The sequence below is a fragment of the Pempheris klunzingeri genome, chromosome 14 (assembly GCF_042242105.1).
Source record: "Pempheris klunzingeri isolate RE-2024b chromosome 14, fPemKlu1.hap1, whole genome shotgun sequence".
NCBI classification, from domain to species: domain Eukaryota; kingdom Metazoa; phylum Chordata; class Actinopteri; order Acropomatiformes; family Pempheridae; genus Pempheris; species Pempheris klunzingeri.
In genome coordinates, this window is record NC_092025.1 from 16,871,534 (window position 1) to 16,932,481 (window position 60,948).

General features: G+C 41.1%; 4 protein-coding genes across 7 annotated transcripts in view; 2 read left to right on the top strand and 2 right to left on the bottom strand.

The window, feature by feature from the left end:
* The window catches only part of rnf14 (ring finger protein 14), a 6,887-nt gene extending 2,329 nt beyond the window's left edge, over positions 1–4,558 (bottom strand). The window contains exons 1-7 of the mRNA XM_070843956.1: positions 4,489–4,558; positions 2,877–3,035; positions 2,615–2,745; positions 2,306–2,495; positions 947–1,344; positions 575–803; position 1 (exon numbers count right to left, since the gene is read on the bottom strand). The exon at position 1 is cut by the window's left edge and continues 172 nt beyond it. Of these exons, the coding sequence (XP_070700057.1) occupies position 1; positions 575–803; positions 947–1,344; positions 2,306–2,495; positions 2,615–2,745; positions 2,877–3,027 (1,100 nt within the window). The 5' untranslated portion in view covers positions 3,028–3,035; positions 4,489–4,558. The remainder of the gene's footprint in view (positions 2–574; positions 804–946; positions 1,345–2,305; positions 2,496–2,614; positions 2,746–2,876; positions 3,036–4,488) is intronic.
* Positions 4,559–6,555: 1,997 nt separating this feature from the next.
* On the bottom strand, positions 6,556–22,036 carry hspa4a (heat shock protein 4a). Its single transcript, XM_070843229.1, has 19 exons — positions 21,760–22,036; positions 19,381–19,438; positions 19,117–19,257; positions 18,042–18,164; positions 16,949–17,048; positions 16,256–16,389; positions 15,464–15,708; positions 15,042–15,118; positions 14,410–14,561; positions 13,962–14,068; positions 13,369–13,502; positions 12,785–12,966; positions 11,403–11,486; positions 10,060–10,215; positions 9,477–9,602; positions 9,243–9,350; positions 8,403–8,522; positions 8,120–8,281; positions 6,556–7,557 (listed from the first exon to the last, which is right to left on the bottom strand). The coding sequence occupies exons 1-19, from the start codon at positions 21,864–21,866 to the stop codon at positions 7,357–7,359; spliced, it is 2,517 nt and encodes an 838-aa protein (XP_070699330.1). The 5' UTR covers positions 21,867–22,036; the 3' UTR covers positions 6,556–7,356.
* Positions 21,349–30,646, top strand: zcchc10 (zinc finger, CCHC domain containing 10). 2 transcript variants are annotated; one of them, XM_070843231.1, is made up of 4 exons: positions 21,349–21,380; positions 25,166–25,327; positions 26,781–26,822; positions 29,883–30,645. In XM_070843231.1, the coding sequence occupies exons 2-4, from the start codon at positions 25,209–25,211 to the stop codon at positions 30,118–30,120; spliced, it is 399 nt and encodes a 132-aa protein (XP_070699332.1). In that variant the 5' UTR covers positions 21,349–21,380; positions 25,166–25,208; the 3' UTR covers positions 30,121–30,645. The 2 variants fall into 2 exon arrangements, with proteins under 2 accessions (XP_070699332.1, XP_070699331.1); XM_070843230.1 differs by lacking the exon at positions 21,349–21,380 and adding an exon at positions 23,501–23,563 and having other exon boundaries at positions 29,883–30,646.
* A 1,012-nt stretch (positions 30,647–31,658) lies between these two features.
* aff4 (AF4/FMR2 family, member 4) lies at positions 31,659–60,194 on the top strand. 3 transcript variants are annotated; one of them, XM_070843632.1, is made up of 21 exons: positions 31,659–31,937; positions 45,437–45,566; positions 48,786–49,580; positions 49,921–49,959; positions 50,138–50,224; positions 50,523–50,550; positions 50,687–50,750; positions 50,890–50,982; positions 51,629–51,773; positions 51,995–52,748; positions 52,924–53,072; positions 53,718–53,803; positions 54,125–54,359; positions 54,792–54,889; positions 55,342–55,405; positions 56,241–56,377; positions 57,102–57,173; positions 57,375–57,468; positions 57,630–57,673; positions 58,039–58,256; positions 59,105–60,194. In XM_070843632.1, exons 2-21 carry the CDS (start codon positions 45,441–45,443, stop codon positions 59,230–59,232), a joined length of 3,456 nt encoding a protein of 1,151 aa, XP_070699733.1. In that variant the 5' UTR covers positions 31,659–31,937; positions 45,437–45,440; the 3' UTR covers positions 59,233–60,194. The 3 variants fall into 3 exon arrangements, with proteins under 3 accessions (XP_070699733.1, XP_070699732.1, XP_070699734.1); XM_070843631.1 differs by lacking the exon at positions 31,659–31,937 and adding an exon at positions 40,492–40,718; XM_070843633.1 differs by lacking the exon at positions 31,659–31,937 and having other exon boundaries at positions 45,503–45,566; positions 48,791–49,580.
* The last annotated feature ends 754 nt before the right edge of the window (positions 60,195–60,948 follow it).

A 60,948-nucleotide genomic window follows, 5' to 3' on the forward strand; every position in this document is an offset into this window, starting at 1 on the left:
TCTGTGACACAAGACAGGAAAAAAGAGACAGTGCTGTTTGAACCTGAAGACTCTAGGTTGGGACTGAAAAAAATGGATTCCTCTATAAAAATGTTACTTCTAACCATGTTTTGTAATATTAATCAATTACAGCATCTGAAATTTACTGCTTTTCACAATGTCTCAATTCCAAAAGAAACTTTATGGGTTGTGTTTAGCTTTCAAAACCTAACATCTCAACTGTGCTGTCAGTTTTGCTTTATTTAGTAAGCCGTCTAATATGCCAACTGGTATCAAATGTTGAAAATAAGTTGATTACATCAGATTATTAACTTATTTTACCCCAAAAGAGATTATCTAAACACAAGACAGGAGGACTAACGGTGAGGTAACTTGATACTGAATTTAGAAGTTCACATTTTCCTCCATTAAAACACAAACATCTGGCAAAAATTAAGAAACAATTAGGTAAACTTTTAATGGAAAAGAAACTTCCAGGTCTTACGAGGCAGATGTAAGAAATAACACTAACAAAATAACTTCTCTTTTGGCCCTTAAAAACAAAATGAACAAAATTTTTTTTCAGAGACAATACCTGCAGGAATTTTGCAGTTTGAGAGACCATGATAGCCCAGCTTGCACAGTGTGCAAAAAGCATACTGACATGCAGAGCAAATGCCCATGGTTGTGTCTGGCTCCACCATAACAGCGGTGCCGCAGGACTGGCGGGGACAGTAGACCACGTCGGCCATGAGGTCCAGACTGGATTGGAGCAGCAAACGGTCATAGCGGGCGAACAGCTCATCGTCCACCAGCTGCTTCACCTGAGAGATGAAGAGAAAGAACGGGATCTGGTTCGTTACCAACGATAGGGTAGGGAAACTTTTTAAAAAACCAATTAAAGTTCAACCCATATTAAATAGTAAATAACTATAAGCAAACACAGGCACATGCACTGCTCTCTTACCTGCAGCGGTGTGGCTAAGGAGGTACATTTGGGCTCAGGGCAATTAAGGCACTGAACGTTGCCGTCGCGTATTTGGATCTGGAAGTATTCGGTCATGCAGGCCTTGCAGTAGACATGCTGGCACTCCTTAAAGCAGAGGCAGTTGGAGCCCAGCTTCTCTACAAAGCAGATCCCACAGCAGAACACCTTGCTGTTGAACACCCTCTGGCGCTGCGCCTCGTCAAAGTCCAGGAGCTGAGGTAGGAGGTCGGCACGCGGGTCCATCAGCGCGATGGCCCGCGGGTCCACTTGAGAAGACGATGGCGACTGCGGCTCAGAAAACTGCTCAGACTTCTCCTTCTTCGTCACTGTTTTCTTCTCCTCTGCGTTTTCAGAGTGACTCTCGCACAGCGTCGGAGCTGAACATCATTGATAAATGTGTTGCTCACTCTCAAAAAACAACTTCTAAATATTTACTACTAACATATACTTTAGCAAAATAATATGATTTTCTCATGGAGGAACTAGAATTAACACCTAACAGTCGAATGCATCTGCCAGCCAGTTCAGTTGCAGTTTACATACAAACCAAATGTGAAATATTGTTGTCTTTCTTAGAGATTAGGGTTTTTGCAGAACATAATGAATTGAAGTTGACGTCTGATCTATTAGACAACAACATTAGAATAACATTTGTGTGGAACCATCATAATCATCATAATTATCAATCAATCTTTATTTATATAGCGCCAATTCATAGTACATACTCAGGACCCTTTCCATAAAGAACCCTCATTAAGAGAGAGACCCAACGATTCAGGAACTCAAAATTAAGGATTCAAGAATCCCCACATGAGCAAGCATCAGATATTATTAGAAATGATCAGAAATTAGTGAATGACTTCTCGAGGTTTTGGCCAAAAACATGTTTTGTGAGGTCACAGAGACCTTGACCTTTGAGCACCAACACTTAATCAGTTCATCTTTGAGTTCAAGAGGACTTTTGTGCCAAATTTGGAGAAATTCCCTTGAGATATAATGCTCAAGAGTGAAAAATGTAATACCTTAGGCCACAGTTATTGCGGGCTCGGAGGCGTAAAAATGCTTGTCATTTGGTGATTTTACTTAACATGTAAACTGAGGACTTTTACATAATGTGTACTTGGGTCAAATAAAGCACTTGTGTAGCACACTAGCAATGGTGCAATAGTTAAATTAAGCAGAGTGAGTGGATATTAAGCGCTGCTACTCTGCCCAGTTAATGTACAGTATCAGGCAATCTTCTTCACAGCAGAAGAGTAATAACAGAGGACAGATATTTTAGCGAATGCAGATGCATCCACACAAGCAGAAAGAAAATCCTTTCACAAAATACCGTACCTGTGGCTGCATGGTCAGTTTTCCTGCGCTCACCACTTGCCTTACTTCCTCCCCTGGTGATCTCAAGAGGAGACTGAATGCCCAGAAAGTCCAAAGCCTCCTCTTTGAGGAGCTGGATCCATGTGAAAAGAATCACACAGCCCTGATTCTCCTCCCACAGTTCATCGAGGCGTCTGCACAATGAGCTCATCTGAGGAGGTAAGTTAACTCTTTTTTATTTGAATAGTTTGCCACACTGTGTCGACATGTACAGGTCAGCTTTTGAACAGTGATATGGTGAGGAATTATATGAGCTAACTTGAGTCTTACCTGTGCTCTGGTCATCCACTTAGAGCTGAGGGTGAAGACTGGTGAGGATGTGGATGGATAGTCTGCAGGAAGCTCAAAGTTGAGCACCAAAGGAGGTAAGAAGCAGACATGATATTCAGCCTGCTTCTCTCCTGCAACACGAGGAGGAAAGTCAATTACAGTCTTGAGAGGAGTGACATGTATTAATATGTCCTAATAAGAATGTTGTGCTTATGTTGTACACCTTGCTTTTATTTGTTTACATAGCTTCTGACAGCCGTACCTTTGACGACAACTTTGAAATCAGGCGGGAGCTCCAGACAACACTGGATCTCTCCCCCCTGAGCCGACTCCGCACGGTGGAACTCCTCCTCATCATAGATACTTGCTAAAGCAAGCAGCTCATCCTCCTGGGCTTCCTTGTCCTCAGACATTTACATTCCTATAAGGACAATAACATTAATTCATCATTATGAAGATCTCCATAAAAAGACTGAACGGCAAAATCAGCAAATGAGTGTAGCAAAGCCAAACAAACAAGTACCAGACCGTACACCCTTAGAGAGAGCTGCAGCTAATCAAGTTTACCAGGGTTACTTTCATATAATATTCATTATTTAAGTAGGTTCTGGATATTATAATTACATTTGTAATTTTTGCAATCTAGAATAAGAGAGTATTTTTCTATTTCTCTGATCTATTAGTTCTCTCTGTATAATGATGTTCTGGATTGAAGTAACTAACTTTCTACAACAGAAACTTCAGATGAATGTGGAAACAGACATATAATATCATTATTCCTCCAGTATATAACCTCCAGTTATAATCCTTTTATATACTGTGTATATTGTTATATTCCTTTTATTGTTATTCTATTCTTATTTTATTTTTGTAAAAAAACGTTCTTGCACCAAAGTGGAGCAGCACCCCTAATTTCATTATACCATAAATGACAATAAAGGCTATTCTGTAATGCTGTAAGTTAGTCAAGATAAGACTGGACATAACTTGTTATATCATACAACTATTTATCATTTTAGGGAAATGCTATTTTCATACGAAAAAACCTGTCACAAACCAAGTCAACTTTTCTATAATCTAAACAATGTAGCACAATTCACTCTAAAGTTAAAAACAAAAAAGCTTTTAGGACCTTAACTTTAAGTTATTATATATGCTGCATATTACACAAATCGCTGGATCTTGTTTTTTCTCGTCTCTTTTAAAATCTTTGTTTTCTTTTGCCTGCATATGTTTTGTACTCCTGCATATGAAGTACAAGCAGTTTTATTCAATCAGACTATGGGACGTTTTGACTCTTCGACCACTCCCTAGCATTGGACATTTATACCTTCACAGGGTCGCACTCTTTTGAGTATTGATTATTTGCTCTCCTGCCAGTGAATTGCTATCCTGGATGCACCCTTATACACAGAGAACATCAATAGTGATCATAGTCTATATTTACACACATCTAACGCAAACTTTGTTGTGACATATCGTTGCCTAGCTCCGGCTAACGTTAAAGCTAAACTGTAGCTCAGAAGTTAACACGCTACCAGCTCGCAAAAGTAACTTAAACAGTATCCATATTAGCCTTGGTCGTAATTTAATGATAATGTAACATTCGCCTGAATAACAGTGTGTTGTCGTGGACGGTCATGCTGACAAACTTAACGCCAGGAGAGAGTTAAGTTAGCGGGCTGAGAAACCAGCAGCGGAGAGAAACATTCAAGCTAGCTAGCGTTAGCATGGTTGGCTGATGTAAACAGTGGGCCCAGCTGTAACTTTTCCTCTGTGTCAGCGTCAAACCAGACAGCTTCTTCTGCCCGTCTGAGGACAGCTGTTAAAAGCACCGTCGCGCTTTAATATTGTGAAAATAACGCGTTTCTTACCGTATCCGACCTTAAGGACTAGTGACACCTGCACAGTGACTGGTTCATGACTGGGGGCAGTGTGGGTGCCACAGCGCCGCCTGCAGGCCGGTCCGCATCAGTCCACCACAGGTTTGAGAGAAACTTTTTTATTTTTTATTTTATTGATCCCACAGTGAGGAAAGTTCGCTGTTACTGCAGCTCAAAGGACAGACATAAAGCACACAGGTAAAAAAAAGAGAAAATTAAATAAACATTATATATACACAAAAAATATGTTTTTGTGCTCTTTTTGCTTACATTTGCCTCGTTTCCACTAGCACTACTCGGCTCGACTCGACTCGGCACGGTTTGGGTGCGCTAGGTACTATTTTAGTCCCTCCTCGGCCGGGATTCCAAGCGAGCTGAGTCGAGCTGACAGTGCGACGTCACCAGACTGCAGGCCACTGATTGGCCAGGGAGCGGCGTCACTTGATGAGTCATGAGAGCGGCTCGTTCACAAGAATCAAACCCGCCGTTTTTAAAACCCCGGAAACAGACCGAGCGTTTTTATTACTTCTGTGAACGAGGTAAGCGGATACACACACAAAGCACACACTCCATGTCCTTAGTTGTGTTTGTTTGTGCCGTATACAAATTACGCTACTGGAGTTTCGGCCCACCTTGCTATGACGACCCGCCCACTTTGAAGTGGTACACTTCTGTAATGGAGACACAACCAAACCGTGCCGAGTCGAGTAGAGTCGAGCCGAGTAGAGCCGAGTAGTGCTAGTGGAAGTAGCAGTTCCTTAACTGTCAACTTTGACTGAGCCAACCACTTTAATACTGTAATCATTTTTATAGTATTACATATATTACAGTATTACATATTACAAAGTACATCAGTCCAAAATGCTTCCCCAGCAGTATTAATAGTGATAATTATAATAATAGGAATTAATAATGGGAATAACCCTCAAATACTAGGAATGCATGACCTCCAAATATCTTTTTGTCTCATTTTGTTATCGGTAAGGGGCATCAGCTTGCGATTATTTTTGGTTATTTGTTGTGTAATTTGCCAAATATCTTCTTGATTAATCCCCCAAAGTCGAGGCCGACATATTCAACCTGCTCGTTTTGCCGGTCTGCGATTCAGTCAAGTTTACTTTCACAGAAGAGCAACGAAATCAGCAAATTGTCACATCTGAGAAATCGGAAACAGTGAAACATTTTACTTTTCTGTCCTCAACCAGTTGTGCAGATGTATCATAGTGTGTCAAAGTTGCAATGAAATGTCTTCCCATGTCCTTGCTTCACACACACACATAAAAAGTACTATTTTATAGTTACTATTTCTATGCTGTCACCAGCAGGTGTCATGGTGATGGACTTCAACAGAGGAGGAGATCCTTTCCTGACTACTAAGGAAAGACACTTGAACTAAAGAATAGGACTAGAGGGTTACAGGGTGTTGTAGGGTGCTCAGAAGTGACAGCTAGAGGGATCACATCAGCCCCGACACCAAATCAGAGTGTAAGGTGCCAAAGGACACTTGACATGAGAGTGGCGACTTTGGAAAAACAGGTGAAATGTGCCAGATTTCCTCAATGTGCAAAAATTGAACTTCCAAAAGTCAGGATGCCTAATTTTGGCCCTTAACAAGTAATTTAGCAGGTTTTAGCCAAGTTTTTTAGCAGGTTAGGGAATAGTATTGCAGTAGGTAATGATTCTGTGCAGATGAGGCTGTAGTCTATTTGGTTAGAAAGATCCAATGAAAGACTGAATACATCTTCTCCTTGAATAATTACTTTTTTTTTTAATTTATTAAGGATATAATGGCCCCCAACAGCCCTCCCCTACTTCCTGCCCCTCTACTACCAACGCCCTTGCTTGGAAAACACCCATCTCTGAGCTTTGCCTTCAGTGTGACCTTGGCTACACACCCGTAAAGTTTTATGACTGCATCTTACGTGGCCCACAGACATAAAACACACAGACTCACACGACTCAAACGATACCTGCCAACACTTTGAGATCACCACTGTGTCTATTAATCACAATGATTGACTGATTTCTCGTCAATAAGCCATTTCTCACATCACATGCTATTTTGTCAAGATTTATTTTTGCTTTTTTTGGTGACGTGGCAACAACGGCAGCACCCGGAGGGCGATTTGTTGGACCAGCATTCACACTGTTAAGTAGAAAAAAAAGAACAATACAAGGCTACCAGAGAACAACCAACGGACCATTGCTTTAGAATGAGAAAAGCCAAATAATGAAATACTGCATGACAGTAACTTGGAGTATCTAGTTTCAACATACAAGTAAACTTAACAAATAAACTTTTAAAATTAAATCATAAACCAGCAGTTACAATTATTCGTAGTGAAAAAATGCACTCATTTTCATGTACATTTTGGAACAATCCATGTTCGTTTACATGTGCCACTGTGCCGATATCTTATTTAGACAAACTGCGAGATTTTATGTTTTCATGAGTCCTGGGTGTTTTCTTCTGCACAACCACTTTGGGTACAATTCTTCAAATCTGACATTCTTAGCTTAAATGTGCTCAGGAGACACTGAACAAAACAATCTTTAACATAAGAGCCATCAAAGTAACATGGAGAAAGAAGATTCCATCCCACGCTCACAACTGTGATATCATAAAGTAGTCCATTCAATATTAATATTATGCAATATTTTTGTATTCATCTGAGGAAATGAGAAATGACATGCCGAGGTGGCTGACTGATGAATTGCACTGATTAGGGATGCTGCTGTCTGTGTCTTCAGTAGAAGTAGGCTACTGTGCCATCAATAACAATCTCAGAAAAACGACAGAATCGGGGGCGAGTAGCAGGACGAACAGAGGTGAAACTCAGGGAGGGGCTGCTGCAATAGTTAGTCAATGTCCATTTCAGGGAGCTTGTTGTCCCCCGTTCCCTGTTCCGTGCCTGCGGGTGTGGCTTTGTCTGGGTTGCATGGCTGGCTGTCTGTTCCCTCCTGCCCGTTGACTGGCCCGTTCTCCGTCTTCTCCTCCTTGGGAGGCTCCACCTTGGGCTTGGGTTTGGACACCACTGGGTTGCAGGCTGAATAAAGCTCCTGAATGGAGGAAAAAGAATGAATTTGTAAGAGAAAAATGACACTGTGTCAATTTCTGCATTCAATTCGCACAATTACAATTTGTCTTTAATCTGACACGCCAGATGGTTTGTTACACAGAACCATCTGGGGAGCCGTCCGTAGAAACTGTTTGTAGAGAGGCAGGCATGTTCACAAAATATTTGGCATGTGATCAGATGAACCATCTGTCTATCACAGGCTTATTTCAACCAATCACACCAATGGAACGTATAACGTAGTTAAAACTGTAGCTTGAGCCAGTTGGAAGTGAGGAAATACTCCAGTTCAGATATAAATGATGCTGCCATTGTTGTTTTTGAGTGAACAGTTGCCTCTTGCTGTCGACACACCCAAACCCCACCGGCAGCTGGTTCAAACCACTGTGGTTCGGCAAAAAACACATAACCTGGATCCTGGCAAGACAGATTCTTGTGAATCCAGTTCTCCAGGGATTTGGAGAAGTGAGGCCAGCAAGCTACCTGATCATCCACCATTGTTTCTAAGGTAATGTGTGTATGAGCCTTGAATGCTCCCTCAGTACCTTGATCTTGGCCTGGATCTCTCCAACTTTGACCACTGGGTCCAGGGTGAGGTCCTGACTATTCTGCTGGTTCATCTTGCTGTTCATCCAGACCATGGCATCGTTCACGTGCTTGTCCACCCGAGTCACCTCCAGCTCATCCAGGTGACAGTACTGCTCATCCTGTTGGCAGAGGCGCAGGTAAACAATGACACCTGTTTGGTGACTCATTGATACAATCAATGAAATCAAAGTGAGCCGCTGCTCTAATGTATCACTAAGCTTGTTCTCTGTGGCTTCTTACTTTTGCCTTGAAAGCTTCAATGATCTTCATGTACATCTGGATCTGTCTGCCCAGCTCCTCAAATGCTTTTGGCCGCTCCTCAGCTTCCATGTATCTCTCATGAATCGGCTGGCCAAGTTTCTGTGGAAAGCAACGTCGGGTTTAAAATCAACCGGTCACCCGGCGAGACAAAAACGCTGAAGATACAAGCTTTTCCACCGCTTAATGACAAAATCCCTCTTTAACTTATGGAAATCAGTGATTTTTCATGGGCTAAAAGTCATTCTCCTAATTGAAATATTAAACTGTGACTCTAATATGCCTAATATTAAAATCACAGAACATAGCAGATAACATATAACACAATACAAGCAGGATGCCTGCTCAGATTTGACAAAACCATCAACTATATTTAAAACCGTTATAAATGAGCACTTACATTTTTGCCCTAGATGGCCGAAATTTGTCATGGGGGTAAAATGTCTGTGTGTGTGTGTGAGATATGGTTTGTCTTTGTGTGCATGCCAATTGGCTAAAAAGGGGTGTGGCAATGAGTCAGACAAAAGAAGTGATATTATACCTGTGGTCTATGACAAAAAGGCATCTAACTTTATAACATTTCTGACCAAACTTAACAGAAACACACACACACAGACGCCACGTCCCTTTAATAACTAATGAACCATTTGTCATAGACTCTTCTGTATGTATGTGTGTGTGTGTGTGTGTGTGTGTGTGTTTGAATGCATACACATGCAGATGTGTTAATGTACGTGCACGGTGAATCCTGTCGTGTCTTTTTTAAAAATCTTTTTTGAATGGCATTATTACTAATTCACTGAGAAACAACTGTGTGGTTACCTTCAGTTCCGCCAGTTTGTCAATGTAAACTTGTTTCTGTTGGTCCTCTCCGTCTTCATACAGCCAATTCTCTGTGTCCTCCAGTTTTAATGAGAATGTGTCACGATCCTACACGTTGAAGAAGAGTCGAGATCAAATCTCCAGTTTACAAAATCATCAACAGAACGACTGAAAGTTAAAAATAACATTGAACAATTCATGTGCTATATTGCCATCCATAGGATCTAAACTCACAGCTTCATTAACAAACTTCTCCAGGGCGCCGTGCAGCTTATCCCTCATGTCGTACACGTACTCTTCGACATTGTTCTTCGCGTCGTTTCTCTCCTTCTCTAGCTTGTCCTGCATGATCATCTTACCCTGGAAGAGTCACGGTGATGGTGTTAGTCAGCAGAAGTGTAGCAGTGCACCCCAAAGACAATATAAATGACAGTTGGTGGACGCTCACGTCCAGAAAGATTTAGAGCTAGAATGTAACTTGTGACTAAAAGCAAACTTGGGAGGATTGTAAATGGCAAAGCTGAGAAGCGCTGTGAAGGGAAGAATTCAACCGGCCTCTGTAGTAAATCTTAAAATAAAAATGAGGAAAAAAACCCAAAAGAGAAAAACCTTCATGAACATGAACATGTAATCCTGAGTAGGTTTAATAGAATTATGTCACCAAATGAAGCACAGCTATTATAGAATAATTAAAAAGTGACCAACAGTCATTCCTTTTTGTTTTAGATACAAAGCTATTTGAACCAGTGAGTCTCACCAGCTTAGACAAACACTGTGAGTGCATGCTAGACATTCCTAGTGATTTGTAGAGCATTACCTCATTCTCCACAAACATATTTAGGACGTCATTGGACAGCTGCCAGTGCAAATTCATCTCTATGGGCAGCTCCACTGTCTTCGTTTTCACTTTGGGCTTCTTCGCCTGAGGGGGCTGATCGTTCTTTTTCTCCTGCTTGGCGTCCTCTGCCGTGGCCTTTAAAAGGAAAAATGAAAATTATTTTAGTTTGTGCAAATACTGTTGTTTTTGAGGAAAAAAAAAAAACATAGAACATTGAACTTTTTTGAACTCTTGCGTCTTGACTGCAATGAAAGTCACTGTCACATAGGATTTATTGTGCTTTACAGACACACATGGGATTAACTTACATTTAGTTGTATTCTAATGAGTATATATGAGCATTTTATACATTTATTATTCTCTTTAAATGTATTTCATAGTGTTTTTGTTACAAATGCCCCTTTAACTTCAGCCTTAACATATAATAAATGACTGAGCACATCAAGAAGTAATGCTGACCTGCCAAATTGTGTTTAAATACAATAAATTCTTTCTGCCACATATGTTTGAGTTTGACTATATCCTTCGGCGAATGCAAAACATTATGTTAGTATAAAAATTAGCATACTTAATGCAACGGTTACCTTGGTGCTGGGCGATGTGGCTGAAAATGTAAAACATGACTATTTCCATGCCAGATCATGCCAGAGCAGCAACTATTTCCTGAAACATGTATGCTGTTTCTATTTTTATATACGTCTCTAGATAAAACAAAATTAGACCAATCACGTCACGTGATATTCAAATGGTTAAAAAAAAACCTGTTTGCTAAAATCACATTTGTTGATTATCCTGCGTCATGGTATAATATTCAAGTGTAATGTCTTCAGTTCTTAACCTGAAAACGTTCATACTGCTTACATGTAGTAGCTATACTACACTATTTCAATCTTAAAGTTCTAACTTAGATTTTATTGGCCCCGTCATTGGCAGAGCTCTGTTTTGGAACACATTATCATGGCTGATTTCTCAAAAACACTCGTCAGAACGACACTCTGGTTCTGGCACATTTGATGAAAAGATGTGTCATATTTTGAGATGGATGTTTTGGATGAAACAACAAAACTACTGACATACAGGAACATTTTTTTGTTAAGCTTTGTTGAACTTATATTTTTATTCTATCTCTCCATCCTCACTGAATTGGCATACCATATCACACCACACTTTCACTTTGCCTGCCTTACACTGGAAACAAGTGGAGCTTTTAAAATATGACAAGCTTTGTGGGTTGCCCCTCACACAGGGCTTGTAGTGCAATTCTGCTGTATACAGTACTGAAACTTTGACATCGTTTTGATTATCGCCCAGCACAAGGTTACCTCCATCTCCTCTGCCTCTGATTTCTTGTCTCCGTTGTCTCCAGCCTGGAGTTTCTGATCTTCCTGGTCCACCTGCATTTTGTTCTGACACACGATAACAAAAGAAAATACATAACGCATAAATGATATTCAGGTAACATGTGCCATTTTGTGGCTAGATTAATCCAATGGCCGGGTTCGGACAATCCTAACATCAGCGTCTCCGGTCGAAACCAAAAGTAAGCGGGAAACACCGGCCATACGTGTATTGTGTTGAGTCAACATTGATATTGACTCACTTTGGTTTGTGAAAATCATTTTGGTTGTCGAATTTCTGTTTGAGCCTCGTTCAAGAGATGTGACGCTGTTTTCCTTTCGTTCAGAAGAAGCCCTTTACTGCTATTCCTCACACCACATATTAATTAGAACGTCCATATTATGTTTTTAAGGCTTTTCATAGGTAATATTTGTTGCACCAGTATTGTGTGCTAATTGTCCAGGTGTTCACGTTATCGTGTCCACCTTCTGTTTGCATTTCTGTGACCATCAGGCTACAGTTTTTTGAGTCAGACTCAATCAGCAGAACAGTCGTGACGCATAACTTTGGGTCAAAGAGGACGCAAATTCAGTCAGTGAGATTTGAGCGAGACATGAACAGAGTGTAAGCGTTCTGTCATCCAATCCCCAGCGACTCTGTCCTCTGTAAGCAGCAGCTCCTGGGCAGCTGAGTGGACAGCATCGTCAGTGGGCTGACTGACAGCAGATATTTACTGAACCAAAACGGTTTTCATGCCAGCTCCATGAGAAGAAATCACCAGCATTTGTACAAAGCCCATTGAATCACCGATTTTGCTTCCCAGTCCACCTGGCGAGTGTGTGGAATCTGCTTGTTAAGTAAGAATCATACAAACTCACGGGCAGACTGGGAGCCTTGATCAATGTAGATACAGTTCATTCCGCCACACACACGTAGAGGGATATTTGTGTGATTTAAATAGCTGTCCGTCTCACTAAATGCAACAAAACTAGACTCAAAGTGTAAGAAAACGCAGGGAGTCTCTGGGGGGGAATCAATGGAAGCGAATCTGTTCAATGAGATGTGCGAGAAACATCAAAAATGCCTCACTTTGTGATTGCCTGTAACGATTGGCTCAGAGCGAAAATGGTGACGACAAACCCAAAACAAAAAGCCAAACAAATTACATAAGAAAGAAAAAAAATGTAACTCCTTGAGGCCATCTTAGTCTTGTTAAGGCAAGACATCTAAAAATTCCATGCTTATGACATGACCGACTGTTTAATATCAAGGTGTGGCCAGACTGAGGTAAAAACACAAGGCAAAAAAACAGAAGTACCTCTCTGTGTTGCTTCTGTCTCTCTTTCACCCCAGTGCAAATACACACCTCTTCGTCTTTCCCCGTCTGGTCTGTCTCCATTGGTTCCTCGCCCTCAGCTGTTTTCACGACCTCCTCTAGCGAGGCGCTCGATACACTGAACACACCGTGAATGTTGACCCGAACTTTCACCTTGACCTTTGCACTCTCCCCAGACGCTTGAGGGACCACATTCTGGATCAGGAACTGTCCTGTAGGCCAAAGGAAGACGTCCAGGGTTAGAATAAGTGGGAATATCTTCTTGTATCAAGGACAAATCTGACACATTAGAACTGGTAGGTTAAGGAATCTTGATTAATGTGTACAGGCCTGAAAGGTTCAATGCCACATGGAGTGGGGGGCATGTGTTAAAGTTAAAAATTAACTGTCTCTAAGTTACTTTTAACTGGCACATTTGGACTTAAGCGTACAAAGAAAACTGCAGATTAAACTAACAAATACAAAAGATTTCCATAAACTATTTTTCAGTAATATCTCTACAGTTTTTTCGTGAAATTATTTCATCAAGACTTATTCCATTCTTTAAGTCCATGCTCTTTATTGCCCACTTATGCCTTCGAAGTAGTGTCTTTCTACAGTTGAACTTGCAGTACCTATAGCGCTACTGGGGTAGGGCAGCTCCTTGGGGTTGTTGTAGTAAGCTTCAAGGGTGAAGGGCTCTTTCCTGAAGAAGGACAACACTCTGGAGAAGGGAGCTGCGTGGTTCTTTGGGAAAACCTCACAATCACTGTAAAAACACAGCAGGGCGATATCAATGAGACAACAGAAGTTACAGAGACAGAATCTTAAAGAGGGTTTTTGTAGAGGCGTGGAAATTGTCAGGTGTTGCAAATATTTTACAGAGCTGGATGCTAGTCAGGGTTAAGAAATCTTTTAATTTATCTAACAGAGTTTCAGATTTTTTTAACTATGTACCTTCAATGGCCCTTAATTCCACTAATATTTTAGAACTGAGAGTAATATACATACATACATCACAGAGGAAACAATTAAACTGGTTATGTAATGGCAGTGAAGACATTTGCAAGGCTTTGCACAATAACTAGGGGCATTGGCTTTCTTATATTGCAGGATGTTCAGCTTGACAGGTGTAACGACTATTCTGCCCGTGAGATTTAAACAGTGAGTAAAACGTGGTCCTAACTCCTTATTTGATATTCTCGGGCGACACAGAGCGAGATCTTACCTTAGTCCCTCCTCGGCAGCTGAATTCCACTTAAGTGAGATAGGGTACGGGACAACATCTGTGATGGAGAACTCTCTGACTTTGAATGCTGGTGACAAGATAGCACACTGTGGAGAAAAACACAAAACACAAGTTACCAAAGCTCAAAGTTTTGTCTTACAGGGGCTTTTTTTTTTTTTTTTTTTTTCTCTCAACAGCAAGAAATTCAGTTGCAAATATTTGATTACCAATCAAAAAACCTAAACAAAACTAGAATTGCATTTGTGAAGCCATTACCTGCAAATGTTTTTTTATTTTTTACCAGGTAATATGAATATAAGTTAAATAATTTGGGAAAAAACACAACTTAAGCTTGCATCACGTAAACATTATGTGCGTCTTTACTATCACAGCTGCTGTGCGAGTCACCAACAGGACCAAAGTGTGGGTCATGTGAGGTGAGCCGTACCTGCAGAGCACAGCCTCTGGCCACAGCCTCGTCTGCATTCAGGGTGGTGCTCAGCTCTTTGCCGAAGAATTTGCTGATTCGCTCTTTAATGGAGGGGATTCTGGAGGCGCCGCCCACAATCTCCACTGCGTAGATATCCTCCTTTTTCAGCTCTGGGTGCAGGAAGCAGGAGACGAGGACGATGAGTTTACAGAGTCACAGCTTCAAAAGCCTCTGATTAAAAACACTGTGCTGAAAACTGAAACTGCAGTGCGAACGGCACAGCGGTCTTAAGGTGAAGCCACATGAGTGTTTGCATACAAATCAGGATCTCTTTCCTTCAAAATTCACTTTTTTGGTCAAAGCGCAACACTCAACAACTGTTAACACTACTTCTTCGCTATACCCAATTATATCCTTTAATTAATTGCCCTATGACTGCTCCTAACGGACAAGGGAAAGTAAGCAGACATACAGAAGAAGGCATGGCGTGATTGAAGGGAGACAGGAAAGTGGCGTGTTGCCAGGGCCTGGAGGGAAGGGCTGAACCTTGTCTACAAGAATGTGTATGTGTGTGTGTGTGTGTGTGTGTGTGTGCGCGCGCACGTGCTAACGGGGATAGTCCAGCTGCTATTGAAGTCAGATGCACTCACTTGCTTGTTCCATGACGCTGCGCAGGGGACCCTCTACTTTGGCCAGCAGCCCCGTGCACATCTCCTCAAAATGACCTCTGGGGACACATGGTCATAGATTATTAATACACTCACACACACACACACTCCAGAAAAACCCACATGTGCAGATAAACTAACGGTGTGAGACAGGCAGATTGATCTTACTTCTAAAAGTCAGTTATATTAACTAATTTTTGATTTGTGCTTAGCTAGAACAGCCCTCACATTCTGACACTAGACAATAGGAAAGAAAACTAAAAAAAACAACTGTAAAGGTGCCACATAATCAATAAATAGAACAGATTATATATATATATTTTTTTTTTTTTATTGATTTTTGTGATACCTTCTGTACCAGAAATATCTTTGTCCTCTTGATTACTGAACTAACTTTATCTCACCTGTTCAGTTTGCCTGAAACATCGATGTCATTCATGAAGCACTCAATGTTGAGAGGCAGGTCGGAGGAGTTGGCACTCATCAGCTTCTTGAGCTTCTCGCACTCTTGGTAGAGTCGGACCAGCGCCCGGGGCTTGGACTTGACATCCAGCTTGTACTTTTTCCCAAACTCCTCACAGAAGTGGCTGACCAGGATCTCGTCAAAGGCCTTCCCGCCAAGCTCCGAATCAAACGCTGAAGCCAGGATCTGACGGTGGAGCGGGACAAGAGGGAAGTGATGGAAAACGTACAAAATATTTCATATCCCTGCATATATGTATGCACCCATATATGCAGGATGGGTGCATGTGAGGATAAATGAAAAAGGTAGATGTTTTTTTAACTCATCTATAATACATGTTTCCTTGAAACGACTTTCATTAGCTTTATTTGGTATTAACGTATAAAATTGGGTCGGATGAAGGTATTTAAAATGTTTTACCAGTTAAATACATTGACAATATGGGGCCAAGTGTGTTTTCCTTGTTAAATTCTCACATTACGAAAACGGCTGGGTGCAAGGCAGCTCACATATACAGAATGAGGAAAATGGATTCCTGATAAGCAATAAAGATGTTTGTTAAATGTTCTTTTCTGCTGAGTGCAGAAGTCCTGATCTGCTGAGTGATCATCATGAAAAAAGTGTCAAGAACATACAGCTGTATCATCACACCCTGGCCTAAAACACCCCCCCCCCCCCCCCCCCCCCCTTCAGTGTTGCTTTTCAAAACGGACACAAATAATTCATCACTCACCTTGAGCTTTCCCTTGTTGAAGGCGCAGACTGACACCTGGTAACCCGAGTGGCCCACGTCCACAAACACCACTATCCTGGGCTTCTCCTCTGGACCGGGCAGGTCCTGCTTGTAGATGCCATACGCCAGAGCCACTGCGACAAACAGGCGTAATCTGGAGTTAGTTTGGATCGACCACTGGATCAGCAAGCAATATTACAGGCTGTATTTCAACTGAACTACAGCTGACCTACAGAGAAGTATTACTACCAGACTGCAAATACACACAAATACACAATGTAAGCCAAGGTTCATGGCACATTTGTTTCGCTGTATCTGATGGGAAAGTTACAAACTAATATAAATCACAGTATCAGCATGATTATGAAAATAATACTGTGAGTCCAATGTGACATATTTACATAGATTTATAGCTGTGTGATGGCTCAACCCAGGGTATGTTTACTCAGCAATGACTCATAGGCTGCATTTTGTGATATACTTAGAGAGAAGTTGACAATTTAATACTTTCGTGGAGCTTTCTTAACTGCTCCAGAGGATTAAAAATAACATCATATCTAACATAAAATAGCATCTAGATGTCATTTCACAGCACAGTGTTGTAACTGTCCAAAAGCCAGATGAAAGAATAACTAGCCATAATGATTTGGATGCTGCCTGTCCTGCATAGAGTAAACTTGTGTTGGTATGCACCTGCAGTGGTCTCATTCATTAACCGTAGGCAGTTGAGGCCGGCGATCTGAGCGGCATCCATGACAGACCTTCTCTCTACATCAGTGAAATAGCTCGGGACCTGGGAGGTGAAAAACGAAGCAGTGTAATCACAAAACATTTATGAGTCTCAGTGAGTGTGACACTAGCGTAGACTAAGTCTAAGAATGAGGGAGAATGATGAATAATAATGATAAAAAGTCTCAACATATGCTTTATTCCCTCTGCGTGAATGACAACTTTGAACATTAGCGATCCATGAATCGCCTGCATTAGAAGATGTCTGGATAACGTTACAGTGTCAGTTACTCCGGGTGCCAAAACAAAACATCTCCTTGTGGAAAAGCTCTGGGGCTAAATTTAGCTATTGGCCTCAGTAATAATAACATGTTACCCATCGCTAGGGCTGAGGTAAACTGTAGATTTAGGCCCAGTGAAAGTAACAGCCTCTTTGTGCAAGATCTGTAACATTACATAACAGACGCTGCTAGTGAATCCATATAGTGAGCGCAGCAAGAAACACACACATCCCACTCTTCACCGACAAGGTGCAAGAGATGAAATAAAGCTTTCAGACAAGACATCTGGTGAAGTGCTTGGAGCACAAAATGTCACACGAACAGGTGGCAATACATTTATACACCTTGGAGGCAGCTTTCACTGGCCATTTCATAACCCAACGTACTTGAAAATGCAAGAAGATGAGACTAATAGCTGTCACTCAGAATAGCAGGATGTGAGAGCAATTTAAGTACAAAGAATGACATAAAGTACAGTTAAGTGAGTCACATGTCACTTGAAGCCTTGGCGGTGCAATGCCACATCTTTAAATAAGCTCTGTGCTGGCATCCAACAAGTAAATTAACACCTCCTTAGGCATTTAGTGCCAATTAGATAAGATGTGCTGCCACAAAAAGAAGCCTAAAAGATGTCTAGTTGGGCCTGGATGAGTAGACAGATTTTCTCAACAAAATGAATGCGCCGTACTGACAAACCTATTTAGAATGTTTTATAGATTTTTCGGACACCCTGCTGAGGCCGTGAAACCGTGGCGGACATCTGCAGAGATGCTTACCGAGATGACGCAGTCTGCAACTGGTTTCTTCAGTGCGTTTTCAGCAGTCTCCTTCAGTTTGGCCAGCAGCATGCCGGTGACCTGCTCGATGCTGAACACTCTCTCCTCCTCCATGTACATCACCTCGAGTTGAGGAGAATTGGGGAGATGTTAACTCTTCAGAAAAATTGATTAAATAGCTTATAAATAGCTATACATAAGACTCTCCCCCACATTTATCATGAAAAATGCCACTACAGATTCATAAAATTTCATTTTAACAAATTAAAAGCTCATAACACGGGCCCCACAAGACCCTTAGAACTTGGATAAAAGAAAAGCAGAACTAATGTAATAAAATATGTAAATGTGCAGTCTGAAATCTCTTAGTGCGAGGAGTGCTTCTGCGGGCAGCAGCAGGCTGATGCAGTCTTCTTCGATTTGTCATTTCTACTGCTTCTGCTCATTTGTCCTGAGGACTCGCATTAATTATGTCCACGGGGACACGATAACATCCCAGGCTGTGTGTTTGCAGTATGGAAGGCAGGCACTGTCACTTGTGTACTTGCAAGAACTTTGGGTATGTTTTATCTGGGTATCTGGAGGGACCAGGAGTTCGTAAATGTTTCATGTTAAGGCTTTCAGAAAGAGAAGATTCAGAAGCGCAGTGTGACGATCATCTTGGTACCAAAGAGTGACGTCAGGTGAGACCAAATGCTAATGAAAACAAATAGAAAAGCTTAAGAGAGGCAGAGGTGACTCTTTTTAGGCTAAAAGCATAGAGGACTGAAGAGAATGGGAAGAAAAGGTAGAAGAACTATAATTCAGAAGAAGGAAAAATTCTATGAGGCAGCAGTAAGGAGATGTGGAGGAAATATAGTCAGGATAAGCTGTTGTGTTCTCTATATTAAATTCCTTAGTCTTGATATGCCTTGTTCAGCATATAGTACCACTGAGAGCCAGGCTGATGGGTGTGCTTACTCGAGCCTTACTGTGACATTTTGTCGTAAATGATTGCTTCTTTTTCTCCCACTTCTTAAGGTTACCTGTGGAATCTCTGATAAAGCAGAGGCACCGTTATATTCTTAAATCTTACTTTTATTCCAGTGGGTCCAGACGGCATCTGTGCCAGGTTGTACACCAAGTTGGACTTGGTGGACTGGATGTAGGGGTCTGAATATGCCCTGCCATGAAATCGCTTGAAGCTCTGCACCGTGTTCTGGCAGTTAGTCACCACCTGGATGTGACAAAGGAGGCGAAAGAGAAGAAATTTAAAGAAGATGAAGTTATAAAAATGGACATTAACCTTAATGCATTTTCTAATTAAGGGAGATAAACAAGGTGACTGCACTGATTTTACCTGGCTCTTTGCAGCTGCTCCTATGGAACGATTTCGTGGTCCAAATGATACAAATGACCTGAAAGACAGCAAAAGAAAATGTTGAGCTAAAACCTGGCAGTAAGCAGTCTACGCTTCTTGTATCACCCACCTGTTGTTAAAGTTATTACATGGCGTCATGCCTGCACATGACATGACATCTCTGGGCCAAACCCACATAAACATGAACTGACAAACTGACAACACTCAGTTTGTGCAGAGGAAAAATTCAAAGTGTAATATGATCGGAGCTGCAGCTTTCTTCAGATGTTTGCTTGTAAAGAGGAGCTAATGCAAAGGTCTAATCTTCCATTATGTAGAGAAGAATAAACTTTTTACAGATGGATCATAACATCTTTGAGAGAACCCTTTCCTGGCCTGTGGCAGCATGCAGGCTTGTTAAAACCCATCTCTCACAGTTCACACAGTGCTGTATAAACACAGTCTGAAGTGGGGCGGCCAGTCCACTTGTATCCCAGCGGGTCGTGGTCTAAACATGCCTGTCATCGTCGTCCCTATCAGAGACAGATGTCAGAGCTACAGTCGCTGTCAACGCACAAGTGCAGTTGGTGATGTCAAAGAGGGGTCAGCGCAACAAGTCTCAACAAGCGCTGGGTCACATCTTGACTGATGGATCGCCTGGTGAGTTGTACGATGAGGTGTTTTTTTTTAATCATGTGAAAGGCAGAAGCAAGCCATGCTGCTCTATTTCCATTCTGCAAGTATTTTTAAAAACTAAAAATGATTTATTCTAGTATCTAAATTTAAAAGTTATTCACTAATCCCATAAATCAACATATTGTTTAAGTGGTAACTGGTTTGTTACACAGGTTGGTTCTTAAAAATCACCAAAAAACGGTATATGCAGGTATCTTTTTATACTTATTTCACAATAAATGTCAACAAGATGTGAATGCGTTAAAACACTGTTTTATACCTCAATCGCCTAAATGTTGGATTCTGTTTAAATTATTTTCTATGACTTCAAATTCTCCATTCAGTACACGGAGGCCTTGATTTTGCTCTCACCATTACCTAACTGATTATCCCAGGGAGTCAGCATGTTATACATTGTGTTGTAATTTGTGTTTTTTTTTTTTTATTTCAGTCATCAAGGGAAAATAAATCTAAAACTTTAAAAGGATAAGTCACACTCATCATGACCACTGGAAGCACGTCAATGATTACTAAACAACTTCTATATTACAGGCACGGCTTGTGTTTTCATTATTGTGGTGGAAAGCGCCTGAAATGTATTTCAAGCTGCTGCATAGTTTGGACCTTTTCTTGTTTACTATGTTAACATCAGTGATACGCTGACTTTTAAAAAAAAAAAAATCAGTTACTAGTCTGAAACAATGAACGTCAGACTATAAAATGCTGAATGCCTTTAAGGAAGTCTACAAAAACCTGCAAGATAAAAATCAAGGAAATCAAGGCAAAGGGTGAAATATCTGATGAGACAACACAACGCCTCCTAAAAGGAACATCTACTAGAAGCTATAGTCTACTCATTTGTTATAAGCATAACTTCTTAACACAGTCTTTTTAATAGCACATGCAGACATGTCAGCACCTTATGAGCGCTGTCAAAAGAGCCCTTCAGATTATTTTTCACCAGTGACAGGACCTAGACCCTCTGAGGGGACACAGTGTGCCCTGACAGCTTCAACTTACAATATAATACAATATAAAAACAAACAGCATCATGGCAACATTTTTGCCTATAAGTACTTTCTAAGAAGTTAAAATGGCGGGCACGTGTCTATAGGTCAAGTCATTAAACTCCTACAGTGACTCTAAATTACTAGAATATTCCAACAAGCTATTGGCTGCTGTCGTCACCGTACAGAACATAACGCAAGGCGCTCGGTTTGACACCCGGGCCACACCGGTTGGTCGGAGCTTTCGCCGTCAAGCGATCAGAACAGTTGATTCGAATGGAGGAGGAGGGGATAACACCGCCCGCTCGTCTTCTCCGGGTAACTAAAGCCCGTTTTCGAACCGTACAGTACAGTTGATAAGAAAAAAAAAACTGTAAGCTTTGCTAACTAGCTAGCTCCACATTTAGCTGGTGAACGGGCTGTGTTGCGTTAAATTATAGGTGAATTCTTTACGGCTCCAAGTTCGTCATTAAAGCATTAATAACCACATTTGCTCGCACTGACAGGCAGCTTGATTGGCTAACACGGGACATGGGGATTCAAGTTTAGCTAACGGTAGCTGGGCAGTAATGCTGCATTCACGTGCGATACCCTGACACCGGCGAGAAGACAACTCTTAATAAAAAATATTGTTATATATATATATATATAAACACCTCTCTTCTGAAGTAAATAATTCAATATTTTATGTACTCACGGTGTGCATCTGTCGCTGTACTCGTTAGCGACTGTCTCGATCCCTCCGGCTCGGGCTACAGCTACATAGCAGCTTTGGAAGCCCAAGTCAAATCCCACCACTGACATCTTCAGCGATACGGCTGTTCTCTGGCTAAAACGTTGTGTACAGTTCGAAAAGAAATGTAGAGAAAAGTAAAAGCTACAGCTTTAAGAAGGTGTAGAGGCCAGGTGAAGTGGTTGTGCTGCGCTGTCTTAAGTAGGGCTACTTGTAGTCATAATCCACAGCGCTCACTATTGCCGGTGTCTCTGATCTGTGCTGGCAGGCTGCAGCAGCAAGGTGGTCTGACTGTCTTCTCGTCTCGAAACATCGCGAGATTTACGTAGTTCTAGATATATCTGGACCTTTCTATAACCATGTGAAAGACTGTTCTCCACCACTCCAGGTTTTTCTGGAGATTTATGACTATCATTACATCATGTACAGGTTTAAGACAAGAAATAGATAATTTATGTTTTTGATAATGGCTGGGATCAACTCCAGTAGGGAAAACAAACAACAGATGAAAGTTTTTATTGAATAATAATAATTAATTCTGCCTATTTTACACCAGTTGATTTTATTCTGTTATTCTGTTCTGTATGTTTTCAGTACAAATACAAAACCAATGTAATGTAACTGGACAAAATATGAAAATCCCATGATATTAATTAATTACAGATATTATCCAAAACATATGTTTGAGCATGAACCTGTTTTTTTACACAGGTAAACAGGGAAAGCTGCTGAGCGACATTTAAGAATATTGTAAGTTTTGCTAAGTGGTGGAGGTAAAGTATTTCTCTACTCTACGCCTGCACAAAAGGTAAATCCTATGATAAGTGACAAACTTGTGTTTTACCTTTTTAATAAACCAAAATGTGAAAGGTTTAGAACATTTAAATACCTCTCATCTCATGCAATTTGTTCTCACAAAATAAAGACTTGGGCCTACATGTTTTGTCGGTGCAAGTGAAATACTGTTTAAAAACCCATGAAATAGAAACATGAGATGACGACTTGTGCATGCAGCTCTGACAAAACGTAATATGGGTGGGTGTAATGACAGTTGAATGGTGGGAGGGTGCACTGCGTTGCTAACAAAGATAGCCAAATGCTCAACCTCAGCAACTGTTATCTGATCACAGTATCTGAAGATATAGAGATGAAAACAAAACTGTTGCTGCAATCGCTACGTAACCTTCACGCCAAGAAGCTGCCCTCTTATTTTTACAGTACAGCCTGGATTACAAAGGTTAGGGTGATTGATATACTGTGAGTGAAATTAAAACCCCTGTAGGACTGGAATGCAATTATATACAGTTCTGTTATAAAGACAACCATTGTGATACTTCATACCTTTTAGTATAATACAGTCCAGTACAACACCACCATACAGCATGAAAAAGTGATGAGCTGACACTTGAACAGCTATAAAACTAAAAGTAATATCTGAATATTTGGACCAATTTATTGCACCCACTGTCTTTATTTGTTTTCATAAACACAGCTATGTCTCCTGCTGCCTGAAATTAAAACTGTGAAAATTAAATATAGATGAAAAATGATGCTCAAGCATTTTTTCCGGACAGTGAATGTTAAGAAAAATTGATTTCACCATTAATGGACGGTGAGTTGTGGTTGCAGTACATCGTGGCGGCCAGTAGGGGGCACTAGTTGCACTTAAGGTTGCTGTAAATACGCAACAGTCCGACACCAACGAAGAAGAAAAAGTAAACTGCAACATGGCGACTCCCATGCATAGAATAATAGCCAGGAGGCAAGCGTGAGTATGATTCAGATATATATATAAAGTACACCGTTTTCATGGTTTGGTGAATGTTGTGGTCTTTTAAACGCAAACGGCACTGAGCTCGTCGAGCTTCGTGTCAGATTTAGGCGGTAAATGACGAAGCCTGCGGGGCTTAATGGGAGCACAAATGCGCCGCGGTTTCATCAACGATGCAGAATTATTATTGAACTGTTTTTTGTCCTCAAACATTTATTTACGTCCTTAACTGCTGTTGAATAGGCGTTAATCCCGAAATAACAGGCGAGAGATCAGTTTGTTCGAGATTATACTGTGTAAAATATGTGAAATACCACTCACTAACCGTGTGTTTTATAAGTGTAAGCTATTCTTTTGTCGACTAAAATAATTGAGTGTTTCGACGACATTGTTTTCATATCGACATTTAGCCCGGCATAGCATCAGTTATGGTCTGATAAACCAGCTGGACAGGCAGGAGATGTTGTGCTGTGCAATGAAAAGGTTATAATAACATTATGTAGAAAATAATCTGTGTACTTGGGACAACTAATGACCATAACTTCCACCTAAACTGAGTCCAGTCTTTCCTCTCATATTGAATGTGAAACGCCAGTCAGGGTTGATGGTTGGTTGGACTGTTTGTACAGCTTAGCTCCATTCACTTGTTTATTTTCTTAGCTAAGGTACAATGACTGTGATGCATTTACACTCACTGGCCACTTTATTAGGTAGCAAGGTCACCTAATAAAGTGGTGTCTGGCCATTCTCGTGTGACCTTTGCCACCCATGAGGTGTTTTTACACAGAGAACTGCTGCTCACTGGATATTTTCTTTTTTTTGGGACCATTCTCTTTAAATCCCCGTAGATCGTTAGTTTCTGAAATACTCCAACCGGCCGGTCTGACAAGCTATTCACTCGCTTAAATCTTTCTTCCCCATTCTGATGCTTGGTCTGAACTACAGCAGACCGTCCTGACCCTGTCTTCATGCCTGAATGCATTTAGTCGCTGCCTCATTATTGGCTGAGTAGACATTTGCCTGAGGAGCAGACAAACACGTACACTTAATGAATTAGCCGACGCGTTTATTTTCCCTTTTTTAGGCCCAAGAAAAAGAATTCAACTCCCTTAACTTAGAAAGCTGTTAGAACTAGAATTATTAATTCATTGTTATTTCATCATTATTATTATAACAGCCTTTATTTCATCAGCTAGTGTCACTGAGATCACAATCTCGTTTGAAAAGACAAACCTGAGTGCTGCAGAATAAATAAGAGCACAGATAACGCTCACCAAATCGCAGCCGGTCACACACAAGCACATACAAATAACATCAGACAAATCGCTCTAAAACAACTCAAGGTTAGAAGCTCCCAGCAGATGGAAAATGACAGGACAGGTTTGTGGAGGTAGTCAGATGGGCAAGTTTGCATGTTGTCGCCAATAAATCGCCAAAGTCAGTTTCTTTTTCTTTCATTAAATGATGTGAAATGACTCAAACCATGACCGTAATACATGTCCCTAACTTCGACAGCGTAGTTTTACTTCCCCACTACTTTAGTGGAAGTGACCATCATCATTTATCCTCATTCATATCTGTCTGTTTTGTTGCATACAGGGAGGCAAACAAACAACATGTGCGTTGCCAGAAGTGTTTGGAGATGGGACACTGGACCTACGAGTGCACGGGGAAGCGGAAATATGTGCACAGACCGTCAAGAACCATTGAGATGAAAAAGAAACTCAAGGAGATTGAAAATAAGCCCCTCAGCATCACTGGGTAAGGGTTCTGTGTGCTATTTTATGTTTATGTTAAACATAAATGTGCAGTGCTATCAAGGTGGAATTAGAAGAGTGATTGTCAAAGCGCTATTGGGTGACTCAGTGGGACTTAACGTCACTTTTTATGGGTTATTCCCTGCTCCGGGCTGTTCTCAGTGTCAGCCACAAAATTTCATCAGAGCCTTTTCCCCCCCGAAAAAGAACTTAACATGGTTGTGTATTTACAACTTCAGGATGCATGAAATGTACCGTCAGATCTCTGCAGACATCTTGTACAGGATTATTTAAGTAACATGAAGATAAATGTTGTTTTTTTTCTGCCACTGGCAACGCTGTGGTTGCAAGTACAACCAACAGTGCTCCTGTAAAACAGAGCTGTAGAAGATGTAGAATATAATGAGTTGTTTTTCAGCCTACAGCAAAGCCATTTGACACCCATTTGTACACAGGGGTGTTCAGATAAACCTGGACTTTACTCTTGCAGCATTTGGCATCGAATGGTAGTTTTACTTATTCACTTTGACGTCCAGATAGGGTTTTATTTATTTATTTATTTATTATTTCGTGGTGGCCACTTTGGCTCAGTAATCATGGGGTCACAAGCCAGAGGCCTCTGAATGTGGGGAGAATGTGGTGTTCTCAGCTTTTGGCTTTGCAGTTATCAGCTCAGCTAAATGGTAGGCGACCAGACTGGAATGATTTTCATGGTTGTCTTAGTCAGTAAGGGAATTTGGCTGATCAGTGGAACAGCGAGGGTGTCAAACTAAGCTGCGATGTCATTGTGAGACACCCTGGATCGTGGAGTAAAATGCTCAGCGGTTTCCGACCCACACGGGGATATTTAGTCTTTAGAGACTGTAGAGTAAAGAAGTCTACAAAGTTATACTGTCAATGTACAAAAATGTACCCATTGGAAGAGGATTGATTTTTATCGCCCTCTAAAGGACAGAATGATAAATTACAGCATGCTGTGTGGACTGTTTAATGTCAATAATGTCATGTTTTTCTGTCTTAACATAACTAATGTCAGTGCCAAGCAAATGTACAGTAAAGGACTCGATATTAGATAATCACTTTAGTGTTAATATGTCGCGACAGGAAATGCCGACGCCTGTGATTAAAGAAATAGATAGATAGAAATACTTTATTGATCCCCGGGGGGAAATTCTGGCGTTACAGTAGTATAGAAAAAGTGACCACCACCATGAATACAAACAATAAATAAGTAAAATAAAAATGTACAAAATGTTGTGTGTAGCAGGTAAATAAATACTAAGTGTAATATACGCTATAAATGGTACCAAGTGTACCAAATGATCTATCAAATGTAAAAAACAACTTCTGCAACATGTATTCCTGCTTTATTACTTGTGACTGCTGGCCCTGTTCAGCCTCAGCTTATTGTCAAATAAGTGTCGCTAAGGCTTTTTTTTTTTTTTTTGTCTTTACAGACCAGGAAGAGAAGGCTCCAGTGAGAAGAAACTTAAAAAGAAGTAAGTAAGATGTAAATTAAACCATATTCTGAGTGAAAAGGTCAGTAAAAGTGCAAAATGTATGACTAATGCTATTAAAAATACTTAAATAACTGATACTTTTTGACCCTATAGTGTAATTTATGTAAAAGTCTTTTAGACAGTGTAGCAATTTACTACATTTGAACAGTTTTATTAGCACGTCAGTAGTGTTTCACAGTGGTATAAATGTTAAAAACTAAACGGATACATGTCGGCACTTTATATTTTCAAAGCTAGCAAAAGAAATGTGTTTGGATACAATCAGATGGAAAGTTTTAGTGCTGAAGATGTTATACTACTCCATGTAAGAGGCTGCCTCTGTTCTGCTGACTGTGTCCCGGGGCATTTCAATTAGTTTAGGTCATTCATAGATTGCCACGTGAGAGTCATAGATAAGGTCACGTGTGAGCTGCTGGGGTCACATGAGAGTCATAGTGGAACTGGTGTGAAAATCTGGTTGGGAAGGGATGTCAGGATGGCACTGTGATCACGTGGTGTGATGGAGCCCCTCCTCTGTTTTAAGGATTTTTATTGTTTTTTTGTTTTATTTCTTTTTAAGTTTAATCTTTATTTAAATCAGGCAGTCTCCTATGGTCCCTTTTCCAAGAGAGACCTGAGAACAAGCAACACTCACAAAAAAAAAACTCCAAAAACAGAACAACACAGTAAACAAGAATTAAAGAAAAAAAACATTGGATGAATCAGTTAAAGGACTCATAGAAAACATCAGAACGCTTTAAAACCTCCAAAGGGAAACACGTTAGTTTGAGGGCAGATCGCAGTTCGTTCCATTTAAAAGGTGCGTCTCAAACCCATTTCTGCTAACAGTGGTGCAGACATGAGGGGAGTCTGAGGTGAAGTAGCCGGATCATGTGCTGTAGTTATTACATTTAAATGCTGAGATGAATCCTTTGCAGCATTACTGTCCCGCTCTTGATTCAAGAAGCTTGAACGCGGTTGTCAGCGACGTGACCTAACAGTTCCCTCTAGTGGACTCTCCGGACGATCATGAACCCACCACAGCTTGTTAAAAACTGCTTAGGCACTTATTTTACAGACCAGCAGTAGTAAAGGCTTTCATAGGTCAACAGTTTAATCATATTACAATGGTAAGGCAGTTTTATTTGTAAAGCACGTTTCATACACGGGAGTGGATTCAAGGTGCTGTACAGAGAAGTTAAGAACAAAACAATAAAAAGTTACAACAACACAAATTTAACAGCATACAACAAAAAATTTTTTAAAAAGACAAGAAATGTTTTAAAAGATATTAAAATGATTATAAAGGTTTTGGGTTTGAAGCATTTAGTTAAAAGCACTTGAACAATAAGGTTTTCAGTTTGGATTAAAAAAACTGCAGTGGTCGGGGCATTCCTGAGATGGTGATGGTTTCTAATCCAATAGTTTAAATGCCTGCTTCCAAAAGCACAGTGTGTCTTTTCTGATGTAATGTCTGTACATTTTTACAAAGGGCATGTGTGTTAAGTGGTTTTTATAGCGTGTTTAAAATTTGCTCGGCTATGCCTAATTTTTCTTCGAAGTTTTGTGTTTTACTGTTAAAAACTGAGTCAAAATGTCATCTGGAAAAGGTCTTTTAACCACTAATTAACCCTACACACACGCAAGCACACACACACACACACACACACACGTCTCCCTTGTTTCTTTAGCGTTCCCAAATGACTCAGATTTGCAGACTTATTTCATAGCAGACCTTTTTTGACTTGTCGCAGCAGGAAAAACACAGATGGGACTAATAACCTCAACAATGGCTCAGTTCCAGCAGTTATTGCTGTGCTATGCAGCAATTATTCAACTTATTATCTACACCTGCGTTTTCACTCCATGTTTCCAAGAAAACAACTGACTGGCATTACCACAGGCCGATTATTGACTTGCGGCAATGTCACTATAATGTAACCAAACAGGAATTGCAGTTTATATAACACCCATTTATTCAGTGTGGACTTTGCTGTGTCTGTAGACAGTCGGGCTCCAGCGTAGACTCGGGTGTCGTGTCACGTGTAGTCGCTGTGTTTGCTTTAGAGTGGCAGGCCATGCTTGTCTGTTGGTGGGAGGGGCAGACCCCATCAGTCAAGAGATATCTGAGGCTGGTGACTGTGAGGAAGACTAAGGGCGTCACCCCCTCTCATAAAAGACACTGATGAAGCCCTGATGGGCAGAACTGATCTGATCGCTTTTCCCTTGGCGTGACTACACTGGTCTTGTTCCTCTTTCTAGGAAAAGAGAACATGTGTAGGTAATGTTCCCAGTTTGCATAAATCCTGTTTACTCAAATTGAGAAAATGGGGACAAAGTCTGGAAAATGCTTTCAAGGTTAGAAATATACCTGAATTTAACCCATAACAACCCGGACCGTGTTGTCCTTTTTGAATAAAATTATTGGGGATGTAAAATAGACGAGGAACACATTTCTGGAGTTAGTTTTGCGATACTACCCCTGCCCTCCAAGATCTGAAATGTTCAATATATGTCACAGCATTATTTTTCGAAGTTGTTTCATATCAACAAATGGTTTCCTGGGAACACAAAAATGGATACATGTGGAAACGTGCTTGTTTTTTTTTCAATGTAATCTAGTGTTTTATCGACACGCTCACTTATGTAAACCAAAAATCTTTCAATATTTGAAATGAAACAATCCCGTCGTCATATTTGTTTGTGGTCTCTTGTCCTCTCACACCAGATAATAATCGTGATCAAAACATACAATCAAAGTTAATATGAACACCTCGTAGAATAAACAAAGTGTCTGTTGGGTGTAAGGAAATCCTCTAAACTTCATCTTTTGCAATTGCATTTCTTTAGACGTGATCGAAAAGGCCTCCAGAGTCTGGGCGGTTTTGGTTTCAGTGCCTTGAAAGTGCTTGAACTTGACTGTGGGAGTGTGTTAAAGGCAGTAAAAAATCGCAGCGCTTTCTTCTCATAACCTGCGCGAAGCAACAACCGTACAGCAGCAAGTGCGGCTTGAGAGCTTACTAACAAAACACGCGGTTGTGCTCTGTCACTTGCTCTCAGGGCTAAAGACACCAGCGACAGCAGCAGCGATTCAGACGGCTCCTCCACTGACTCATCGTCGGACAGCAGCGACTCCTCCAGCTCCTCTTCAGACGACAGCGACAGCAGCAGCGACAGCGACGATGACAGCTCTTCCTCGTCTTCCTCCTCCTCCTCCTCCTCTTCGTCCTCAGACAGCTCAGGAAGCAGCAGCGATTCAGACGAGGGACCGCCAAGGAAGAAGAAAAAGAAGAAATAAATAAATGCATCGGGATGACTGAGTTTTTCTTGCTGTTTGTCTGATCCATCAGAGCTGGATGGATGTGATAGGACAGCTTTCGGGCTGTGATTCTTACAGTTGCATACTGCTCCACAGATTATTTTGGGTTGGCTCTTGTGTCACATTCTGTTTTTTGTTTTCACAAACAAATTTCTCCAGCCTCTTCTGTCAATGTTTGTAGGTCTACTGAGGATATAAATTTTAATTGTCTGAGGAAACCAATGTGCTTCTTCATGTTGAATTTGTGATTTTTGTACTAAAGTATATTTTTAGTCAAACTCAATCTGTACAGCTCACAAGCTTAGCAAAGCGATGCCATACCTAGTAGTGAAAAGACATTAATACGAGACCTTTTTAAAGGATACCGAATAAAAAGTTCTGTTTCTTAAATTTTAAATTAGTTTGAAGTCAAAAGGTATTGTTTCGCTGTAAAATAAACTTGGCTTGTATTGTTTTTAAGGCTCTTGCATATTTGCTTTTGTAAAAGGTTTTATTTTGCTAAAGAGAAATACATAATGACTTTACACAAACACATTTGAGAATAAAATGTTAAGTTGTCTTTGTTAACTAATTTACAAATAGAATATTTAAAAAAAAAAAAAAAACAGCATCCCATGGTGTTGTTTGTGAGGATTTTATCAATTTAAAGTGTTTTTAAATGGTTTGTTATTTGCAATCATGAGTTTAATATGTTGCCCCTCGGTGCCTTAGTGTGCCTGATCAAACACTGCTAATCTGTTTTTAGTATAGACTATTAATTTTTGTCACGGTTGATCTTTTTGCTCGCTTTCCTTAAAGAAATCATGTCTATTGTATACAGACTAATCAAGATCTCAAAAGTTTGTTTTAACCTTTATAACCCGTTGTGATAAGGGTGCCTGGACTCCACAGAATGAGGGTTTCTGCTGTCTCTGTGCAGGTTCTTAACTGCTTGCAGAACCTCTATGAAAGTGCAGGTTTACCATTAATGTGTGGAAGATCATTAGCAGATATATAACTGAATCTGCTGTAGATTTTTAATTTAACTATTAGTCAAAATTTTGGTCCAGTTTTATATTTAAGTTTCGATATCAATCACCAGTTAGGAAACAATATTATCCGTCCTGAACGTCAAGTCTGAGCAACCTGTGCGTCACATTCATGCTGCATTCACACATGTGGGAATTGCCACCATCATTAATAAATGGCCGGGCTGTTACCGTGAAACTGCCCAGTGAACATTTAAATGCTTCACTGCACTTCGACTTAACCGTATCGGTGTGCTGACAGTATGTCCGCTGTGTATTCCTCTCAAGTAGTACACACCTCATCGAAGGTACATCTTGTGGTTTCAACTTTCAATTTATTTATGTCCATGGTTTGTAGTGCTCTATAAAATGAGTTACTTCCGTCACGTTCAGAAAAAAACTTACTTCCCTGTTGTATTTACAGGGCTACTTGGTTGGGTTGGAGCATTTCCGACAGCAAGTGAAGGCAGCGCCGCTTGCTGCCATCCATGCATCCAGTCCTGTCTGAGGTACCTGCTGGCTACTTAACTTAGCTAGCAGCCTTACCTATCAGTCACTTCTGTCCAGGAGTAACAAAATGAACGGGAGACAAAATGATTTTATTTGGTTTTCCACTCGATGTGCAGTCGCGGTTTAAGCAAAAGATGGAGACCATCCATTTGGTTTTAGTATTTTAGCTGTTAAAGCGTTTTGCTGAGTCCATTTTGCGTGTAACTGGAAGTGGAAAAGACAAAGAGAAAAGAGCTTTCCAATAGCTAGAATGGTTTGGGCCTAAAAAGAAGACAAGAGGTAAGGATGCCGGATATCACAATTTATGTTATTTGACGATTAGCTGTACTTAGTAGGTATCTGACATTTGGAGTGAATGTTAAATTAGATTTCCGTAGAAAAGTTCAATGGTTTCATAGCTAGCTAGCCGCTAGCCTAGCCTCCAAACGCTACTAGCTGAATCGGCTAGCTAACATTATGCTAAAGCGAAGATGCAGGTAGTCCTGAAGGTAGCGTGTTAGCTTCTTGCTAAATGGGTAGACCTTGTGGCTACTTTCGGTTTTTGGTGATGGCAAGTGTTGATTGTTGAAACAGTGGTGACGCTAAATGTTAGGTCTATTCGTGCGGTGGCTCTCCGTCCTCGAAAACTAAGGCAGACATTGTAGAGATAGTGATCATGTTTTCGTTCGTGTAACGTTGGCTAACAGGTCATGACGTCTGATGTTTGTGTTTTTTTTTTCTGTTTAGGTTGACATGAGTTAAGTTTGCTCACTATTACTAATTTATAGTATCGACACGGAGGTAATTATTTCCAAATTATGTTTGTGCAAATGATCAGAGGCTGCTCACACAGTTTGGCTGTCGAGCAAATAACTGATCCCCAATTCAGCTTGGTGAATTTAACTCTTGGAGCTGGACAATACAAATTCGAGCAACAATTACTGAAGTTGCTTGCAATTCATTGACCACAAACAGCACAATTTAACTAATCCTAGGCCCAAAACAGCCGTCTGCTCTCTCACAGTGACATGCAAAAACTTTTGGTTTGTTTTCCCTGTGTCCTCCGCACACCATAGCATGCATTTACCATATCAAATTACTCTCAATGCCACTCCTAGCTGTGTTAAAACCAAAATCATAATATATCAAAATTAGGAGGAAGGCAGGAGAATAATCTAATGTATCTAGCTTTGGACTTGCAAAAGGACAGCTGATATGGTTTTCTAGGAAGCCATTTTAAGTGCCACAGTTGGGGGAAGGGCCAGAAAATACATCATAAGTCCAGAGTAACTCTGAGTTAAGAATATCACTGATACATGTGCCTATCTAGCAGGGCACACTTGGCTCATACAGACACGGGACAGAGCTATCAACTTTATTTTGGTTGACACATAACAGTGGGGGAGGCCTGAGGTCATGAACTCCTTTTTTTATGGCAGGTAGCTGTGAACCGGCACAACATCTGTAATCGGGTAATGGATCGATGTTTAGGCTGTTTGAGTCGAAGGCGCAGCTGTCTGAAGAAGTACACCGTGAGCGCAAAGTGTTTGATGTGCACATAAAGGAGGGATGCTGCTGCTTTCATGTTAGATTAAGACAGAAAACATCCCCCCGACTCTTTTAGATGGTGACACTGTCCGCAGTACTTACCAGATTAAGGCATTACTGTGTAAAAAAAAAAAACAACAAAATTGCCAAGAAAAAGTGATTTTCCGACAACACTAATGGACATGAGCTCAGTCTGAGTAAGCAGCAACAATAGCTGTAAAACATGTAGAGTATTTCAACTTGCATAATGAGAGCATATATGAACTACAGTATGCCTCTCAGTTTGTTTGTTTTTTGTGACAAGAGGGCAATCAAACTGTTTGATGGATGCAATGTAAATCTACTCCCACGTGTAGCAGTAAAACAAGCTTAATGTCTTTGCCAGACTTGCATGATAGCAATATGTCAGAAACTTGAATCGAAATACTGGAGGGAGGCTGATGTTAATGTTTCAGTGATTAATCAGGCTGTGCTTGAGGCTGGGGTGATGTGACCATGAATCAATGTCATAATGACTTTAACAGCTAATGATACTTTTTATATTGAGTGAAAAAAGGAGACGTTTCAGCTACAACATGTTATTTAAATGTTAAAGCAATAGCTCATCATGTTTCCTTTAAGTGAAGATGTTGAATGATGAGACGAGATGAAAGCATGTGACTCCGAGATGACTGCGTGTTGTGGTGGGTTTGGGTTAGGTTTAGTACAGACGCACCTCAGAGAACCTTAAGCAGATTAGATGACTGTAGGGAACAGTGATAAAACTGTTCTTTCTAGCAGCCAACCTAAACAACCCCATCGGGATACTGTTTTCTCGCTCATGATAAAAGTCATACTCGGGCTAATGCAGGCCGTATAACATGGTCAGTGTGTTATTGCAGATAAAGGCTTTTTCTGTCTTCTTGGGCTCCCTGTGACGCAGCTCAGTGTGAAATCCTCTTCACTTCCTGTTTAGGTATTGCTCTGTGACTTTTGTGTAACTGTTTCCTCTGTAGCCAAGCAAAGGCAACATGTTCTGTTGAGATGTTGTGGTGACTTGTTTTCCAGACAGGGGAGCGTGTGTGTGTGTTTTCTTTGGCTCTGACACATCCATTGTACATTTGTGGTAATAGTACAGTGTGGTTTTCCAGGCTGGATGTTTGGAAAATGAGCAATACCTAGTTTTAGGCTGTTCAGCAACAACAAGGAATGCTGCTATCTAAAACTAAGTAGTCCTTTATCCTCTTATCACCTTCGTCTTCAGCTCCCTTTCATTGAATTGAAATGGGTTCGATAAGGGAAGTTGAAAAGGAATCATGATGATGATTTTTTTTTTTATTATACAGATGCTACCCTATCCAAAGTAAGTCCTAATTGTGTCCTCGGCTAAGGCCTGTAAGTTTGTAATAAAATCTTATTTCCTCAACAAAGAGTAGCTTGTCGAATGTAAGTTGTTTGAAGGCACTTCCAGAGTCTGCCAGTTTAATTAGCCCAAATCTAATCAGACATCAGCAGCTCTTTTTTTATCCCTCTGTACTGGTGCGCACACAGCAGAAAAATATGCTACTCACTGTGTCCTGACCTCATGCATCTGTTCTTCCGCTTTTGTTCTCTAGGATGAGAGTTAAGCACTCATGTGGCTATACAGTCTGGTGGAGGTGAAGCTCATTAAGGCCATTTCGTTTCACAGATCTGGCATACATCCGTGCTGCGAGATATTGCTCTATAATATTGGCCTGGAAATTACAACATCAGTCATTATCTATTGCAGCAATAATTCCACAATGAAATTCATTGGCATAACATTTTTCAGAGCAGGGGAAGTGCTTTGCCAGGCAATAACAAATGGATTGGTAGCTTAAACTGTAAAAATGCCAGATGCTGAGATGGATCCAGAAGAGTAAAACGAGAAGCAGAAGTATTGATTTATGTGGTATATAGATAAAACTTTTGTAATAAGCGATTCAAAAGAAAGCAATAGTGCTAATTTCAGCTTCTTATGCAGAGCACGCACAGGAGCCTGCATGGCAAAGACCCCAGTTTATGAATCACGCCGTTTAATTTTTCATCAACTGGTCTCTTCATTCCGGTTCACACTCGGCCACAGCATGTATTAATGCGCCTGCTCAGTGGCATGCAAAGGTTTATTTAGAGGTTCAGAATAGTAAGCTATAGGTTAGCATGTTTCTATTTGTGGGCAGGCTGATATTCCAGTGTCAAATTAAGCACAGGCTGCTCTCAGAGTAACAAGATGTGTGACTGGAAAACTATTTTTAACACGTTATCACACCTGATAAATAGGACCGACTCCACATCGGTGCAGTATTTTTAATTGCTTACGTACATGTTTCGTCTGTGTTATTGAAGTTTCTTGACGGTGACGTTACTCTGATGAAGGAACGGTTAATTCATGCTTTTCAGAAAGTAATTGCCTATCAAGTGGGGTGTTTCATGCAGGTGGGCGTTCAAGCCTCAGACTAAAAGGATGCCTGCCATAACAAAGTTTAGCATTGATCTGTTTGCTTAAGCCAAGATGGGCTTTATAGTGAGTCTTTCGTGTTCGGCTTAGGGATGTACAGCGATTTCAGCAGTTAACTACTAAAAACATATAAAATACATGTGCAAGAATACGAAAGCTTAATTCAAACGGCTTACTTGGGCCATTTTGCAGCATAATCCAGATTAATTATCACTCACACGTTCACATGTTTGTCATTAATCTAATGGCCCAACGATAGTTTTGTGCTCAAAGGCTTTATTAGAGGTGATGTCTGAGATTGCACAAATACTTTTAAGGCTGGTTTTTACTCATCACGTCTGGAGGATTTCACCGCTCATTGAATACATTTTCACAGGACATTGGTAAACGTTGTCACAATTTTAGATGGATGGCGCGCTCTAACATTATAAAAGCCCACTTAATCTAAGTGCACTGAACATGCTGAGTTTAAACCATAGTTGCATCATAAACTGTAATATATTGAATCAATACGGAGTCAAAGCCCAAAGGGAGCGATTGTAAATTGTTAAAAATCTTACCACAGTTAATACTCGGGCGAGGAGGGGTGGAGGGTCATGCGAAAAAAGTAAAAGCCTTTTTGACGAGCATGGTGAGCACAGCGAAGAGCTTGAATGACGCAGGTCCTTTGGAGACAGCGCCAAGATAATTGAGGGTTGTGTGTCATGTTCCACTAACAATGTGTCAGGAAAAAGCACCCCGAACATCTTGCTATTTGTGTCAAAACGCTGCGAGTGAGAGCATTTTCTTCCTGAGCTCATCTGATATTATTGTTCAATTCAAAATCCACACAAGCTTATAGAAATCTACGCTGGTTATTTTATGACGGATTATTACTCTGTTTTGAGAGACACCCTAAGTACAGTTCAGTAAAGGAAAAGTAATTAATGCAAAACTCAGTGTAACATCTTATTACACATCACTTGGTAAATGCTCTTGTCGGCCTGAAAGCTTGTCAAAGTTGCTGTTGAGAGTTTTCTTCTCTTTTTCAGTCTTGGCGTGAAGTTGTCGTAGAGGCCTGTAGTGCAGTTTTCAAACCACATTTAGACATAAGCATCATAGCTCTGTGCCTTTTGAGAACAGCACCTCTCCCCTCTCAGTAAATTGGTTTGCTGGATGACAAATGCAAAAATGCTCCTAAATTGAAGTGTTGTTAATTAGTCTCTAAAATGCGGGATGGTCACAGCGCCGGGCCCTGATTGGTAAATGCTACCAGCTCCCCCTGATTCAGATAATGCACGCCTGCTGAGTGGAGGCATTCCAGGCAGCGAGCCAGTTCAAATGCTTCAAACCTGCCTGAATGAAAGGATATAAGCAGTTGTTTAGAGAACACGCCAATCAAGATTTAGAGGCTGGTTTTGATGTGTTAATTGGAGCTAATCTGAAGCCACATAGAAATATTGAAGTTTTTTTTTTACTGAAGCAGGAAGTAAAGAAGTATGAATACTCAGATTTCATCCTAATTTTGGCATCGTCTTCCCCACACACCATCAGCTAAATACACAAACGACGCACAGAAAATTAGGCTTATTCATTACTCCTATTGTTGTATGAGTGAGAGAATGCCGCACGGATACAGGAATATGTTTTTGTACTTGCACAAGATCCACTGTATATCACCATTTCTGTTTCCTGAGGAAAGTTATTTGATCTAAAACCCAGCATTTTCAGAAAGCCTTTTTTTTTTTTTTTTCTTTTTCGGCAATTTCTCACACGGTTCTAGTCCACAGTCCGAGCTGCATGTGGTTTTGACAGCACTCGTCCTCAAACAGCTGCTTATATGAGGCAGGTTTGCAGCATTTAAATGGACACTCCCTCTGGAATGCCTGTTGTCAGCAGGTTTGCTTCAAAAGCACCAGGGGAGGTGGCACTGGCCGCCCATCTGTGCCCATTACTGAGAACTTGTTGTTCACATCTATTATGAATCAAATACTCCTTATAAACTTTGGATGACATGCAGGGAACTGCCTCTAACATAAGGCAGTTTTGAGGTTGTATAAACATTATTGGCTAAACATGAGGCTGTATTCATTTCGTAACATTCCAGTTTAGAGCTGCGACAATTAGTAGATGAATTGTATATTTGTCTAACTATTTTGATAGTCGATCAAGTGTTTTGGGCATTTGTTTTTAAAGAAAAAAAGTAAAAATTCTCAGTTTCTAGCTTTTCAAATGTGAATATTTTCTGATTTTTCTTAACATTGGGCCTTGGGAAACTGTGACATTTTGTGGACCAAACAACTAACAATTTTAGTTGCAGCCTATTTCCAGATTAACAGCACACTGACTCTGTGTGCCTCAGCGCTGTTGATGCAAAACTGGTCTGGTCATCAAAGTTGGCTCAGAGTTTTTTAGATTACACTTTAATGGTATCAGATGGTTCTGTAGGTGCTCAGCTACATATTCTAATGAGCTTTATTATTGATTAACTAAATCAAGGATAGTAGTCTGCTTCTATTTATAAACGTAAATGGCATGCATTAATGGTATGCTGAAAAGAACACACTACTCGGTGCGAGTATGAGCCTTAACGGAGAGAGATTAGAAAAGGGCTGTGTTTCAGATTAAGTGTTTAGTTTGAATTATTAAAAACGGTACAGAATTTCCAAAAACATCAGCCTGGATCATAAAGACGCAGAGCTCCTTCACAGTTCTGTGCAACCATAAAGTTTCCACTAATGACTATGTCTAAAGGCAAGCTATGCGTTTCAAAATGTCACAATAAAGTGATTGTGAGTCAAACTGACAAGTGAGTCAAAGGGATTTTTTTTTTTTTTTGAGGGGACTTTATCATTTTATGTCCAGACTTTTTAAAAGACTGTTTTTCTTTTGCCCACTTTACTTTATCAAGTAAATGGCACCATAATTAACCAGCATAGCATAAAGTTTATAAAATTAAGTAGTAAAATTCCTGTTCCACAAAGTGGCATTGTTGAAATAAAAATCAATGTTTTAAGTGCCGTCATAAAATAAGTTATCAAATGAAAGGAAACACATTCATAATTCCTAAAAAGCGCAGGAGAGACAAAACCCTAAGACCAAGATATTGAAGAGAAAAACATGATTAAAAGAAATGATTTAAAAAAAATGTGTTTTCAGAAGAGGTTTTAAGGATGTTAGGCACTTGGATAAGTATAGTATATACAAGTTACCTTACAGCAAAAAGATTGTTTTAATTGTATAGCCCCGAATCCCAAATGGCAACTCTTACCTCGACAGCTTTAACAACAACCACTTGCAGTTCTTAAGAGTGTTTTATTTGGAAAAGGAAGAACTCCACAAAATGGGAGACAAAAAGGGAGAAATGTCAGGAAGAGCACCAGAGGAGGGAGCCCTTTGTGGAGGATGTTTTATATAAGAAGTAGCAGTAGTAAACGTACAATGCGGAACAGATTGTAAATAGAAATAGCTACAAATATTTAACAAAGTAGGTTTTATGTTTAGAGATTTCAGGCAAAGTGTAAAAGATGTTTAGCTCTAAATCTAAACTTTGAAAAGAGTCAAAGGGCCCCTGCCAAAGGATCTGGTTCTGCACACCAGCTCTGATAGTTATCTGTAATATATCAATGAGCCAGGCCAAAATGTTCTTTAGAGGTGATTAAATCTTAAAACAAACTCCAACCATGACAGGAAACTGACAGAGAGATACCACAAGTGAAATAGTCGCCAGTTTGTGCGTGACATAAAAACCTTTTACGACATTTCATGATAACACATTTGCCAGCATGTGTCATCATCGCCATATGTGGCTGATGAAAGCGTTTCCCGTTGGTTACAACCTGTACGCCGGAAATCTGTGAGCTGTCCCTTTAACAGGCTGCACGGGTGCTCGGCCCTGTGCTCCTGGCATAGTGGGGGGAGGGAGGGAGGTTGTTGACGGAAAGATGGGCCCTGATTGGCCGGGCCGTGCTGAGGGCAGTGACATCACACGGAGGAGAGGTCCTGTGGTGTAAAATAACATCTCCTTTTATGGGACGAGGTGGAGCGTTCCACTCTCGGAGAGAGGTGAGATTTTGTTCCCCTCTCAGTCCTCCCTCAAGGCTCTGCTCCTCCCCTGCAGACTTCTCCCTAATTGACTTTTTTTTTTTTTGTAAATTAATCTAGATGTAAGGCTGGTTTATACCAAGATGATTTGTTTCTTTAGTGTAAACCCTCTGGTTTTAAACCACCTTTTATTTTATCACCTTAATTTTAAGTTTGAAGGTGTAATAAATAGTGTTAAGACAATTTCCCCCCCTCCAATTTCAAGTTGTCTGTCTTCTTTGATTTAATACTTAGCTGCTACAGCAGTCTTTTCAAATGCCTCATCATCAATATGCTTTGTTGTCATGTTGAGCCATTGTGCCCATGTAAGTGCCTCCTTTTAGATAATTCATATGCTTAATTTGCTGTGATTAAAAGACTCCTCTGCTCCTTGCTGGGCAGTTTTTCCTTCATAGCTGAAGATTAAAATTGGCCCACAGTGCTGTTAACATTTAAGAGCAGAGGCACCACCAGGGCTATCTGGCAGTCCTGTTGACAGGAGACGTACCACTCTCCCATGTCCCATCTTTCTCTCTCCTTTAAAATGCACACACCTAACGCACTCACCCTCGTACTTATCCACCCCCCTGCCTCTTTTCACCCCACTCGTTCTCCACACATGCTTTGACCTCAAACCACTACACAAGAGACAACAAAAGCTGCGGCTCTCCCGGACTTCACCAAGCATGTGACTACCCCTGCTGTTTGCCGACGTGGTATCTCCCGAGAACGAGCAGTCACCTCCCCTCCCTAAGTCAGATTTGTCTCCACTCCAAGGAAATACACTGTACCTTCGAGTCGAGTAAAGAAACTGTGGTTACACTCTTCCAGCTGGACGCACACAGATACATTAAGAAAAAGAGCCAGTTTGTCTTCACTAGAGGAGGCTGGCGTAGAAATTTAGGCTGACAAGTCATGACGAGAATACTTCTGAATCCCTGGGAGATCCTCTGAACCCTCCTCCCTCCTCCTTCCAATGTTTCAGTGGTTGGGGCCATGGCCTCACAGTCAGGGTAAGAAATGCACGGCTAGTTGGCTGCTTTACTCATTTCTCTTGGTGTCTGGGAAGAATAAAGCCCTTGGCTTCATTTTCACTCTGTTGTTCAAGCCATACTAAATTGTTTCTGGATGGCCTAAGATAATGGCTGTGTCACAGAAGCCCAGACCTGTATTCATGGTGCTCAGGTGACCATTAGTTCTTCCCTTTTTGTTTTTTAGAAAAATGAGTGTGTTGAAGACGTGGCCGGGGCTGCTCTGTTATGAGTTGGAAAGAAACACACGAGCTGATTAATTTGGGTACAGAGTGAACTGACTTTTTAACTCTGCAGACTTTGACCTTTTCAGTCTGGCACACTGTTGACTGATTACAATAAACCTAGCTTGCCATTACACTTTTGATAATAAATGACATTTAAGCTAATGTATTGAAGCATAAGTTGCTTAGGCGTGCTTTTTCTTTGTTTTGAGACCTTCTACATTTCCTGCCTCTAGTAAGTTGGCAGCTGATCAGCCCCGTAGGGCCTGGGCCTTGAACGCAGGCTTGGACAAATATTCAAACCAGGGCTCATTTATGATCTATGTCTCTAACAGTTGCTCTTCAAATGCGTAAAATTTAAATAAAAGTCAGCTTGTCCTGGGTGTTTCCCAAACTAGGACAAGGCACTATTGCATGGTCTTCCAGAAGGCCCCAAGTAAAGAGCAGCTCAATTTCTAGTTATTGACTTTTGGTTGTACTGTCCACAGACTTAATCATCCTCAGAAAGAAATAAACAACATGCTCAATCAGGTCCCTTAAACTGATAAAGGACATTTCCCAATACTTGGCTTAGAAAATTAGATATTCAACTTGAAAGCAAGTTTGAGATGCTGTGTGGCATCTAGCACTGTGACTGGGGACACCCCCTTGCACCATGCTGTTGTAGTTATTCTGTCATGTTCGACAGACTTTCTGCGTTACTTGAGGGTCTCTTCGCTCAGTGATTACATTTTTCTGTCCCTCTTTTGTAACGCTAGGCCACACTCCCGTCCACCATATTGTAAACAGTAGACATGTGCACTGAGGCGTGAAAAACTCGCGCTGTCGACAGAAGTGCAGGTGGTTTCAAAGTTTTTCAGGAATCAATAACTTGAAAGCACGTCGCTGAGCGTTTGAGACGAAGTTCATCATTCTTCATTTTTCATAAAAGCTTGCCTTCTATAGATATAATCATTGTCTTGTGGGGGGTCATGGTGAAGGTGGCGTTTTCTTTTTTGACATCACATGAAATGAGCTCTGGCCACCAGCCAAATGCTTGTAAAATATGAAAGTGGCTGGTAGGTTTCAGACACAAGTGAAGGATTTAGCCTTCTATTAAGTGGCTGGGGAGTTTGAACATTAGTCTGTCAGTGGCTGATAGATGTAATCCAAAATATATTTCATATATTTTTTTCCTGTATTGTAAATTATAACGTCAGTGTCATGAGGCTTTCATTGAACGTGCTTACATCTGTACCACACGAACTACTTTTTCTCCTCTCCTTGCAGCCACCGGTTTCTTCCTAAATGGGTTTGTCTCATGATTTAATTCGGTAACATATAAAACTTTAAGTATGGATTTGTAAGTTTAGTTGTCGTGCAGAAAGCCGCACAGCAACTCTTCGGCATGGTAAAGAATGCTTTGTTTTCCCCCTTCAGTGTAAAATGGATGTGATGCTAAATACAGAGTATATCTGTGGATCTGTTCGTATTTACTTATCCTCTAAGTCAGGTGATTTGTTGCATTTGGGCAAAACAACTGGCTTTGATTAATAGAAAAAAAAAGTGTTCACAGAAAGGCCTGAGGTTCTGGTGGAACTTGGTATCATTGATATAAAAGTATTGTTGAACTGAGTTGAACTTGTGTGCTTCTCCATATAACCTAGTTTGAGTTGATGTAAGGCCAACATAAAAACAGTCTGAGCTCAGAGACTTGATCCATATTCACACAGTCACATCATGCCACCAACACAATTTTCCCCACTCAATTCGGGTACTTGGTGTTCTTATTTATTTATTCGAAACCACACTTTGATTTTCTATCTTTCAAGAAGAGGACTGGAGTGCCCTTTTGACAAACAACATAGGACGTGAAGCCAACATATGCTTAGTCTCTTTTTAACGACGATAGATTCATCGAAAGAGACAGAGAAGCTTTTCAATTAAGTTATTTTGATGTTGCGAAGACAGAAAAGCAACACATGCTGCTGTCTGTTATGGACCTAAATACGAACATTTATGCTCCGGCATCATTGAAATTTAACAGCACACAATGAAGACTCCTGTCTGATGAATTTCTTTAGTGCTGTGCTACAGGACGACAGGGCGTTAACCCTAACTGCTAATAAAAACCAACTGATCAGGTCAATTAGTTAGGCAGAATAGACATAAGCAGTACATACAAAGGATTCTGTGCCTGGGGCGTTTGACCATTTAACACTGTACTAACTATGAACCCATTCACACATTCAGCCCCACTCCACCGGGGCTCATTTACATGTTAAAGTAGCACCAGCATACTAAATGCACCCTTGGTACATAATCTTTTCAGTTCGATTATTTGTCTAACCAGTGAAGATGTGGAGGCCTTAATTTCTAAGGCATAAAACTGGGTTTTTCATAAACCACAGGCAACATTTATAGCATCAAAGCCCTTCAAGTGATAGTTGGTACTTGACAGCTGGGTGGTAGAGTAGGCAAAATAACAAACATCAAGCAGAATTTACTTGAATGTGGCTGGAGTAAATCTCCCACCATGTTCGCTGTGGTTGACACTTGATGTCTGTACGAGGCGATCAGTGGTGAGCTCAGTTGTAGCAAGTTTCTTATGCTGTGTTTTCACTCTAACAGTGTCAGTTTTTTTTAGTTTCTGACAATGAGTAGTCTAAGCTCCGGTTCTAGCTGTATTGTAAGTCATATAAAGTCCTGAGATGATAACGGTGGGGTGTTGATGGTCGTTTGGGTGATTGATAGCCTAAACAAAATTTTTCTTCTTTTCTTTGCACCTCTGCTGATAAAACTGGTGTTAATGGTGTGTCTCAAACAGCTCGCAGTGGTTCTGGCCTTGGTCGCCTCCTGGGTTTTAGTGTAATGTAGCCCAGCCATAAGTCACATTGACTTGTTAGGAGCGATGAGTCACAGTTGGGTGTAGTTGATGATGTAAAACAGACAGAAACCTCATAAAGAGGTTGGTTGGGAAACTTCTGTTTAGACTTACTGATAAGCTTACAAATATCAGAAGGTGTAAAAAAAAAAAAAACATGGAACTGTTTTGCTCAAGGGCTGGCAACATTTAGTTTCCAGGTAAATTATAGTCCTGATCAGTTTAAGATAAAAGATGATGTATTGTTGAAGGAAACTCTCATAGTCTCAGATTGTCTAGCCGTTTTCCTGTTCTGAATTTAGTTTCTCGTCTGCTTCTCTTCATCTTTTCAGTCATACATAGTAAAGACTGAAAACACCCTTGTGTGTTGTGTTTATTATCTAGGAGGAGACTGAGTGGTTGCTGCCTAATTGCACTCTGTCAACAGCCTTAAAATCATTGTTGTCATTGGCAGAGGCCTGAAGCTGTCGACTTAAACCGGGAGGTGACGCGCGCCTGGCTGATAATTTGCTTGTTTCTAGTTTGTTTGTTTTTTTTTTTAAAAAAAAGCCCTGTAGTTGCTTTCTGTTAACCAAGGTGCAAGTCACATTTTCACAAAAGTGGCATCAGTCAGAATATTTAAGTGAAATTTCACCATTTGTTAAAGCAGCTTTGCATTTATATCCTCTGGTAGTGGAAACAGTTTATCTGATGCGAATCCATACATCCACTCACAAGGTCTCTGCCCTCAAATAGCTCTCTCCTTTCTTATGTTTGCACTACACACATTATGCTCAGAGGGACACTAAGGACAGAGAAATGTGTTTAGCTATCAGACGAGTCAGTTCTCTAGCAGTGCTTTAATTATTTAATCATAATTACAGTTTGTTTGACCTTTTTTTTTTTTTAATGCTATTTCTATAGAAGACCTTCATATTCTTCTCGTGGTGTTATTGACATCCAGAATGCTTTTACAGTCAACTAAAAAAACTAACTTCTGTTTTAATTAGGTACATGGTGAGCTTGCAGCCATACAAAATGTAGTAAATAAGCTTCTCGGTGTATTACAACATTGAAAATGGCCATTGATAGTTTCTGCTGGGGTGCAAATTTACATTGACCATCTGCACAAGGAGATTATTTGCAGTAGAAGTAGGCTGCGTCAAATTAGTCTAGACTAGCTTAAGCCTATTAGGGACTACTTTCTCCACAGGTCATCTGTGTGCTCCCTCCTCTTTATGATGTGTGGGGTTTTGCTAATGATGGTCCGATTTGTGGTTTACCGAAAACACAGACTCAAAGCAGAGAGAAGGTGATTACGGCCCGACGGTATGATGTGTTGCGATTAGCTGGAAACTTAAACTAAAACTAACTTAACAAACGAAAGAAATAGCGGGGGAAAGAAAGCCGAAAGGCTCATGCCGTTCACTTACGTTACAGCCCTGTTGACCGACAGTAAGTTTGAGGTCCGTTCTTCCACACTCCACAGGTGTGTCTTTTATGAACATCTCACTTTCATAACACTGCTTCTTTTCATAGCCATCCCTGTGGAGCCATGAGATAAGAAGTCTGTTTATTGTCTCTCCTCAGCATGTTTTTGTGTTGACTTGTTGTTGTTCTGTTTGTGTTATTAGCAACATGAACCGTGAGGACCGGAATGTGCTCCGAATGAAAGAAAGAGAAAGGAGAAACCAAGAAATCCAACAGGGAGGAGGAGAGGCTTTTCCAGCTAATTCCCCTCTCTTTCCTGAACCCTACAAAGTGGTAAGTTTAACCTCGCATCACAGTTTTGACATGTAATTGATTAGTCAGTTTAAATGAATTTGTAACCGTGTGTGCAGGTCTCGCTTTCCTGTCGCTACCAGGAACCTTCATGTCAATACAGCTTTCTCATCACCTAGTTTTTTAATCACACCTATGCCTTTTGCTTCTTTTGTCCGCTTTGCTAAACTGCTCAGAGGAATGCGGCCATGGCCAAAGCGGAAACACTCTGTATTTTGGCATCTCTCTGTATCCGTTTCACTTTATGTAATATTTGTTAAACTTAATTCCCACATGGTGTCAGTCTGAACAATTCTGTTAGTTGTAAAACAATTTGTTTTTCTCTAGTTGTTCTCAGGAAAATCCTATATTTCATTTTAAGCTTAAGAATGAATTTTATTGCTGCCTTTATAATGAAAAAGAAAGTTGTGTGTTTCAGGATCCTACGGAGTTGGTTTTGTTTACAGTTCGTGTGATCAAAGCTAAATAAATCAAACTCAAGATAAGCTTTTGTACCCATGTGGGAGCTGTTTTGTGTGACATAACAGCCCCCCCCCTTTTAATTAAGGTGATCTCAGGCAGATTTCAAGATGTAATCGGCTGATCTATATGTGTGGATACAGCAATAACAGGGATATGATAGCCGGCTATTGACTATCTCCGCACAAAATGCAAAAGAGTCGGTTGAATTGACAACACCTGTCTTTGGTTAGCTGTTTTGTAGTGCAACTGAAGAAGGTAAACATAAGAACACCCCTCCTCCCCCCCCTGTGTTTTCTTCCTCCTGCTCACACAGATCCATACATTAGATGTAGGCCAGCCAGCTCCCGGCTGTTCAGTGTAATTGTAAAGAGGATTTTGGGTTCTTCGTACGGGCCTAATCTTTGCCACTAACCAGATTTGAGCAGAGGTAAGTGGCTCCTCTCCTTAGCCAGAGCCAGCTATCATAGAGGCAGGGAGGAATGTGTCCTGACAGGTTGGGAATAGAAAGGGGACTGGTGGTGAGTGATGAGTGTAGGCCTGTTTGTTGTGGACCACAACAAAGTGAAAGGCAAAAAGCTGACTTTGAAGAAGGAAAGTCCTTGACCTTTGCATAGAGGGGATAAAGGGATTTGCAGCAAATAAACATATTGTCCTAGTTTGTTCTTCTCCCCTCAGAAATGTATACCAGTTGTTTTTTTTTTTTTAAAGGGGGGGGGGTGTCGTGCTGTTCTATAGTACAAAACTGTGGAAAAACCCACTGTTTAAGTCACTGGGTTCTCTACACTTTCTATCATGTCTCTGGCTTGTCTGAGTCTTATGTAAGCTTCAGTTTTATTTTTTTTTTCCCCTCTCTGTCATGCTCCACTAAGTGGAAGTTTACTGTGTTCTGCATTAAAGGCCATGTGTGCACACAGCTGCAGCTGTGGCCTCCCAGATGCAGACCAGCACAGCGGTAACATTTTTATGGTGCAGAGTTCATGCACTTGTAACTCAGCTGCGCAGAATAAAGAGAACAAAATTATCAGTTGAAAATTAGAGCCCCACAATAGAGTTGTTGTTTTTTTTTTTGGGGGGGGGGGGTGATGAAAAAAACTGGCATATACAATATGTACACTCAAATTTAGGGATCCCTTGGATGCAATTATTAAGTTGACCTTTTTAACCAAACTGCTTTCTGCGGCTAGTTAGATCTTGGCACAAAGGACATAACACAGGAAATCAGAAATCCATTAAGCGTATTCATGTTTGCATTTTTAGGGGAGGCAAATTAGACAATTAACATTTTAAAAACGCTTAGTTTGTCATTTTTTGCGTGCAGAAATGGAGCCGAGGAAATTTGGAAGAAGCAGCAATCAGTACGTTTCTTCTTTGTGGTTTACTGTTGTGGAAATGCAATGTTTGTGGTTTAGGAAAGGATCATGTCCCACTAGCAGCAAAGTAGTGTGAGGCAGGAACCAGGTTCCTCTGGCCAACGTGGAAGTAAAGGTCCTTAAAGAGTCGCTTGATAGATTCCTGCAAAGATATAATCTGAAACAAGTTTCTGTTGTGCAATACAATATGGACAGCACAATGCCTATGTATGTAAGTTTGGACAGACTGGTTTTATTCTGCTAACAGTATACAGACTGTTGCGATCAATGTGTCTGTAAACAATGAGTCTGTTGAATAAATTCTGTAATGATTAAGCTGTCTTATTTACCTCAAAGAAGCCTCAACCTCTTTGTGTTCATTGTTTTTAGCATTATCAGCCAGGATATGTGCCAGTATCTGTATGTGTGATAAGACACATCATCAACCTTTTGAAAGGCTTCTGCTAAGTACTAGTTTTGAAAATAAGTATTTCTGTTCATGGGAGGTCTAATGCAGTCATTATCGAGCACGTCATTTATGCTTGCTTTTCAAAGTAAAACCACTCCCCCATAGGAAAAACAAGTGAAGTCTACATTTGACCCACTAGTAGGAAGAGCTAGTAGGAGGTAGTGGAGTGCAGGTTATGACCAAGCTAGTTACATTTCCTGCTACAGATGACGGCTTGTGTTTCCTCACCCTCTGTGCGAATCTGTCAAACAAAATCAAGGTCTGAGGCTGCATGCGAAACCATTCTGTACAGGCTCCTTTCACAGGCTGATTGCACGCAGGTCAGCTCGAATCCATGGCCTCAAAGTGATTGATTAACCTCTGTGCTGGAACTATGGAGATACTCTTATCAGTGTTCACAGATGGGCGTGGACTGATCTGGGGCCCAGTTTAAACGCGCAAACTGTGTGATTGGCTGATTTGGCCTCTCTCTATGTTTGATTATTTTCTCAATGTGAGAATATTAAAAATAGTTATTATTTCAAATGTAAAACTGGTGACGCATGGGATTAGGATATCGTTTGTGTCCTTGTTTTTGTTACATGAAAATCTGCATTTTAATTAGGCTCAGTTTGCATATTTTAGTGAGTTTTTCTTTGAAGGAGTGATACATTTTCTCGCCATTTTCAGTGTTTTTGATGGAAACTAATTAACCCGAGTATTGAACTTATGCCTCTAATGACTGTTTTCTCTGCCCCGTCTTCTCTCCTCTCTGCTTTCCCTCTCTTCTTTTCACTCCCTCATTTATTTTCTTCCACATGTTGTCTGTATCTTCTTGCTTTATGCCTTTTTTTTTTTTTTTTTTTTTCCTTCTTCTTCTTCATCCCCACACTGCCCTATCCCCCACCTCTCCCTCTCCCCCTTCTGTGCTTCTCTCTTCAGTCCAGCAAGGAAGATAAACTGTCGAGCCGCATTCAGAGCATGCTGGGCAATTACGACGAGATGAAAGAGCCGATTGGTGACACACTTCCCAAGCTTGGCGGTAAACCTTCTAACAGCTCGTCTTCCTCTGAGGAGAAATCGGGCCCACCTTTGTTTAGCGGGGACCAGCGTGGTGTTGGTAGCGGTGGCAGCAGCCAGAGCAGTAAGTGGACTCCTGTCGGCCCCGCAGCCGGTGGATCATCGTCCCAGTCGCAGAAACGCTCAGGACTTGGCAGCCAGAGAGGCAACGGAGGCAGTAGCGGCAGCAGCAGCAGTAGCCAAAGACACGGAGCGGAGGTGCGGGAAAAGAAGTCAAGTAAACACAGTGGAGGGTCCGAGCACTCAAAGTCGCACACATCGAGTCCAGCCAAGGGCTCTCTGAGTTCCTCCAGCAGCAACAGCCACTTGCGGAGCTCCTTGTCTGCCGAGCAGCACCACAGCAAGGAGCGCTACCGCTCCAAGTCTCCACGAGACAGAGAGGCTAACTGGGACTCGCCCTCACGGGTTCACACCTCCTTCCCCAGTGGACAGCACTCGAGTCAGGCCTTTCCCCCGTCTCTCATGTCCAAACCCGGCTCCATGCTACAGAAGCCCACAGCCTATGTGCGGCCTATGGACGGCCAGGAAACGGCAGAACCCAAGAGCTCACAAGCAGAAAGCTACAGTGGACAGTCACACAGCAGCACCATGGGAGAGATGAAGTCCAACAGCAAGGCCTCGCTTTCCAAACTCAAGATCCCCTCGCAGCCCGTAGAGGTAAAGCTTGCCTACAGGCTTTCCATTTCTTTCTATTTTTAACGTCTTCTGATCCCTGTAGCTTATACACACCATTCACACAAAGGCAGTACTGTGTGTTTGTGTCACTTAAGATATATTGAGCTACTTTGCATGTTGAATATATAGACTCACAATGGCACTGTTCATGTTTGGAGCATATATCCATAATGATGTAATAACTCAAATTACACTTGGTGTGACTGAACTCGCAGGCCTCATAAAATGCCTATAACATGACTCATGCTACTTAAAATGGACGCTCACCTGCTGCATCATGTTGTTCACGAACATGTGCTAAACTTGATGTTTCTGTCCTCAGGGATCCGGGGACGCCAACTGTGTCGATGAGATTCTGAAGGTTTGTATATAATCGTACTTTGCTATAAACTCCCACTCAGGTCAACAGTTCATCCCGAGTATTCGGAGAAAAGCAGACTGCCCTTGAGTCAATGAAAGCATTTCTTATTGCTCACACCTTACAAGTAATGTGCACATTTTTTCCCTGCGTGTGTGTGTGTTTTCCTTCTGTCTTTCAGGAAATGACTCAGTCGTGGCCCCCTCCACTGACAGCCATCCACACCCCCTGCAAAACGGAGCCCTCCAAGTTTCCATTCCCCACCAAGGTCTGCATTGCACCACTGCTCGTGTTAACTGTTACATTCAAATGATTATGACGAATTAATCAGGTTTGATTATTTGTTTATTCCTTTTTGTTTAACGTAAACCAACCTTGCGCAACACTTAATCCAGAGGAACCCTGTTTTGTGGCTTTCTAATTAGAACTATAAGTGATGGGTTCAGATACTTCTCAGTTTAGGTGTTGTGTGTAAACAGACAATATTTATAACGAAGGATGAAAAACCAAATGGGTTCATAAAAATAATGCAGAATGTTTTTTTCATTTTGTCTTTTAAACCATAGGACTCTCACCCTTTTCCAAGTGGACACAGTGAGTATCATTCAAATGTCCGATTCAAGCCTGAACGCACACTATCTACATCTGTACATATTTCTGATGTTTATGTTTATGCATGCTTATTTCTCACAAGTCCTGTTGGTGTGTTTTTTTTTTTTTTTTTTTTTAGAGCGAGGCAGTTCATCCAAGAGCTCCAGCAGCCACCAGCCCAAAGCTTGCGATGATCAGCCCACGTAAGTGCTCCATCGTTCCCTTCTCATCGAACAGCCCATGTTTGTGGTTTTCCCAGGACAGACAACAGAGAGCAGGATACTGAAACAAATGATTTTAGGAGTAACTAAGATATGGATTTTGTTTCATCTTATATCTCAGTATGCTGGAAGATGACCTGAAGCTAAGCAGCAGTGAAGATAGTGATGGAGAACAGGACTCCGCCAAGAATGCCTCGAGGAACACATCGGCAAGGTAAAGCACAGAGCATAGTAATTTAACTTTTGGGAAAATTTGAATATTATATTGACTGTGTCAGGGAGATGTTGAGTCTGGCTAAGGTTTTTAGGCCACTGTGGTTTTATAACAGCTTCCATTGTATTCTTAGGTAATTGCTATATAATGTTCCTTATCTTGAAAGAGCTGGTTTACAAGTTATTATTTACTATTTCTGTCATTTTGTGTGTTGTATTATGTTCTGTCACGGATGGTGCAATCCAGCAGCACCACAAACTACGGCCTTAAAATTGTCATCATCACGGTGGCACAGCTTTAACTAAAATTTGTGGTTTTTGCTGGACTAATGGATAGCTTAATATTGACCAAAACTATGTCGGATTTCTCTCCTTGGCTATTATTCTACTCCTTGCTACTGCAGTCGCTGGTTGGTCAGGGAGACTGTGCAGAGTGATATGGAGGGGCAACATCAACCTCTGCACAGATAACGTCCTTAGTTTTCCCAGCGCTAACCGTAGCAGTGAGGCAAATTCCCCCTGAAAATGGAGATGAGATTTTAAACACAGGACATAACGGAGTTGTTTGTGTCTGGCCACGGCTGAGAGAGTACTGTACACTTTTTGCACACAATATAATGCCGTTTGATTCTCCTCTGTAACAACAGCAATAACAGTGAAGGAGCGGAGCAATCAAGGGATGACTCGAGCAGCCACAGCGGTTCCGAGAGCAGCTCGGGCTCCGACAGTGAGAGTGAAAGCAGCACGACAGACAGCGAAGCCAATGAGCACCCACGGCCGGCCTCCCCTGAAGTAATGACTTCACAGTAACTTTGTACAAAGCTGTAGTGCTGCATAGTGATGAGTCGGTACCTCAACAACCATTGTTTTTAATTGCAGTTTTCCTGTTTATGTCTACCTGGGCTGGAATAGTTACAAGACCTTGATGATTCTTCTGCCCATACTTTTTTGGATTTTTTTTTTAAATGTAGGAGTATTATACTTATGTCTGCGTATCCTCTGCTTCCCTTCAGCCTGAACAACCCATGGCCAACAAGTGGCAGCTGGACAACTGGTTCAAGAAGGCCAAGCAGTTCTCACCAGCCTCTCCAGTGGACAATAATGTTCCAACTAAATGCAAGAAAGAGGGCAGAGATAACGGCTCAGGACGTGGCTATAGCAGCCAGGGAGGGGGGTCAAAAGACACCACAGCACCGACCCCGAGCAGGGACCTACGAGCGGCGCAGAAGGGTGCAGAGGGTGGCCGTGGCCGGCAAAAATCCCCCGCCCAGAGTGAGGGTGGCACGAACCCGCGAAGGAGCGTTGGTAAAAAACAGCCTAAAAAGTCTGAGAAGCCCCCAGTGGTGGAGGAACCCAAGGGAGGTCTGAGAGTGGAGAGTGAGCCGGCTCCAGAGATAACCACCCATCGGCCCAAAGCTGCTACTAAGGGTTCCCGCAAGCCGAGCATCAAAAAAGAGCCGAAATCCTCCCCGAGGCCGACCACAGCTGCCGTTACCACCACTGCAGATAAACGCAAAGCCAAGGCACCCACGAAGACTTCCCAGAAGTCTCGTGAGTTCGTTGACACAGACTCTTCATCGTCAGATTCTGAGGGGAATGACAGCATCCCGTCCTCGTCGCAGACACCCAAGTACACGGAGAGCGTCAGGACGCCCGTGTGTGTGTTTTCTCCAATGGAAGAGAAGGAGCTGTTGTCTCCGCTCAGTGACCCTGAGGAGCGTTACCCTGCAAGACAGCCTCAGCAGCAGGTTTTACTGGTGAAGATAGGTTAGTCCAAACTGTTCATAAGGAGAAGAAATCTAATGGCAAATTCTCACTTTTCTCTGTGCATTTGTTTTCCGTTCGTCTAGCCGGAGTGCATGCTCCTGAGGCTTTTCTTTACTTTGGACCAAATTAAACCGTCCTTCCCTTCCTTCCCCTTCTCTTCCCATTTCCCATTTAGATCTCAGCTTGCTGTCTAGGATCCCAGGGCGGCCCTACAAGGAGCCTGTAGAGATAAAAGTGGAGAGGGACGACTCTCTAGACAGGGACAATAACTTCAGCAAGCAGAGCTCTGAGAAGAGCTCTAGTAAGGCCAAGAGGAAACATAAGGTATGAGGCTTGATAAAGCAAATTCAAATTCCTGTCTGTGTTCTGTGCCATTTTTAATTATAGCTTTATTGGATAGATTTTCTTTCAATTTATGTCTTGCTTTAGGAATACAGAAGAGTTAATAGTTCCTTTCACTTGAACGTCATGTAGATAATTCATCACTTTGAAGGTCTGTTCCCTTGCCCAAAAAAGCTTTTTTAGCAGCAAGTGACAATTTATATGAATCTTTTTTTATTACTTTGATCATGGGAGTTCCATTTTAGTGAGCCTTCCACCAGGATACTGTATCTCTTGAATAGCCCCTAAACAGATTTTCATCAGAGCAAGAAAATGCCTTTGAGCCAAAAAACAATTGATTCAATTTTGGAAGGGATCCAGACTTAGAATTCCTGCAAGGTGGTGACTGTAGATTTTTTTTTTTTTTTAATAGTTGTTAAACCACCAGAGGTACACCCTTAGATATCACTTGGATTGTAGCAGCGAGTTGGAAAATTAAAGCTATGGCGGAAGGTTGTACTGTACCTCTACTGAGTTCAAATGATTGGTTGCAAATTTCAAATCACTTCCTACAGAGGCATGTACGCACAGCAATAAATCCTTCAGTGTGTCTTTGCTTTTAATTTTCTGTGATCTTTTTATCTTCAGAATGATGAAGAAAGCACCAAGCCAGAGAGCAAACGATGCAAGCTAGAGGAGAAGCCCCTGTCTCATCATAAAAACAGCAGTAAAGAGTGCGTATTCCTGCTTTTCCTCCTGATTATCATTCTCAGTAAACCCTCTGTAAACAATTGATGTGACAGAAGTACTTAAGTTCTGTACGGGCATGATGCTTGCCAGATGTATTTTTTTCTGTTTACACAATTGACAAAATAAGCCCCATAAACTCTAATGAGCGTTATAAAATTAAAACACACTGAGTTTTTTCTATTACATATGCAATGTGCAATGGTGACATTTCTCCTGTGTTCTTAGCTGGTTGCTCCAAAACTGGTCAATTTAAATAATAATAATAAAAAACATATGCATTACAATAATCATTCATACCCCACCAGGTCTAAGAGGTCTTTGGAGAAAAAAGAGGAGCCTGTGCCCTCTCCTTCAATGTCGGGCCTTCAGCGGACACCCAAAGCAGAGCATCCAAGTCGGAAGAGGACAGTCAGCCAGTCCTCCACCTCTTTGTCCAGCGGGACAGGAAGCGGAAAGGAGGGAAGCCACAGCACCAAGGGCAACTCCACCTCTAAGCACAGAAAAGGAGAGGACAAGGGACGCAGCACGCGCGACGGCAAGGTGGGTGCGAGTAACCTTATCTAGTGTTTGCTGTGTGTGTGTGTGAATACCTGGCAGACATGGTGGATTCTGGGAAGTGTTGAGTGCAGCGTGTCCTGCGGGGAAAATAAATAACGAAGCAAGCTGTGGGAAGAAGGGGAGTGGTCGAGAACATAGCCGTATGGGTTTTAATGTCAATGTATTTTTGTGCAGAACACCAGGGTGTGTGCGTTTTTAGATAGTATTTATGCTGTTTGTGTAACTAGCAGCTAATAATCACTGATTTTTTTGAGGGGGTCTATATTGTTGTGTATCCATAGAGCAGGAAACATTTCTGTATCCAGACTCCCTCTGTCTGACCTTTTTCCTCCATTTTATCCTCCACTTCAAACACTAGTTCCCTTTTTTTTTTTTTTCCTGAAACTTTATTCCTCTCGCTTGCTGTCTCTGCAGGAGAAATCCTCAAAGGGCTGTGATAACCAGCTGGCTGTGCCTCCGCTCTCCACCGACGGCTCTAAGTCTCAGAGATCCAAGCTGGTGTTTGAGGACAGGTAAGAGGAGCTCTTTCCACTGTGGATAACCCCTCAGCAGGATATGCAGAAAGAACTGCTGTGGGGATCTAGGGTTGCCTTTGCATAAAGCTGTAGGAGGTTGGGGAGGTCATGAATAGATGTGCCTGCATGCAGGAGAGATGACGTAAATTTCCATTTTAAAAGGCTCTCTGTTGGGAGCCTCTGTCCTTTTCGTGCAGAGGTAAAGGAACAACATAGTCTCGCTTCTTATTCTTGTGTCTTTTGTTTCAGGGTTTGATTTAATGGAAGAATGAGGATTATAGATTGTTTTTAAATGTGCTTCTCATGGTTCTGTGCTAAGAAGAAATTCATGTAGAAACTGAGACATGTCAGACTGTTGAGAAAATGCTTCTGTTTTAAGGATTCGGCTTTTCGTTAATAGTTCAAAGAGGTAATGGAATTCATTTGACGTGTTATTAATTTTGTTCCAGGGTTCATTCAGCAGATCACTACTTACAAGAGGCCAAGAAACTTAAACACAATGCAGATGCACTGGTAAGAGCGAGAGCATAATGCCTATTTGCATATGTAATTGAGATGCCACGGTGTCAGTTGCTGCATTCAAAGCAGTGAGTGGAGAGGATTGTTCAACAGCAGTGGGTTTTCTTTACATCTAAAGCAACATCCCGGTCAGCTCAGCGGTAGATATAGCAGCACATTTCTCTTATTGCCGAAATGTATTTAAATAGATAGTATTTCTTGTGTTGATTGGGAAATTTCCCTCAGACTCCAAAGTTGGTTTTTAACTTTTTTTTTTAGGTTTTTAGGCGTGACAAAAAACAAAACATAAATGCTTTTGTTAGTCACTGAACGATGAGCAGGCGTCTGGTGTCACTTACATACCTGGGGCTTAGGTGACTTCTCATCCTGCTGCATTATTTCCTCTTAAAATCCTTGAAATCTATTATTATTTTTTTAAACTCTTAAATACAGAACAGAGAATAACCTCTACATGAATTAAGACAAACCAACCAGTGACGCCAACGCACATACACCACACACTATTGCTTTTGTTCTCTCTTAAAATGCTATTTTACATTATATCCGTTATGGATGTCCTGTTGTCTCTTTGTACGTGGATTATAATTAATTAGCCCACATCTATTAGGTTATAAATTCAGGCTGACGCATACATCAATGGGTTAACTGTTGCTGCTAGGATTTATGAAAAGATGAAAAGATTTATCTAATGCACACCAAGCCATGTACAAACCGTGTCAGTTATGTATCGTGGTCACACCAAAACCATGTCACATTACAGAATTAGAGAGGCACATGCTCACTAACAGTGACCTTGTTTCTGCTCTGTCCCTTGTTCCCCTCCTTAAAGTTGGACCGCTTCGAGAAGGCGGTGTACTACCTGGACGCTGTGGTGTCTTTCATTGAATGTGGTAATGCTCTGGAGAAGAGCGCCCAAGAGGCCAAGTCTCCCTTCCCCATGTATGCTGAAACGGTGGAGCTCATCAAGTAAGGACAGACATAAATACCCTCATCTCTGTCACAGAATTGCAACTTAAAGGGGAATTTTTACACGTCAAAGTGTGTTGCTGTGTGCTGCTGTATGTTTCTTGTCAGTTGAAAATGTTTGAAAATGAAGAAAAATCCTAGCATAACATACCCAAATCTGTGAATTAACTGTTTCTATAATGATTTAGATCAGGGGTGCCCACACATTTTCGATATGTGAGCTATATTTTATATATACAATACATGTTGGCTTACACTGCAACTAATCTAACTCTTGGTATTACACATAGAGATTGACAGCCGTAATGCACATAGGTGACAAACAGTGATGTAACCATCATAATAATATTATTGCACATGGATATCCCTTCCTATCCTATTCCCTATCCCAGAATATCCCTTCTTGAGTAGATTTAAATTGGAAAGGCGAGCTAGGTCACTTCGCTCACTGGAGTTTTGCAGTAGTAGTTTGACCGCTTATGTCCCTGCCCGTGACCCGTAGCAGAGAAGAGATCTCAGACCGGCCGTCCTGTACGTCAATCAAGTCTCAAACGCCATAGGGAGGATACATACATTCATTTTCTAAACCGCTTAGTCCTAATTAGGGATGGCAGATGATGGACTAAAATCTGCCGGTCGATCGCGATCGACGTATCGGGCACCCCTGATTTAGATTAGTTTGTTCAGCTAGAGACTAACCATTTTGATCTGTGTGTGCATTCAGATACACTATGAAGTTAAAAAGCTACATGGCCCCAGATGCTACTTCTGCAGACAAGAGGCTAGCTGTGCTTTGGTAAGTACGCTGGTAGATTTTCATTTCATGTTCAAGAGGCATCGTCCTGTCTTTACCCTTCAGCTCAAAGCACTCGAAGTCCGTGCGCTTCCATTAAGGAGAGTTGCGTGTTCAAACTGTCCATGTATCTCCGGTCATTGCTGTCTTCTTTGCAAGTTTTAGATCAATATGAACACACTTCTTTTTTTTTTTTTTTTCCAGCCTACGATGCCAGTCGCTCCTCTACCTGCGGTTATTCAAGCTGAGGAAAGACAGCGCACTAAAATACTCCAAAACACTCACTGAACACTTAAAGGTACTTTTCTTTCCTTGAAACTGAAATCAAGGTTTTCTCGGCTAACGTTCAAAACCAAAGGAACACAATATAAATGCCATGTATGTATTTTTGTATTCTGTGAATATGTAACCTGTTCCTGTCTGTGTACATAATGTTCTTCTCCTTGTCTTGTTTGACAGAACTCTCTGAGTAACACCCAGGCTCCCTCTCCTGGAATGGGAAAGTAAGTCATGTCTTCCTCCTTTGCTGTTTAAGGGATGAAAAGTAATTGTTCAGCAGACATCTGTGTTGAAGGGAAGAGTGTGAAAAACTAGTTTAGTGGTTAAAAGTTTTAGAAAACTATTGGAAATACTGTTTTCTGTGGGTATTTGTTAACTTGCTATAATTTCACATGTTTTTACATCTTGTTGTGAACAACAATTTGAAGCCTTGAGCCATATTGTTACATAACTGCGGCTATCAATGATTTTCAGTTGGTGATCAGTATCTTCAGCTGTCATGCGGCCACAGTCATTTGTTTGTCTTTTTTCCCAAACCAGTAGCAGCACACTCATTACCGCGTCTGCTTGCTTCTGTTTTGAAACGCAGCAAGGCGGCGGGTATGCCCTCTCCGGTGTCTCCCAAACTGTCACCAGGCACGGCCGGCGGCTACTCGGTAGTCAGCAGCAGCAGCAGCGCCAGCTCGTCTGTGACCATACCTCAGCGTATCCACCAGATGGCTGCCAGCTACGTCCAGGTCACCTCCAACTTCCTGTACGCCACCGAGGTCTGGGACCAGGCGGAGCAACTATCCAAGGAGCAGAAAGGTAAATCTTTTTTTTTTTTTTTCACTTGTTGTACTGCTCCACCATTCGGGGGTAATGGGTAACGTGAATAAACTGAAAGTTTCCTAAACTCCAACATTTTTTGTTTCAAAACTGGGTACAATCTGACCACTTCACTGATATAAACTCAATGCCTTTTGGACAGTTGATTGATCATAACAACAAGAAATCAGGGATCTGAGTGTGGAGATGGTTCACCATTATCTATAGAGGGCTGCAGCAATGGGTCCTAAACCATTTAGCATTTTTGCACTTTTGGTTTTCTCCTCTCAAAGGGCTTTTTGAATTGGTTTTGGTGGTTGGTAAGATGCCTGAATTAAAGTGTGGTTAACACAAGTGTAAGTGAACGAGACTACAGAGGTTGTCGGGGACGTTACGCCAAACACGGAAACTCATCTACTCACTAGTCCGCCTTTACACCCTCTGTTTGTGTTTTTTATAATTGCTCTCTTGCAAACTATTTTAACCTTCCTACTTCTAGATTTACCAATTCATAGTGTTTTACAATCATAGTTTGATTTCCAAAACGTCGTGTAGCTTCATGGAAGTCATGTTGAAGTCATGTTGAAGTCATGTTGAAGTCATGCGATCGTGGTGTAGTTTGTTTGTAGATTTATGGTTTGTGAAGATGACCTTGTTGATCAACATGAGTGAGCGTCAAACTTCTGCAGCAGTAATCCAAAATCCTCGGCTTTTTGTCGAGGAAATCATAGCGATGCTAACTTCTGGGTTGGCCTACAGAAATGTGTCATCCCTGCACCACCCCATTGTTTAATTTCTTTAATGTATAGATCAGAATCTTTAACTGACTCTGTCTTTTGTTTCGTCAGACTTCTTCTTGGAGTTGGACAAGGTGATGGGTCCTCTGATCTTCAACACCAGCAGCATGACAGAACTGGTGCGCTACACACGGCAGGGCCTCCACTGGCTGCGCCTGGACGCAAAGCTTATTCCCTAGCGAGGACTCGCTTCCTGCACGCTGCTTATACACACACACATACAAACACACACACACACCTCAGCCTCTCGTGTTCAGCAACGTGTGCTCAAAGACACAGCATGCTCACACACACACACACACACACACAGTCCACCTCTGGTCCTCCATGAATACACGTGATGAACTTCTCAGACATATCTTCAACACTGTGTCCATTTCCTACACCAGCTTGCCAAAAACACTGAGCAATTTAGAGCATCTCACACCTCCGACAGCACCACACAGGGAGAAGCATCAAAACTGCAGCACAGGAACAAAAAGAGCTTATCGCCATGCTTCATATACTGGCATTCTTACAAAATCTCTGAAGGCCATGTTTTTATCTATTTGGCATGAAAGCGCTGGCCGGGTGAATTATTTAAGACCACGCTTAAAAAATGGGGTTTGGTTTTTAGGCTACTTTGGCTTTTAACTTTTTATTTGACTTTGTTTCACCAAAGTACCTCCCATAAACACCAAAGGTGCTTTAAAATGAAGGTTTCTCTTTATCATTTTTGTGCCTTGTATGTGAGCTACAGGAAAACAAACAGCCTCCCGTCATGTCTGAACACACATTCATTTTCCTTGTCTTTTTTTTTTTTTTTTTTCCTTTCTTTTTTTGGCTGTTACTCATTTAATGCATCTTTAAACATTTTAGCAATTAATGGAAGCTGGCAACAACTGTGTTTTTATTGCATTCTTTCAATTTTAATTCAAGTCCTGTTAACAAATTGAACATTTCAGAGAAAAGATGGTGTTGGCGACAAATTAATTAACCTTATAATATCTTGATTTTCTCTTTCCTTCAAAGTCCAATGTTCCACAGGATTTAGTGACTGTAGGAGGGGCTACTGTGCACAGCAGAGTAATACTCCTGACACGCATATTTATTAATGTTCTCATGACAGATCAGTGCATTTGTTTTTAACAGTGTGAGTTTTTTTTTTCTTTCCAAAATCATGAACTTCTTTTAGCCCTGCTAGAAAAATTTAAAATTTGTTCAAACCCCTCTGGTCCAGTTTGATCTGAGGGGCATTGTGACCTCTAGGGGCCGCTAGCAGGGGCTTTTAGACTCTTGGCCTTAATAAAATTGATCATGTTAATGTTCTCTCCAAGAGATTCACATCACATTACATACGTCTTTGAAGCTCCACAATACAAGTCTCCGCCTATGAAATGTTTTTACACTCGTAGCTACATTGTCCATTGAGAAATTTCCTCGAAGATGAGTCACTTCCAGACAGTGTTATTCCTCTTTTGATCCCCTTGTTTGCTCAAAGTGTATTTTTCTAAGGAACAGCAGGGAGTGTCTTCAGTATTGAAATCATTTCCGCGTATACAATGCAGTTATTTATATTGCAGTTTATATAAAAGAACAGGGCCTGAGTGACCACTAATTTGGCACAACAAAAGCAAATTCACCTGAAAGCAAAGATGTCCTTTAGAGAAGCGAAATCATCAGTGCTGCAGATTAGCAGCGTTGCATTTATAAAGCAAAGAGTTTAAGTCTATGATTATATATTTCAAAAAAAGTATAACGGCCATTATAGATTTTATTTATATACCAAGCAGTTTTTTTTTTGTTTCATCTTCTGGCCAAGCAGAAGTGTAACTTTTCAAATGCATACTTGTAAAACAGGGTAGAAAGTGGGATATAAGATGCAAAGTGTTTATATGTGTTGTTGTTCCTATTTA

What these genes read in the sequence shown, in the direction of transcription:
- hspa4a (XM_070843229.1), bottom strand. Translation starts at nt 21,866, where the DNA reads ATGTCAGTGGTGGGATTTGACTTGGGCTTCCAAAGCTGCTATGTAGCT. An exon ending in AGAAGTTTGTTAATGAAGCT is followed by an intron (nt 9,351 to 9,476) that starts GTGAGTTTAGAT and finishes TTCAACGTGTAG; the next exon opens with GATCGTGACACATTCTCATT. An exon ending in TTGAAGCTTTCAAGGCAAAA is followed by an intron (nt 8,282 to 8,402) that starts GTAAGAAGCCAC and finishes CTCTGCCAACAG; the next exon opens with GATGAGCAGTACTGTCACCT.
- zcchc10 (XM_070843230.1), top strand. Translation starts at nt 23,523, where the DNA reads ATGGCGACTCCCATGCATAGAATAATAGCCAGGAGGCAAGC. An exon ending in ATAATAGCCAGGAGGCAAGC is followed by an intron (nt 23,564 to 25,165) that starts GTGAGTATGATT and finishes TGTTGCATACAG; the next exon opens with GGAGGCAAACAAACAACATG. An exon ending in GAGAAGAAACTTAAAAAGAA is followed by an intron (nt 26,823 to 29,882) that starts GTAAGTAAGATG and finishes ACTTGCTCTCAG; the next exon opens with GGCTAAAGACACCAGCGACA.
- aff4 (XM_070843631.1), top strand. An exon ending in TCCCCTCGCAGCCCGTAGAG is followed by an intron (nt 49,581 to 49,920) that starts GTAAAGCTTGCC and finishes TTCTGTCCTCAG; the next exon opens with GGATCCGGGGACGCCAACTG. An exon ending in AGTTTCCATTCCCCACCAAG is followed by an intron (nt 50,225 to 50,522) that starts GTCTGCATTGCA and finishes TTTAAACCATAG; the next exon opens with GACTCTCACCCTTTTCCAAG.